The sequence below is a fragment of the Chamaea fasciata genome, unplaced genomic scaffold, assembly GCF_029207755.1.
Source record: "Chamaea fasciata isolate MVZ Bird 193981 ecotype frontalis unplaced genomic scaffold, bChaFas1.0.hap1 SCAF_7, whole genome shotgun sequence".
Taxonomy (NCBI): domain Eukaryota; kingdom Metazoa; phylum Chordata; class Aves; order Passeriformes; family Sylviidae; genus Chamaea; species Chamaea fasciata.
Window position 1 is genome coordinate 43,872,832 of NW_027094092.1, and position 72,089 is coordinate 43,944,920.

General features: G+C 34.6%; 2 long non-coding RNA genes across 2 annotated transcripts; one reads left to right on the forward strand and one right to left on the reverse strand.

The window, feature by feature from the left end:
- Positions 1-33,513: 33,513 nt before the first annotated feature.
- On the reverse strand, positions 33,514-37,641 carry LOC136291792 (uncharacterized). The gene is made up of 4 exons (XR_010721728.1): positions 37,558-37,641; positions 35,911-36,223; positions 34,930-35,074; positions 33,514-34,622 (listed from the first exon to the last, which is right to left on the reverse strand). It is a non-coding gene; the product is annotated as an uncharacterized lncRNA (long non-coding RNA).
- Positions 37,642-54,224: 16,583 nt separating this feature from the next.
- LOC136291793 (uncharacterized) lies at positions 54,225-60,130 on the forward strand. Its single transcript, XR_010721729.1, has 3 exons — positions 54,225-54,315; positions 59,552-59,602; positions 59,896-60,130. It is a non-coding gene; the product is annotated as an uncharacterized lncRNA (long non-coding RNA).
- The last annotated feature ends 11,959 nt before the right edge of the window (positions 60,131-72,089 follow it).

Consider the following 72,089-nt stretch of genomic DNA (forward strand, 5'->3'; position numbering starts at 1 on the left):
AAACGGTATAAAGAGAGAAGTGCTTGCTGACAGGTTGACAAAAGTACATGTAGCCTTTCCTTCTGGAGGGGAGAGGTTAGGCACTACAGCACAACAGCAGAACCTTGGGGTATTACATAGCTATCCATTTGCAGCCTTCACAGTGATGAATGAGGTCTCAGCAGATGCCTTGCAGAGAGCTGGCAAGACTGAGAAGCAGAAAGGATGAGATTACTCATATGTCTGCCCTTTTCCCCTCTCAGATTGGGTGAGGCAGGTGATTAAAAGATAAAGTCCTGGGTGATCTAATCAAAGCCATCTGCTCCCACTCTAGTCAAGTAAGAGAAATTCTCAGAAGCTCAAGGAACATGAAGAGTTGGTTTAATCAGGACTTAAACAGAAATATTATTGTAAAAGCACTCAAGGGCTCTGAGGACAATCCTCCTATTCATTGAGGAGCTCCAGATATATGGATATAACTTTCTTGACTGGTACTCAGACTTCAGTATACCCTCAGTTACATTAAGCAAAATTAAGGATTCAATAAAACCTGATGGATTTGAGCATGAGGGGAAAAAAATCCCTAAACCTGTCACCAGATACTTACCTTAAGGGGAATGAGGCTTCTTGCAATTTCTTCTAAAGCATCAAATACTGGCTGAAACCATATGGAACATATCCATTTCTGTCTGGTGATGACAAGCCTCATTCAGAAGATTATTAACAATGAAATTAATAAATGTATCCTTAATTTGAACTTTTTTCCCTAATCTTTCATAATAAGTAGGAGAAAAAATCCTAACAGAATATTCTGGCATCAGCAGCTTTTGTGATAACCAGGATGAAACATTTACAAAATTGACTATTATTTTTTAAGGGGAAAAAAATAATTAATAAATATCCCATAGCCTGAGGAAACTTTACTCTGTGTACAGACCTGCTTCACAAAAATGTAATGTTGTAATTTCACTAAGTTGTAAACGGGAAATGATGACCAGCTTTTTCAGTTGAAACTCCTGTTTTAGTCTGCTTGGGTTCATGCATGTATAACAGTCAAGAAAGACATGAACATTTCTGATAACCATAGTGAAAGGCTGCCTGGTATTGCAGTAGAGGTTTGGACGTCTTGCCCCTATTTTTATTATATTGCTTTTTCAAACGATTGTTAGTATGTCAGCCACAGTCTTTCAATGAAATTCAGTAGTATTTTGAGATGCACAAAATTTTCATCGTTGCATCTATTTATGGAGACAACATGTATTCATTCTCCCTAATCTACCTCTAATTTTCTATGCAAATACTGCCAGGCTCACTCAAGGCCACTGGATTTAGTTACTCACTTGACTGAAAGGCATGTCAAGAAAATTCAAGCTGATAAACCAGAACACAAATCTCCAGGGCTTCAGCAAGTTATAATTTAACCACAGTATTAACAAAACAAGATAGCAATTATGCAAGGAATCAGCTGAAAGTTTATTTTTAATTTTAAATTTCTGCCTCTGTACAGCTGGGTGTTGGAAGTAAAAAGCAAGACGAGGCACGTGTCCCCATTAGGCAGGCTTTTGGAAATCAAGCAGCATACTGTACTAAGCATTATGCTGTGGATGTTTCACAGTAAATTTATCAGCGCTAGCCCTGAAAGCAAATGGTTTTCTGGTGTGGTGGAATGTTCTTTTTAATATTAGTATATCAAATATTTTTGGCTCTGACAGTGACAGCAAATTAGTGCTGACTTCATATATAGCAGAGCTGTGTGCAGGCTTGGGAACATTACAAGGGTCTTCTGACTGTCATAAGTCCTCACCTCCAGGACTGTCTTGTCCTGAATTCAAGCTTCGCCATGAAGTCAGATTGGCTGAATTTTTAACTTTCTCATTCTTCACTGTTTAATCACTTGTATAATATCCTTGTAGAGGTCCTCTAACAGACCTATTTACATCAAACATTTGATTTTGTGTACTCCCATTTGTTCTCGGTAGACTTATTGTTTCTCGTTATTCATTAGCTGCTCAGCAATCTCCCATCACGTAGAGCTGGTTCAGTTCCTGTGCAGTCACAGCCCCTGTAGGAGGCTGTTCTGGAGCCTCTATAAGTCTGTGAAAATGACAAGGCTGCTTTCAGACCCCTGGCAGTCCTGTGTGCCCCTGTCTGACCTCCCCTGGGGCTTCTACATCCTGTCTACAACCTAGGACTCAATGTCAGCTTTCCAGGGCCATCAGCCCTTGTTCAGCATGGCAGGGCTGCTCTGCAGCTCTCCACGGTCCTGCCCTGCCTGGCTCATCCATAGAACCACACCCCATCCTTTCTCTGGCCCATTTCCACCTCCATGGAGGTGCCCAGTGCCCGGGGCTGGGCTGTGCCCACTGTCCCACCTGTTCTGCACTTGGCTGGGACAATGGTTTGGGCCCTGGCTGTCAGTCCCTGCCCTGTTTCCTCAGAAAGAATCCATATGAAGGCCCATATCCCTGTGAGAGTTGGTGATATTTGCAGTGCCCTGAACACATGGTCAGCATCTCTGTGAGGCAACTGAGAAGAGGCAGCGAGTAAACTCAAACGCTGAAAGTCATCTGATTGTACCCATGAATCGTTAGGATGTTCCATGTGCAAGTTTTAGTCTAGCAAGGCAGCTAGTCCTGTTCCAAACATCCTAGTCTGGATGTTAGCCATTCCCAGCAGACAGGGTGTTTCTACACTTTTATGAGGTAGGAGAGGACTTAGTAAAATCAATACTATCTCAGCATGGTCACTCTATACCTCAGGTCAGAGAAAAGTCCATGTCACACTTAAGTTATTAGAATAAAGGCAGCCAAGATAAACTCTCCATTCATATTACAGGCTTGATTCAGTTCCTCGGACTCCAGTTTCTGGCGGTTATTGGAAATAAATTGAGGAGTATCCAGCTGGAACCTCAGCAGCCACAAGGGAAAGCCTTGGGTAAACAGTAGGTTTCCCTCATATCAGTCAGTTCACATGAATGTCTCACAGATCCTGAGGAATCTGAGATGTCATTTTTGTGATAACAAATGTGCAATTGAATCACGGCCTTTGTGATTACACAAGTACAGCATCCCCGTAATAGACAGGTTTCTGCAATATAGAAGCTTTTGAAAAATATGACAGGTAATTTATTTTGGAAAGGTGGATTACACAGCTATGGTTGTCATTGATTTACTTTTTGAAGTTCTAAAATATTGGGACACAGTTTTGTAAATCATCACTTCTGTGTAACACAAAGGAAGATATGATCACTGAAAATGTTTTATATAAGAAACAGCTTTAAATTAAGAGTCTTGGATGGTGTATACTGTAACTAGTTTTCTGTTCTCCTGTTTTTCTGATTCAGCCCAGACTACTTACGTCATATAAAAGTAGTTTTTGCATTTGTGGAATACAATTCAAAGCCTTTTGAAATCAGTTGAAATCACTTTTCTTGATTTCCCTGGAGGATTAGACATGTAATGTGTCGTTGAGCATTTCAGATATTCAGATGGGAGGTTTCAGTACACAGAAATAGTCAGCTTTTTTAACTGGACAGCTTTGGCTGTCTCCATATTTTGTGTGAACTTCTATGTTCATGACTGCACATTTTAATTACTTTTAAAGTCCCTGAAGCCAGAGGCAGACAATTCAAACTGCATAAAAATAAATGAATGAATGGCACTAGTAATGTTAATTTCTTCTGATGGATACACAGACTGGCCCACTCTTAATAAAATCTGAATGTTTGAACAATGCACATCTAAACCCTTTGGCAGTATGAAAATTAGCTTTCAAATTGCAAGGCCTGGATTCAAAATGTTTTCATGAGTTTGACATGGCAGTTGAGTATGAGCAAGAGGAGCAAAATAAGAAATGAGATATGAAAGATTTTTAGCAGACCTTTACCTGCATTAGGCTGGACATTGTTATACCATTCATAACTGTCTTTCTTTGAGCTTAGATAGTCAAGTTTAGATAGTTTAGATAGTCTAGTAAAAGGTGCTTTTACTATTTCCTTCATCTTCTTACAGATGGGTTGACAGAATTTGAAACTAAACTGGAATTATATCATTCCTGTAATCTTAGCACTGGTCTTTTCTCCAGCTATCTCAGTGGTTTTGTTTTCCATCTGGTTGCCATGAAAGTTTCTGAGTACTCAAAGCCAGAAGAAAAAAAGAAAAGGAAAGAAAAAAAAAAAAAAGGAAGAAAACCCTTTTGGGAAAATACTGCCCAAATGATCACAGATAAAAATATTTTTTAGTAAAGGCATTGCTTATTTCTATTATTCTTTCTTCTTCCTTCACTCCAGAAGTTTTCATGATCTTATTACTGAGAAGTTCATGACATTATATTTGTGACTGCCATATAATTTTATTGAAACATTCATATTCTCTTTTATTCTTTTGAAGGGCAAAATATTAAAGTGATATCCCTCTTGTTTTTTGATTTGTTTCCAAAGAGAAAATTAACATGTCTTTTTCCTGTGTGTCTGGACAGCTTTCTAAAACTTTCATTTCTCTTCCAAAAATTCCACCTGGCAATTTCAAAGAGAAATCCTGCAGTCTAAATACAATTGCCATTGGGTCAGTAGTGCAAACATCATTAGATTTCTTCTCCTTTTTTTTTTTTTCATTCAATCTATTTATTTCTCTTTCCACAAATATTTTTTGGATTTTTTTCATCTTTCAAAAATCAACTATAAAATACAAAACCTAAACCAAAATGATAGACAGAGAAACAAAAGGTTACTCTTTATTTGCCTGATCAGATTATTCAGATATGAGAGTAGCACTGAAAAAGAATAGGGTAAGGAAATGGAGAATGTTTGTACTTAAGTTAAACCACACACCTAAAGGTTGTCACACTTGAAAGTTCCAGAGCCAAGGTTCATAAAATGTAAAAGTATTCTTGCACTGTTAGAACTTGGCAGGGCTATAAGAAAATAGTATAATCTTGCTTTCCTTTTATTCTGGCTAGCTGACATTTTTACCTCAGTCTGGCAAACAGTAGTCATTAAGAGAGCCTGGCATTTCACAAAATTTGGTAAATGAATGATGACTTCGGAGACTTTTCCCCCTTTTTATTCTTTTTTTTTTTTTTTTTCCCTTGGCATATGAAGCTGATATCAAATGTGACTGAGAAATTACATTTGCATGCATACACCTACACAAGATTTTTTTTGCCCTATAATTACTATAGCTATTTTAAATGCACACTGTGCACGTGTATATATGGATTCATTCAGGCACAGTTTTGACACAGCACATGTGTGTACTATAGTTAGAAAAAGATTATGAGCTTTTGCATATAGGCTTGAACACGATGATGGGAGTTAGGACTTGCCTTAACTTCTGTGTAGAAATTACCCGTTTAGTAGGACAGAAAAGCAGAGGCAAAGCCCTTTGGTTAGGTTACCCAGGAGAGTAATGAGTACGTGCATGTGGGACACCTAAATGTTGACCACTGAAAGGAACCTGCCTTCAAGTGTCTTAACATCAGCTTCCTGAAAGGACTGAGAAATTACCATCTAGACAGAATTTGAGAGTTTATGCTTTAACAGCATAAATCCCAGATTTTGCAGGATTCTGGAATCCCTGCCCTATATGCACTATCTAACACTAAAACTATCAAAGTTTAGTTTTTGCCAGAAATTTTCCTTTTGTCTAAAGCACTGAACTTTCTGTTTTTATGAACATGTACCTCTTCTGAAACAGGACTAAGTTACTTCCCCAACTCACACTGCAATATAGGCAAAATAGATGTTTTATTTTTACCATATAATGCAAGGCTAGAGCAAGGCTAACTAATTCACCGAACATCAATTTCTACAGGGTTACTGTATCTACCACTTCTGGGAAAAAGATAATACTTTCTCTTTCCTTCTCTTTTTGTTTTGGTACATCAGCACAGTGGTCAGTGCTACCAAACAAAAATTCACAGAGGCAGAAATTGATTGAGGTTAGAAGAGATCTCTAGAGATTGTCTATTCAACCCACCTTACTCAAAGCAGGGTCAGCTACAGAATGTTTTTCAGAGCCATGCCAGGTTAAATTTATCTTCAAGAACATAACCTCTCAGATTGACTTGTACCAGTGTTTGAGCTTTGCAGCAAAAAACCAAAACGATTCAAATAGCTGAAAAATTTCTCTAAATATGAACAATCCCAACTCTTTCAGCCTTACCTCATATTTGGGGTGCTTCAGGTCCTCAGTCATCTTCATGGCCTTTGACTGGAGTGTCAAATATTCTAGATGTAGAGTTTTACATTGAAAAAAAAAAAATACAGGCTCAAACTATTCCTCTTTTGTCACACATTTGTTTTATTTTAAAGAATTTGAGCCTTGTGAAGGTAAACTGTTGTTTATTTCTGTGTGAGTTGAAGTATATATCAGGATTTGGACCCTCTGATTTTTTTTAGCCAGAGAGCAAATGGAAGTTTTATGTGGTTGTATCTACTCCTTTTCTCATGTCACAATGCAACTCAAGAGTACACAGCTGTGTGATAAGAAGTGCATTCTTCCCAGGTTTGATAGGGAAGAGCTGTTTCTCAACAGAAGTCTAGATTTAATTGTGCTGACAGGGGTTTTTGTATCAAGTGTTATACATATGTGCTTTCAAATGATGGAAAATGCTGCAGTTTCTTCATGGACAAGATATTACCTTCCTTACACATTTCTTGCAAAACTGCCCCTAAGATTACTGTAACCTTAAACAATATTATGGAAGTTATGATCCAGCCACAGGACTTTGAGTTTGTCTATCTCTGGAAGCATCCTAGATTGGCATCCTTAATACATATATGTTTACACAAATAAAAGCTTATTAATTGTTGAGAATTGCACTGCCCTGTTGAGTGTTCTAGGCAAAATCTGTACCTAAAAATGGATATTTACTTTTGAGTGTTGAAGGTGCAAAAGCATTCAGCATTTTACTTCTGTGTACGAATTAATTTTCACACTGACAAAATAAACATCAGCTGAGTGCCTGATACTCAGGTGGACAGACGTATCTGTTTTAAAATTTGACTGACAATATCTCCCATCCCTGGCCATCCCTCTTCTCAAACAATACAGTGAAATCACTTACCAAGAAAAAATAAATTCCCAGAAGTTACTTTTAAACTAAATTACATTCAGTGAAAAATTTGATGTGAAGACCTCTGGAGAGTTCTGGAGAGTACAGTCATTACTAAACAAAATCCTTATCAAGTCACCTCGCTTAAGATTCTTCACGAGTTTACTTCATCTGTAATCTGGAAGACCCATTCTTCCACAACTTCTTTCTCTCTGCTCCACCTAGGAGAGGAGAAACAGAAAAAAACTTAAGTCTGTTGTTGAGATAAGAACAGTTTAACAATTGAAATATAATAAAATACACTATTACTAATACTGCTAGTGATAATAATAATGAAAAGGGAGATAGATAACGGAAAGAGAGAAAGAAGAAGAAAACTCAAGGAAAAAAAGTGATTCACAATAACATTGCTCACCAGCACTTCACATCAACAATTTAAACATCCGTGTTAACAACTTTCTTCTCATACTGAATACAAAACACAGCACTGTGCCAGCTACCAGGATGAAAATTAGCTCTATCCCAGCTAAAACCAGGGCAATGTGTCACATTCTTTTCTTAAATTCTCAGGTAAGACTAGTCAAAGTGGTACTAGATCACATCAAAGTGTACATTCACATATTTGGCAACAGGAAAATGCAGTGAACTTAGCAACTCATTTTATAAAGATCATAAAACAGCTTTTACAAAGTAACAGTCTGAGGTCACTACTACTCTGGACTGAAAGTGAAACAGTGACCCATGATATGTAATAAAATGCTCCATATTCAATTGTTATTAGGGTGAGTTCCTTTTATCCTCATTCCAACACTTTACTTGGCTGTCACCAAACTTCTAAAATTTAAGGCGTGGATCCTGAAAGTCTGAGTTACCAATAGATTAACTCCTACAGTATTAAGAGGAAAGATAAAAGATAGCCTTTATTCTGAAAGAAAAAGAAAATTAGAAAGAAATGGAACTGATGCATTGGATTTGTATTTTCTTTCTGTATTTTAACTCCAGGATCTGGCAGAGGATGTTTTGCTTGATGCAAGTGGTTTTTTACCAGGTTACTTTCAGTGGGGAAGTTATGCATTATCTATTTCAAAATCTAGAGGAAGTATTCAAGGCATGCAGAATAAAACATATGAAGGAAGGACTTCGTAACCATTAGGAAAAAGTTTTAGATTATAGAAATAAATCATGTTTTTTGAGCAAGTACCCTTTATACATATAAAATAAATCTACCTTTAGTTTGCTTATCCAGACATATTTTGCATGTGACATAGAATTGCTCCCCCAGACCTGGATCCAGATTCCTAATCATGAGCTATGGTGTTATACTGCAGCTCTTTTGTTTGGGAAAAATGGCACTTTGATTTCCTGTTTTTACACCTGAGTGACACATAGACACGTTGGACCTAGTCAGCTTGCAACCTGTCGGAAATGGAAACTAAATTATGTGAATGAGGTGAGAAAAATTGTAAGAAAGCTTTAATCTGTCACTAGTTGGCTTTGAATTACCTTATTACTTAATAGTTACTTATATTGCTTGAGGAAAAATACTGACCAGCCTGAATAAGGGTGCGAGAATCTGGGGTCATTATCAGGGGAACACTTAGATCATCTCTGCTATTTGACAAGGAAGTAGACTGTAAACATTGAGAATCTTGAATGGGGGTTACATCAGTAGGTCACTGTACATATCTCATTCATGTTATTTTTGACACGTCTGGAAGACTAGGAGGACGTTCTACCTTCATCAAGGGAAGAACCTGATGGAACAAAGTTGTAAGGCATCTTGTGTTGTCATCTAAAACACAGCCTTAAAACCTAACAGTGAAATCCAAATTTCTTCCCCTCCCCTTAAAGGTGGGTCATGACACCTAAATGTTACTTGTCTTGATTTTGATGCAATTTTTTAAAATAAGTCACTCCATTAAATGGAGTCAAACAAATTTCATTAATCAAAAGCACTTTCTCTCTAGACTTTTCATCTGTGATTCAGGAGAGAATGTTGCAACTCCCATCTCAGTTGGGCTGATGGGTCATACATACTTAAGCCTCTGAGTGCAATTGTCTGCACTGTTTTGCATCCTTCATACTTTGGGGTGGCAAGATCATAGTCTAATGAGCATTATCCTAAGCTAAATCCATATTTAAAATGCAAAAGAAAACCGTGTTAGCTTTTGGTGTTCCCCTAGTTTGTCTGGGACACCATTCATAGTTACCAGCATAGAATTTTATCATATAGCCTGCTACACTTTGTTCAGCATTCTCAAAGCTAGACAGAAAAACGTAATTATTTCTTCTATAGATAGGACTGTATTGGCTCTTAATCTCATATATATTCCAGGGTGATGCATTCTTAAAAGCAACAGGAAAACTTTTCTGAACAGTTTAATCTTCACATAAGTTTTTGAGTTCAGTTTCTTTCATGGTGTGAAACCATTTCCTCAAATCAGAAAAATCCTTTGTAATAGAAATAAAATACCATCACTTTTAGATTAAAAAGTTTAAAAACTTGGTCTCCATCACTATAAATTTCAGACATATGCAATTTGGATAAATGTGATGAATATGCCTGAATGGAACCTGGTGGTTTATTCGAAGTATTCAGAACTCAGTGCTTGTCCTAAAAGTTGCAAATATTCAGCCATAAAAAAATTTGCTTTTTTTTTTTGCAGGTCCATGTTCTAAATGAAACCTTTATTTGAGTATGTTTGGGGGTGTCATTGTTGATTTTTTCAGGATTAAACTGATCATAGACAAAGCTCTGTCTACTATCTAGTTAAAAAGAACATGTTAATTATCTTAAGAAATCTTGCAATATTGAGAAATCATATCACCTATCCACTTCTTTGAAACCTAATACTTCCTCTCTGGCAAGCTGGACAAAGATGACTCAAAAGAATCAAGGAATAAGACATTCAGGGGTTAATATAGACACACAAAATAGTTCTCAAAATATGTGGTTCTGTAAAAGATAAAATTAATAATACAGCAAACTAAATGGGTATTTTTGTCTTGAAAGAGAGGAAACAAATTGCAAATGTGCAGCTCATGGTAAATGGATAAAAGCAAGTGCATTGGCCCAGTTTTGGAGGGAATGATAAACAATTGTAATATTTATATCAACTGTTTCAAGAAAAACTACAACGTATACTTTGATATGGGGACAAGATGATCATGATGGATTTTCTTTCTACTAACAAATTATAATAAAATCACCGCTATCAATAAAAATCCTGGGTCATTCTTCTCCAGTTTCTTTAGACAAGTACTTTTTCAGCTTCCTGCTTCTATGAGAAGAAACATATGATCTTTTTCTAGAGATGTGTCAGAACACAGAAATCAATTCTGTGCACTTGTAGCCTATTACTTTCCTCAGAATTTGGATTGTATTTTACATGTCAAGCAAGTAAAATTACTCAAGTTTAAAAAAAGTTTCTTCCGTTTGTACCTTTGCCCATGCAACATTGAAAAGTTGGCTGTTTTTTTTATTTTTCTGAAGAACAAACAAGAAGTTGTTGCCATTTTAATCTGGTTTTTTTTTCATAATTTTCTACTTAACGTTGCCTTTAAAATTGAGTTTTGAAACAGTGAATGGTTTGAAGTAAACTTGTTTCATAAGACTATATACCCTAATGACTGGAAAAGAAAATGTACTGCTGATTGTAAAAAGTAGGAAGTTAGAAGAATAATTTTTTAATTTTTCCAGAAGAATGTTTCCCATGTTTCATTGTTCGAGAATTGAGGACACTACTAAGAAGAGATTGCAAATATGGACTTCAAAGGAATGATTAAAAAAAGAAAAAAAAAAGAAAGAAAGAAAAGAATTGCCTACTGAAAAGATACATAACCGTTGTTCTCATCCTGGATATTCTTAAAAGTCATGGGTTTATAATAATCTAGTTAGGTTTGCCATGCTGTGTACAATATCACTTTGTCATGAGTATTTCTCTGACTCACTGCAATGAAGGTCACTATGAGAGTTCAGTGCCTCAAGGAACTTCCACTTTTGTTGAGATGACAATCTTTTGCTTTGTCCACTTTAAACCTAAACCACTTTCTTTCCTTTTCCCTGCTTGTATTTTTAGTAGGAGAACTCTTCTTCAACTATGAAATTCTATTTAATTCCACGCATAGGTAGAAGTCTAGATTTTCAATATGTGGACTAGCCAATAGGAAGACTGAATAAACATTAGGGTTTTAGATACACTAGGAACTGTAGAACTTTATGGACAGAGGAACCGGAGTAGAAAGAAGCCAGCTGCAGCATACTCATAATGGTAATGTTATCCCCAAACCAAAATGCTCGAAAGGATTATTTAAACCAGAATTTAGCAGAAAGCCAGTTATTGCAGAAGAAGAAATAGTTTAGGCTGACACAGTCTGCAGAAGAAGTATCAAAATTAATGCTTAGAGTGTCTCTCAAAAGAGAGGAAGAAAATTCACAAGGGAAGCATAGTGTTTTATGCATAGAATATGTAACATTAACCAGTGAAACAGGGAAAACCTTAGTAGCTTTTCCTAAATTATGCTGGGAGCCTGGAAAATAACATAAGGAGTTATTACAATTCTTGGAATTTAAACAATTATCCTGGCATACCAGGTAACTCACAGACTTGATGGAAAGAGGATAAGCCACGGCATGTTTTATTGCCAGGCTTCCAGTTTCATAGGGATTCTAGACTATGACTTAATGGAGGAAGAATGAGACATAATGGAGGAAGAATGAATGTATGAAACTTATGGAACATTAAAATATTATGAACATAATTCAAAAACATTATTCATTTTGGATGGAAATTTTATGTTATTAATAAAAATGTAGAACTAGCATGGAATTATGCCTGCCCTTATCAGAAAAATACAAAATGTTGAGTAAGATGGAAATGTTTCCAAGTTGGAGAGAAGTACTAAGTGTGAGAGATTCTGATTATCTATCTAGAAATCTGATAGGATTGAATGGAATGAGATGTAAACTTCTTTTTTTGCTATGAATAATGTTTTATTTAAAAAAAAAAATAGTCTTAAAACTCTCAGGAAAAGATTCTGTTAAAAATCTGGTCTTGAGCCATGCAGGAGGAACCATTTCAAGAGATATTACTGGGATATTTATTATGTGATAGTGACCATCCCAGAAGAAGGTTTAAAAGCAGAAAACAGGTCAAAAAATCAGAATATGAGTTTTCATTTTTCAGAAAGGAAGAAAGATTTACACAACAAATGGGAGAGCAAACCCTGGGAAAAAAAAAAAAAACCCAAACCAACCCAACCCACCAACCAAACAAAGAAAATGTAATAAGAAAACTCCAAACAAACCCCTAAAACACTCTTTTTTTATCTTGAATTCTACCTAAAAATTATTAGAATGGAAGTCCAAGTACAGAGAATGTGAAATTAAATAAATCAAAATAGATGTCAAAATCTTTTATTAGGTCAGTAGCACAGAATACAAGCTAACAGTGATAGCATAGATAAAAACTCAGTGTTGAAGAAATTAAAAACACACTAAATATGGAGAACACATTAACCATAAAATATGCAGAACATCCATGAACAGGAAATTTAAAAAATCTCAAAAATATTTTGAATAGCATCTGCAAAGTGTTCTTAGACTGATAGTAAAACTGTCCCTAAGCACATCAAAACACTTCTGAGAGGGAATTAGTGAGACCATATTATGACAAAATTCTGAAAGAAAACTCAGGTGTGACAAGGCTATAGTAGAAAACCACAGTGAATTTTTGAATTGGTCTGTACTGTGGAAGACATTTAAAAGGTTTGCATATCTAAAACCTTTATGCAGCATACAGGTCAAAGGAATTCAATCACTTCTAAAAATATACAGGGTATATTAGACAAAATAGATAAATTAGATGTTCATAACTCAGCAGTACCAGGTGATATTTCACCCATGGTGTGTAACCTATCATGATGAGGCCATCATGTGTATAGAACAGGAAGATTGTCAAGATTACCTGTCTGTGATAAGACATCCAGCTAGGATTGTGGGAATTAGAGAAACAATGAGTTTGAGTCCATAATAGAAAATTAAGATCTTTAACACAGAAATAAACAGAGCCTTTTGGGAAAGAGTCAGCCTATCTTTTGTAAAGGACAATCCTTCCTCACTGACCTGCTGCAGTTCTGGAATAATGATTGTAAGCATAAGTATTAACAAGAGATAGTTGAACCAATGTATTTTGAGTTTTCAAAGGTTCACCCAAGGCTGCTAAAACAAATAAGTTGTGAAAAGGTTCCTTTAAGCTCTGAAAGTTGGTTAAATGATAGAAGAGGAAGGGTAGGATGGCATGGCATAACACAGAATAGCATAGGATTGGATTTAACAGTTACTTTCCAGTATGGGGAAGAATATGCAATACAGTCCCATAGGATAGGTTCTGGGACCAGCTCTTTTCATGATTTTAGAGACCTGGAGAAGAAAGAAACAATGAATCTGCAAATCTATGACTGCTACTAATCTTGTTTGTGATGAGGAATGCTGAATTGAGATATTATTAATCCTGAAAATTAAGAAGAAGCTGTTTTTAACCAAACTGCAATATTAAAAATAAAAGTTCTTCAAACTAGAAGGAGGTTCTTTTCAAGCAGATAAAACACTGTCCTTCTTTAAAAGACAAGTAGCAAATTAACGGAGTTTACTGCAGTATGATGTTGTAGGTGGAGACACGCTACTGCGTGCTACCTGAAAAAGAATTAGGTGTTCCTTTACTAAAATGTCTAAATAAAAGAGTACCATTAAACAGCAACCCATGGCCATTGACAGTTTGGACTGCAAAAAACAACTAGATTGGTGTTCCCTCTCTAAACGTCTCCTGTTGCCTGTGTTGATGACTGGGCTCTGGGTTGGATGGACTGTTGGTTTGACATCACATATTCTCATGTTTTTAATGCATATGGCCCTCTTCTGATCACCTAATGTGAATTCCTGCAATACCTGCATAAGTTTCTGCCATGTGGTCTCTGTATAGGACCCACAAGGACAATCATAGCTCTGATATCTTCTCACTGTTCTGCATTTCTCAGAAAATACTATATGGCTATGCTTTGCCTTGTGCCTGAAAGTTAGATTGACTTCCCAGAAAACATGGGTTTAAACTATATTTATTGAGGAAATGATACCTCCTTGTCCAGGCTTTCGGAATTCTAACAATCTACTGAAAAGTAGCTTTAATTAGGATACCAGTAGTCCAGGAATGACAGATAGTTTAAAAATTCTTCAGTTTCACCTGAAATACATTTATGGATGAAAGTAGATTTGATGAGACCTGGGTGTACACTTGCTGCAATCACTAAACACTGAGCTCTCCCATGATTTTGTTAAAAGCCTTCATTTGGCCTGCCAAATCCTTGACATAAACAAGAAATTATCTTGTATTCGTAGACACAAGTAGGCATTTTGGGTTCTTTGTTGTCCTGGTATGTGAACCGTCCTAATATTTAAAACAAGGTAGAGCTTCTTTTTCACCTTGATTTTACCTTAATGTTTTGCGGTTTTTTTTGATTGTTTTGTTTTTGTTTGCTTGTTAGTTCATTTGTTTGCTTTTTTCCACAGATATACATCTGGAAAATGGATCCAACACAAAATTACCTAGTCCCTTCTTGTTGTTCACAATACCAATATTGATATGCTGAGATACTCAGACACTAATGTTGTACAAGGCTGCATATTGCCCTTTAATCAGAAACTGTGATTAATCTAATCACCTCCAGACCAATGTCTAGGGGGAAGACACATAAAAACCAAAGCTAAAGCCTAATGTACCCAAAAACATGTAAGTTAAGGCAAGGAAGTATTCTGTACTTGTTTTTTTATTTTATCATTTTATATTTTGAAAAGGAACCTTCAGTAGCCATTGAAACAGATATGGTTGAGCGTGTCAGTAGAGTACAAATTTTCAGGTTTGTCATTGTAGTGGAACCAGAGTAAGAACATGTACTGTTCAGTTTGCATACAAGATACAGCTTAAATTTACAGGTGTTAGACATTTTTAATAATAAAGGCAGTTGTCAAATTATCAAAGATAAAATCCCTTTAGCCATGCTGAGCCCTGAAAAGGTTTTCTTTTACTAGTATGCCATTGCCTCCTTCACTATCATTCAAGGTAAAACTTGAAAGACAACAATGATTTCCCCATGAATGATGTTGTCTTTGCTCTTTTCAATAATAAAATAATCTTTTTATTTTCTTTTAGATGTACCTTTAAAATAGTGCAAGAAAAAACAGTCTCTACATATTTTTTTAAAATTTAAAGCTCTATTGTAGCAACTAAAGGGTTTGAAATATGGCCACCTTCAACACTCCACTGAAAATCTTATATATGGGCTGTACAGACCTCTGGTATTAGCAGAAATCAACCTCCTATCTCTTTAGCTAATCTACGCACAGTTCTTGATTTTTTTTTGTCCAAAGGAGAGTAGTAAAACAGTGATGACAGTGATTTCCTAGCCCACATGAAGAGGTTAAAATGCTTAAAAGAAAACTCCAGTAAAACTGAAGAGGAAAAGTTTAAAACAGTGTAGTTGGCAAAATACACTTAAACCACTGCTCAAAAACGATCCAGGTAATTTACAATGGTGATTGAAGCCCAACCCTACACTGAAACTTCACTGCAGCCATTCCAAAATATTGACTAAGGTTCCTGTACCAAAAAAAACAAAAAGACAAAAAAAGACATCAGTTTTCTAATTTTCGTCCAGGTGGTTTGAAGACAGCAAGGACATATGTAAAACTTCTACTGTATTTTTAGAGAAAATAGGATTAAGAAGAGACCTTTAATATCATAACCTGTTATACTTCCTGTAATGGTGGACTACGGCCTGGGGTACTTCACTTCTTTTTCTGTTCTAAGTAAAAGAGGCTCCAAGCACTTCTTAGGAGAGCACATTGTTTACAAAGAAAGAATTCTGTCTCAAACAGGTGTGTTTGGGTTTATTTTATTTGTGAAGTTTGGAGTTTTTTGTTTTTTAAAGCGAGTTTTCATTGCAAATTTCATAGAAATTTTTCAAAATTTTAACTCATTATTCCCTGTTGTCTATCATAAGACAAAAATAAAATGACACATACACATACAGAAAATACAAGAAAAATAATTTGTAAAAGAATATGACAACTTCTGGAAACACGAATATTTTTATGTAATGCCAACATATAAATTACAGGGATTAAAATCCAAAAACCACCTCATCCAGTGACATACAATTAAACCTTAGGGAAATAGAATTATATTTTCTGAGCACTCCTCTGTCTAAGAGAAAAAAGTGTTCACTTCCATGGATGCTAACAGAACTTGGAGGAAGAGTTCCTTCCTGCACCTGTCACAGGTTGCATCACCCTCAAATCAAGTCATGTTGCAATTTATACTTTTTTTGAGTACATATGACTGTGAATATAAGAATAACTAAGATACTTTATATATAATTTGCTGGTTATTACTAACAGTAATTTACTGACTTGTATTTGGGAATGTAATATTAGATCTTGAAGGTTAGAAGGACTGTAATAATTGAATAGCTCTATTACTTACCATTGAATTGTCATCTGAATGTATGGTCAACATTATGAGATTACACAAGAAGGAAAGGTCTCCACTTAAGGCTACCAGGCTAATTGTACAGTCCAGCAGAGAGGACACTGCTGTAGTGAGGCATTTTGATTCACCTGACAATATCATCTTTTTTCTATCATGAGTTGAAACACAAAGTGGGATGATAGATGGAAAAACCAAGGCAAAAGGGAGGAAAATACCATTTTGAGGAGTTTTTCTTGTATGCATACTGGAAAGAGAGAGAGTTCATGCACTCACAGTCATACAGAACACTAAATAAAATGACTCCTGCACAAAAGCCCTCCTTGAGATAGCATCACTGCTCTTTGGGCTCTTGACAGTTTTAAAGGCCATTACTAACACCTCCTCTGCAATCTACTCCTCTGCATCACATAAGTGTCAGGGAATCAGATCAAGCAAAACTCCCATTAAAATAAATGAAAGTCATCCCTGCATAAGGGACAAATGTAAACTCAACAAGGATCTTTTGGTTTGGCCTCAGGAGCTCAGGAGCAGCCTCAGAGAGAAAGGATATGCCCATTAATAGTGCTCTAGGTCAGATAATTTTCTGGTCCATTAGGTTAAGTTCTTGAGAAGAGAGAATCTAATAGTACTCTGTTCTCTGAAGTATTCATATAGACAGATAATAGACTTATGGTAATTATACCTTAGAGACTTATAAAGATACATTTAAGCATGCGTCTTTCTGTAGTTATGATGAAGTGCTATTTCAATTCTGATTTCCATTTAAAAATTTGGACAATTACAAATTATCTCCTTATTTAATGGAGAAAAAAGTATTTTTCTGTTTTCAGGGATGTGCAATGCCAAGAAAATTCCTTGAGCCTGATTTAGGTTGAAATTGGAGGGAATGAGAAATGTACAGATTAAATAACATATTAATATATTTCCTCTGTTTCATGTCACAAAATAACCTAGAACTAAACACATCAACTCATGCAAAGCTAAGGCTTCCTGACTAAGGCTGAAGTTTCCCTGAACCACAGGAATTCTCCTGTAGAGTCAGTCAAATAATTTACGATTTTCTGATTAATAATATTGTTGTTTCAATGATTAGGAATTTGTTAATCAGGCCAATTTTTCTGACATACTTTGGTCATCCTTCTTTCATCTTATGAATAACATAGACATTCCTCCTTCTCCATCCCAAAATTAATAAGGAAACACAAATAAATAGGTTGCTACATTTGTTCCTAAATTGTGTGGAAAGGTTTTACAGAGTCTGTTTTCAGAAATATAAGTTGCAACTCGCAGATACATATGCATTTTGTAAACATCACTATGCATGTTCTTTAATATGTTTATGGAATATTTCTTCATACTAAAGTAAGGCAGGCCATACAAAAAAGAAAATGTTCCCTTTTTTCCACCCCCAATTTTTTTTTCCCATGGGTTGTTGCTGTGACTACTGATACTGTGCCTTACTTCATTTGTCAAAAAAAATCTATTGTGCCTATATGATACATTTCTGAACCAGGAATATTTTCAAAGATGGAGGAGGGTCCAGGTGATTGAATAGTTTTTTTGCATAAAATAGCTAGAACTCTGATTTTTTTTTTTTGTGTTGTATTTAAACACGCTTCTGAGACTACACAGGAATAAATACATAGGACATATCTTAAAATAAACTCACAAAAGTGTTCAAAAACAGCAGTGGCCAGTGACACTTTGAATATTTTGGTTAATTGCTCAGAATCAGATGATGCTAACAGTATGTTAACACTTCATGAGATTGGTCTAGAAAAAGGGCTAATTTATACTTAGTTATACATCTCTTGTCCATGTCCAGGTGTTTAAATATAATTCCGCCCACATATTAGGAAACATTTCCCAAATTCTAAGTGTGGCATTGCTGTACATTGAGCTAAGCTGTGTCTTATCTCATGTTGCCTTGCATGGAATTATCTCCTATTGAAGTTATAGTTAATACAAAAGTTAAAACATTCACAAATTTAATCCATGTTGCTCACATGCCTCTACAATTTCCCAAAGACAAAAAATCCCTAACATTTTTGTTCAGGAGAAAGAGGGAAGAAGAAATGTTAATAGACACTAAGGACTTTTTAAAACTTGAGAAAAAAAAAATGCATCTTAAATCCCATGCCAAATTTCAGCCTAGAGCAAATTACTATGCTGCATTCTTAGATATCATGGACAGGTCTTTCACCATATCTATGCTGTAGTTAGGGAAGTAAATAATCAATTGAATTAATGGAGGATGACATTTTCCAGGCCTTTCTGCTGAGAAAATTTCATAGCAGCATATATGTACATCTCAACAAATTTCCACAAAACCCCACATTAAGAAAGAACAGATGGAGACCTTTAGACAGTTTTGAAAATTCAGCATCAGATGAATCTCTACTGCCACAGTGAAAATTTCCAGTGGACCTACTAGTGGCAAAGATATATATATCATGGATATTCACTATCCTCACAAATGGCAGGGGTTGCTTATAACTTTGTTTTCAAAATTGCAAATCTCTGAAAACATATGTGGGGTTATTTTGGGGTTTTTTTTTGGTGGATTTTTTTTTTTTTTTTTTTTTCCCCCCCCAGTTCGGTCTTGGTTTAAAATATGAAGGCATTAAACTCTCATTTGAAACATACTATTTGTTTGAACTGTAAATCAAATGTTGCACAGTGAGCACCTGTAAATTACTTGGCAGTAGTTTTAAACTTTCCTAAAATGTTAGTCTGAAAACAAATTGCATCTTGACAAAAAGTTATTTTTTTATCTTATTTAGAATTTAAAACTTTGGACTGATTTTTATAATAAAACGAATGTTTGTCTTACGTCCTTTTCATGCACTATTAATGTTTTTTTTTCCACTGAGAAGTTTCATTATGTATGTTAGCTTTTGTCTGCATTGGGATGTTAAGGAAATATCTCCATGTTTTGACTTTCTCAGGCACATTGCACATGCAAGGTATGACAACACCTTGAACTTATTATCCAATGATTTTGAGGAATATGTGTTAAGTACATACAATGATTTTTCCCTCTCCATTTCTCAGTATACATTTCACGAAACAAGATGAAGAACAGGAAAGACTTTGGTCTGCAGGAAACTGTAGAATGAAACAATGACAGCAATAAGCACATTAAATACAATAACGTGCGAGAGATATTCTCTTTAATCCAGAGCTATACCAAAATGTTTTAACTAAATTCTGAGGGTCCAAAGACATATGAGTGAAAGTAATGCTGTGTACTTTTCATATTGAGACTAAAACCACTGAAATCAGGGATTGATTTTTTTCACAAGTTTTGTCTTATCACTGAGGAATGAAAGGATGAAGCTGACTGCCTCATTCTCTGCAGTCACCATTGCTTGATATGTGCAGCTTTAAGAATTGTTTTTCTCCTGGGGATGGTGACAAAACATCTATCCACTAGGTAATACTTATGCAGACTCAAAAATGCTTTTTTCTGTGTCATTAAACCACTCAGATGAGTTTAAAGTGTTCAGTACATTCAGCAACAGGGAAGTGGTAGGGCAGGCTTAAAGGAACTTTGATCATGGTCCTTTTTCCCCCACCATTCAGACTAAGACATTTCTCATAAATAAATGACCATGACCTCATGGTAAAATTACCCATATTCTTATGCAATACTAAAGGCTACATTGCATGGCAAAATAAAAGCATTTTCCCTGTGGGCAGTCATTTAATTGTTAATATAATTTCAATAAAGTCTTAATTTCCAGAGAATCATTAACTGATCATGAATCTCTACTTTCTTAGCTTTTTACAAATTCAGTCAGCAACTGGGAAGTTCTATTACAATCCCTTAATTATATCTCCTTCCACCTTTATCCTATTTATTTGCTTAGCCCAGGATCATGTGGGGAATTCATTTGGAAAAACTTTCTGAATTTAAACGTGAATATTATCTTAGCCCTTCTATAGGCATTGGACTAGTGGCTAAGTAGCTATTTTTTCCAGATGTTGTTCCTTTCTATCTACACCCAGGTACTGCTCAGATGTGTTTGAAGTTAAGGAATCTATTTACATGCACAAAAGGCAAAAAGAAAAAAAATCCACATTGAGAAATGTTCCCTACAGCTGAACTGTAGACTCATAAATTCCTCACTCTAATGTTTACATACTTCTGAATGGCTCCAATAGCTACCAGCCAGAGGCCTGGGTGTTCTGCTTGCCACAAAGAAATCTGAAACCTGGAAAAATTTCATAAACAATTGTCCTTAACCAAGAACATATGCTCACCCGGCCACTATGTAAAGGCATGTAATATCCAGGGAATATAAAGAAGGGGGAAAGGGGAAGAAGAAGAAAGAGAAAACACTGAACGCTTTGTTAAGTGAAGTAGGATTGTCAGTTGGTCAGAAGACCATTGTTGTTTTACTTTAGGAGATTTTACACCCTCAGTGTTTTACCTAATATACACTTTCATTTTTTGTCTGTCTGCAGCTATCTGCTATGAAACATTAATGCTAAATAAACATGCACTATTAAATGTCCAAATACGCCTTTGCTGCTGTTTACCTAGTTTATTCACCTTTTGCACATTGAATTTTCAAGCTCATAAGTCAATTTTTGACAGCAGTAGGATATAGAATCTCTCCCCCCTTACTACATATAGAGTCCAGAAACAATGTTTAAACTGATTTTCCAGCCTTTTTACACAGTGAAAGTTTTTTTTTTCCCCCACAGTTTAAACTATCACCAGCCATTAGGATTCCACAATTTCCTTTCAGAAACTATTTCACAATCTAATAGAGTCTACCATGGGGAAATTCTTCCTATATAATTGAGCCCACATTTACTTAATATGTATTCTTTAGCTTGAAAAATTAATAGATTTGATTGCTAGTTATGGCAGGTTAATCCTGTGGTTGTGTCATTCTTTCAAATTGCAAGTTCAGCTCAAAAAATGGAAAACTGATCATAAAACATAACTTCTTTTATGTTTTCCCCCAAATATGATGCAATGTCTTGAATTTTGATGGCTTCTTTTGTTATTATCTAAAAACTCTGTATGTTCCTCTATTTGGTAAGAAGACCCCATAGAATTTGTGCAGCTTTGGCAGCAGGACTAAGAAATGTTGAGATGATTTGACTCATTGTATCTTTCTATCACTGCTGCACAAGTAACATCATGTGCATTGAATGTTTCATGCCTTACTTTATTAACAGAGTGTAACCGTAGTTGAATGTATTTGAATGGGAAATATAAATCCAGAACTCTGAATATGCTTATTTAAGAGCATAGATAGTTCAGCAGTAAGATATCAGACTATCTAATATGGCATTGTAATGAGAGACTCAAGATCGGTACCCAATATATCCCCCATTTTACCCATTTTGTGTTTCAGATGCACTTTTAAAATTGATGATGCAAACACCCCTAAACGACTTCTATTCAGGGTCTGAAGCATAACTATAAAAGTCATTCTTACCTAAGACATACACACATCTACATAGACATTTGCAAAAGTGAATTCTAAGAGCAGACCTGTAGGAAAAGGGAATATAGGTGACCTTGCCCTGAAGGAGGAGGAGAAAGAGGAGGAGGAGCCTTGAGGAAGAGGGAATAAGGGGATCATGAAGAAGAAGGATTCTGGGGAGAGAGAATCACTGCTGTGAGGTCACTCTGCAGTCAGAGCCTGTTGTTGGAACTTGCAGCCACAGTCTAGCCAGGTAAAAACCTGCATTCAGAGTCTACAAACTAATACATGCATAGTTTAGCAGGAAGTAACCTGCAGTCAGAGGCTGCAGCCAGAGTCAGTGAATGGTTGGAGTCAGGATGGTTGAGCTGCAAAGAGGAATAAACCAGGACCCTTTTCATGCTGTGATAAACAAGAAGTCTGTGTCTGGGCTAATTTCTACCCTTTTACAAGAGGGCTGATGCAACACAGACATATTGAAATCAGTTTCAGGTGTTCTGTTCAGCAGGAGTAAAATTCGTAAGGAAAACAAAAGCAGAAAAAATGTTTAGCCATGTTTTCTTTCTGTTGCTTTAGTAGGATATGATTGTCTTGCTTACATCATGGGTTCTTCTATCAGTTTTTTCACTTGGACTGTCCCACAGTCTTCATCAACAAAACCAACTTCATCAACTTTTGTGCTAACCTGAGGCTTATATTATTGTAGTACAAGTTTCAGATATACCTTTTTGGACCTCTAACACTTGCTGGATCTTAATGAATGAGTCTTGGCAAATACTTTGTGAAAGGTATTTCAAGAAGAGTTAAGAAGAAAGAAAGGAGGATGGATTGAAGCAGAGTACGAGACAGAGCACTAAAAGAAATAAGAGAAATTTTAATCTCATCTTCTTCAAAAAAAGTCTGAAAAAATTTGCTAAAAATGCTGCTGACAGACAGCATGCAAAGAAACCTGCTCATTCAGAATGCTGCATGCAGTGCTCTGAACTCCAAGAGCAACAAAAATTTGTCTGTTTTCATTCCACCAGAGTTTCGTAATTTGAATACTACCATATACTGATTCTGCCATATTTCTCTTCTGAAAATGTCACTCTTCAAAACACCACGTTGGGTCTCACCTCTACTAAGTAGTGACAGAACTTACACTGCAAACCCTTGGTGACATTTTGCTCCATCCATACTTCTTTTGATCTGCATTCCATTACTGCTACAATAGAAGAATAGAAGAATATAGTACAAAATTAAAATGAGGAAGCATAGCTTTTACCACTTGAAATAAATGTGGGGAACAGATGAATTAGCTAAAATGAAACATGGATCAACTCAGGAATATAATTCTCTTTAGTACAGCTGAGGTCAACTTGGGTTTTTTTTAATGTGTTTAAATTTCAGCATGATTATAAATATACGTGTGTGTATATATATATATATATATATACACACACACACATAGAGTTTGTAAAGTATGTTCACTCAAGTATATGTGTCAAGGAAATAAAAAACTAGGCCTATGGTGTAATTGCAGATGACTTTATCATGTTTTAATATATCTAGCATGTACTTTTATGCTGTTGAACATAAGCAAAAGGAAACTTCAAAATGCTCAGAAAAGGGCTAAATATGCTCTTTGATCAAGCCTTGAAGGAGCAAGTATAAACTGATTTATGCCACTTTAAAGGCTGACTGCACAGTCAACAGCTAATATTATGCAGTATTTCTTAATAGCATAAAAAGAAAAGAGAAAGTTTCAGATTTTTGTCTGAAAAATATACTACAGACTACAGATTATTTTGTGTGTCTGTTGTTTGCTTGGTTTTTTTTTTTTTATTGTCTCATTTTGTAAAGTGACAAGAAAGAAGTACAGTGGGCTTAGGAGCAGTCTATGATGGGGGGAAGATAAAGGGGCATATTCCTACTCTTCCTGCTATTGTCAGCAATTTTCTTTGTTTATGCAAAGCAGTTTGGTATAATTTACTTGAAATCCTGTTAACAGTTAAAATAACTCAAATATTCCCACTTCAGGCTGCCAAATATCAAATATGGTCTCTGATGTCTTGCAGTTGTCACATATGAACTTGCCAGGCTTTTATCTTTCTTGCTACAGGGCCAGGAGTTGGTGTCCCAAGGGAAGGAGCACTCATTTCTATGCCCTAAATGCACAGCTTTGCTGAGCTTTGCAGTTTTGCAGTCTAGATAACCCTGAGAATTTGTGTAAAAGATAGCCTGAATGTCTGCTGTTAGCTATCATGCATTTAGTCATATAGACTGTGTGACTTCCTAAAAAAAATATCCTGACTAATTAAACTTTGAAATTTCATTTTTGTTTACATTGATCTGTTTTTTCCTTCTCTAATTTGCTATCCCATTTTTCTTACTAGTTTCAAATTAGGCTTTTATTTGTCTAAATAAGTAGCATTGTGGTATTTAGATCTAATCAATCTAGTTCCCTAGTAACTAGTAGAACAAAAAAATCAGAATAAATTGCCCCGTAGCTTATCATTATATGCATATGTTCATTATAAGATTATTATTAGAAATTGCAGTGCCAGACATGACCATTTTTTGTCATTTTGTGGATGAGTGTCAAATCTAAGTTTCAATGCATGCTTTAGTGAATAACTGTAATTGAAAATCTTGCGTGTTTTACTGTGTAATGTAACTCTGATCTATCTGCAGAACTCTTACTATGGTTTTACATACTTTTGGTTTGCCAAAGACCTGACTCCAAAAATCACCTTCTTGGTGGAAACATATGCAACACGTTCTTGTACTTCATGCAATCAAAAGCCTTGCCACCAGTTATAAAAATGTGTATTCTTGAATTGGTTAGTTTGAAATAAAATCCCAGTGCAGACTAAAGAGTTTAGAGTTTTCACTACAAACATGCAATCAGGTCAAGAAAAATTGAAAACTTCCCTGTAGTGTTTAACTGAGCATATGAATCTTGTAAGAATTGCATTTTTCTTGGTCTTTGGTAAAATTTGACATTGTGTATAACTCATGTTGAAAATATACTTTTTCCTCTCTCACAGACAGCACAGCTGGAGAGATTTAGGTAAGATAACTTCTCAAATTAAGTGGCAACCCATATATATCCTTTTTCACAGTTTGAGTCATCGTACAAATTATAAACTGTAGTAATTTGATGACACTGTTCATATTTTTTTTTCTAGTTGTAATCATGTAAACCAAAGCTAGAGGGCAATTTGTTGTGATTACTGTTTTCTGATAAAAAGAGTGAGATGAGTGGGAAAATCGAATGTTAGAGGATTAAGGAGTGCCAACAAAGACCCTAGAAGGAAAAGATCTGGAATAGCCGATCTTGCCACAGCATCTGATGGCTGAATCACAATGTCAGGTTTATGTGTAATCCCAAGTAGAAAGAAATATGCCCAGACCTCATGGTAGTTTTACAGTCATACTTCAGGAGTTCTCTTAAGGATTGTCATTGAGCAAGATAAGATTCTTTTTTTGGCTCTTTTCTTCTGCTTTATTGAAAATGGGCTATGACTTTTTTATTTTTTTTTAAATTTTTTAGTCAAGAAGGTCTTTCATGAAAGAACATGATGTCATTAACTCATGTTTTATCAGTGGTTTGAAGTAGGTTGGCTTTATTTTTTATGGTGATTCATGTATTTGACAAAGATCATCTGCCAAATTATTTCAAGTAATTTTTCAGATTCACTGGAATTGTCTCCATCCTAATTATTTTCTTTTTAATTTAGGTAAAGTTTGTATTGTAATAGCAAAATGTAAGACTTTGAGCTTAATAGGGGTTTGTTTTACGTTTAAAACTATTTTTCAAAGGTGAGTTTTTCCAATATAAGGAATGAAATCTGACATCTCAGATCTGAAGTAACACATCGTGCATGAAGATAATTCGATAACTTTTATATTTTCCAAAACATTCCTGGATTTTACTTCCTGTCTATTGTATTATGCTGTGGGGTTTTCTTTATTTTTCCTTAATGTTTGGTAATATTTTTTCTTCTTTCTCCACAGGATTTCTACTTATTTTCTCTGTGGCAAAGTCAGTTTGGCATACACTAGTGTAGTCGGAGGTATTTTTTTATCTAGTCAATTAATATAATTTGATGGCTTTTTATTTAAAGGGAAAATAGAAAAAACAAAAAAGCCAACAACCAGAAAAAAATCGACCATGGTACAGGACAGAAAATTTATTAACAAACACTTGATATTTCAAACTTAATGAAGGTGCATGAGCACACTGGGTTTATGGCTTATTAAATATTTTAGGGTATCAAAATGTAAGTTTTGGAACATTAAAGGATTCTCTATTAAAAAGACAAAACTGTAAAAGAAAAAAAAAATCAATACCATGTTCCAAAGGTTTTCAAGTGACTATGAGAGTGAGAACATGACAGTCTTTATATCAGAGTTTCACAGATATATTTTTGCCTTTTTTAATGACATACGTAAACTGGACCTCTATTTAGCAAGGAGAGAGATAATAAGAATTTTTCAGCTATTTAGTTTGCCTTTATCTTCTTCTGCAATTTCTCTTGCTGGTAAAAGCACTGGCTTTTATCTTTATGATAATAAAACCATTCTAAAAAAGGAGTTATAAAATATATCCCTACTTGTTTGGTTTGTTTTTTGTTTGTTTTTTTTTTTTTTTTGAAGTCAAAGAATGCATTTGATTGCAACAAATAGGATTTAATAGAGAATTGAAAATTAGGGTGGCATTTTTGATAATTATTCTTAATATTTCAACCATCACATTACTAAAAAAAAAGTTTGCAATTACCTTATATGGTCTGTTTGGGAGCTAAATTTCTGAATTTTTCTATCTTATTTATAAAATCCCTAGCAGCTTATATGCAGTTAGATAAAATCCAAATTTACTATTTAAAACTAACTAGCATTTTGTTCCATGTGTGGAGAAAAAGTAGGCCAGCTAGACATCAGCAAGAAGACAGGAAAAAAAAAAAGAAAAAAACACCTTCTTTGTATTGTAATCATAACATACTTAAAGTTCATAGCTGACATGTCTGGTCCTTTTCTCAGGGTCCCAGGGATCATTACAGTGAAAGAGAGATGTCTTAATAAGGAGATGTGGAGGACAGTAGGCTTTAGGAGGAAGTTTAGCTGAGATTTACAGCTGAAATAGAGGTAAAGCAATCAAAGATATTTCAGAAAAAAACCCAAACAACAAAGCAACTAACCAACAAAAAATAAAACCACAAAAAACTGTAACCAAACAAACCTGTGCTACTAAGTAGTATTAAATATACTCAGATTAATTTTTTTTAATTTATTTTACTTTTCAAAGATTACAAAACATTATTTTTAATAAATTAGACTATTGGTGTATCAATAATATTGCTACTGTGAAAGTATAGAGCCTCAAGTGGGTTGTACCCCATATAGCTTATATATGGCTAATCCCTGCTATGATTCAGTGAAACTGAGAAACTTCAACCGGGAGCCCTGATGTCCAGAACACTTCTCTCTTCTTTTCATAGTAATTCTTTTTGACCTGTCCAGAATTAATTACCATCTGTCTAATGCTATCTTCCTAGCTGAAGGTGAACTAACAGTAAAAACATGGAGGCTGCAATAATGCCTACCGGCAGATTTCATTGGGTTTTCGCCAAATTGACAGGGTCCCATCTGCTTTGTGAGGACATGTTGCAACAAACTCAGGTGCTTTCCTAATGACCTGACATAACTATTTAAAGAGAATGTTTATGATTATAATATATTGCTCTATTAATTACAGCAGCAGGGATTAGCTCTCTCTATGCTTTTATGCTGTTTGATTTTCTTACTGTAATCATCTTACTAACTGCTTCACCACATAAATTATATCTCATCAGATTACCTTAAATCAATCCAAATTCAGATATGGTGCTTGAAAGAGTGTAAGTTTTCATTTCTTGCATGACTGCACACCAGAATGGCAGTGGTCCCCTTCTCCACCTAATAAATTCTGTGAAACACTTTACTGTCCTAAACTCAGTTTGGATGCTATTGAATGCATGGAGTATAGGGGAAGTACACTTTTGAATCTATGAACCAAGTTGTTTTCTTCAGCTTCCTCATTCTACCTGAGTTGGTGACCCATTTTTAAATTTGAGTCACTAAAAAAAGAATCTCAGGTTGTTTAGTATTCTCAGGTGTGAAGGAAGAAAATATTAACTAGACCATTGCAGAGAACAGAAATTACAGTGTTTGAGGGAGGGGTCAAAACAATTCTTATAATTCATAGGAGGATTTTGCACTTTTGGAATTATTCATATGGGTGGTATCCCCTAATTTGCTCACTTATCTCCATATTTTCTGTGGTTATAAAGGGATATTAGGGTGACTGGATATCTACAATAGGGATGTCCACATGTGAGCTACAGGTCTATGAGCTTAATAAGACCTTTCTTTCTCTCATGAAATCCATGTGGTTTGAATTTATTGAAAATTCATCATTCCACTGTCAGTTATGATTGGCTAAAATGAGGTACTTGCATGTAATTTAGTAAATGCAAAGTAGAAGGTGGCATATTGGAGGAATGTCACTCACTTTGATAAAGCTTTCTGCTCCTATTTTTTTTTTTTTTTAGCTTCAGCAACAGCATATTCTATGTTCTCAGACAATGACAGCTGAGAGAGACATAGCAAAACACAGTTGAAAACTAATCACCAACTGAGAAAATACATGTCATAGGAACTTGCTGGGCACTTTTTTTCAATTCCTACTTTGTCTTTTCTGTGAATTGGCAGTGCTGGTACCTCTCTGAAACCTCTTCCATACTGACCTGATTCTAAGACAGTTATTCCATTGGAGTCAGAAATTGCCCCAGAATTACTATCTATTAGTCATATTTTTTAATGGTCACCCATTAATGACTTTAAACTCACAGTTCCTTTCACACTGCAGAAATATGAGCATGGCTTCTGATATAACTCTAAAATAGATAAAGGCTATTCTTTAGTCTGTGGAACCCCATACTTGAGATTTCCAACATCTTCATGAATAGCCAGACACGCACAGGCCATCCACAGGGTACTTGTGAGATAGACAAGCTGATTTAATAAGGGAAAGAAAAAGAATGCTCCCAGTTAATGTTTTCCATGGAATTGCTCTTTCAATGTAGTATAAACTTTGTTTCTAAGTCTAAGTAAATGAAAATGAGCCAAATTTGGAGAAGTTGTAGTTCTGAGAAAGAGAACATTTTTGTCTCCGTTCTAATAGCATAATATGTCAATTCAAGGAGCACTGAGTGAAAAAGAGATTTTCAGCCAGTCAGTTTAAAAAAAAAAAAAAAAAAGCTCAATATGTTATAGCATTATGCAACATTTCATTTATATCTCATAATTTTGATCTCTTGAATCTTCATCTGGCTCTATCAGTGTCTCCTATATAATAAACTCAGACCCTTTTCCTTCATGTATTGAATATACATAACCAAAGTGTGTTTCAGATTTATAGTGTCAAAAAGGCCTGTCTCAGTTATACTGATTTTCCTAAACAGAGTCCTGTTGTACCAAAATTCACATTTCTATATAAACGTGTCCATTCATGTGAGATCATGTATCACCAAACACAGCTGTGCAGTAGCTGCAGGTGTAAAACTGCCACCATAATGACAGAATGTGTCTATTATGGGTCATCTTTTTCCTCTCCATATTTAAAAATAATGTTAAATGGATTTTTCTTTCTGCAAGCATTATTATCCGTTGAAATCTACTTAATGTAGATTAGTCTAATAGGAGAAATTGTCTCATTAGACAACCATCATCTGCTTTCAAGGAACCATCCCTAACTACAGTCTCTTTAGGGGATGGAAGGGAGAAGCAAAGAATCAAAAGTGTAAAACTATTTATTAGGCCTCAAAGGGTCAATAGTCTTTCATTTTGTGTGCTTGTGATTAACTTGTCCGTCTGATATTTCAACACAGATGAAGTCTGAAGTCCTCTAACCCTTTTTAATATTGTCTCTTTGATATCTTTTCTTGTGTCAATTAAAAAAGTGTTATCATAGACAGAGGGAAAGAGAAATGAAAGGGATGAAACAAGTGTGAGTGTAACTTTCTTATAATCGTATGATAAGAGAGACAAATTAGCCTCAAGAGGAGACAAACATTTCTAAAACACAGAAATATAAACACACTGTTATTTCATTAGAGTTTATTAGCTGCAAGGAAATGGAGAGTGAGAAAAAAGCACGGCTTTGTTGCAGAGAGGAAACCAGTCAGTCATTTAGTATTCCAATTCTTAGAGTTTCAAAAAAGTTTTCAATCTCAAATTCACCTTTCCCACTCAATTCAACCTTAGAAACATTGTTAAAAGTGTAACTCCACTGTTGCTTTGCATATGAGGGTTTACCCAGCCTAGTAACCTGAAATGGTTTCATTTATTTGACAGTACAAAAAATATTTCCCTACGACAAGATTATTCTCTCTATCCCATTCCCTTTTATCAAAACGAGTTTATGAGGCTTTCCCCTCAACCCCCATAGCAGCAAGATATATTTTTTTTTTCTGATTCCTGATATATCAGTATGTTACTGGTCTTTACTTGATATCAAACTGGTTGTAAGTCAGGTGAACTTGGGGAAGCACCAGCTGAATACAGGGTTCCTGATTACAAAGGTGCCAGCCAAAGGATCAGCTCAAATTCCCTGAAGCCATTTTTATTGTGAATTGTATCTTAGGTATAATAATTAGGCTCCTCAATTTCAACTGGAACACCTTTTAGTACTAAACCAGATGACTCCCCAGATGGCACAAAGTTGATATCACACATTTAGGTTGGGTCCTGGGAGGCGTAATTCAGGTTAAATGGTGGTGTGGTTTTTTGTGTGGTTTTGTTTGTTTGTTTGTTTTTTGTTTGTTTGTTTGTTTGTTTTGCTTTTAGTTTGTTTGTTTGTTTGGGTGGTTTTTTTTAATCTAAGAGGAAGAAAACCCAGATATGAAGTTCCCCTCACAGGTGAGCTTTAGCTATATTTGCCTAAATAGTGAAAGAAAGAAATGGTTAGTAAAAAACCATCTGGATTTTTGCAACTCATAGGCAAAATATTTGGAAAGTGCCTGTATGGCAAATTCATGTTATGTTTCTATGACAAAATTAATGGTACATTTCAGTTACTGGACATTTTATAAACTTCTGTCTAAACATTGATATGTATTGATAGGGATCTTTTGTATGTCACAATGCAATTTTATTAAAGTCTTGTTCACACTACATTTAGGAGTTTTATATATTTTGTAATCTAAGCAGTTCCTAGAGTTACAGTACACTTTGTATAATTACTGTGTCAAAATAACATCCAAATAGCACACCTTGTAGAGCTTTCTCAGTGACTTCAAAATCTGTTTTATGAAGCTAGAATGGGGTGGGGTGGGTGTACACAAATACAGGAGTGGATTTCATAGGAAATCTTCTTAACAAATCTTTCTAAAATCTATGGTCATCCAAAATCATCAATTGCCATTATGCATGATTTCAATAAGCAGCTTGTAACAACTATATGAATTTCCTTGACTTAGATGTTTTCATGAAATATGTGTTAATTAATATATTAAATTGTTATGGAAAGTAATTTTCAAAGTAGGAAATGCTTCATGTTGAAACATAGTAATGAATTACCAAGAGGTAAAGGGTAAGATTCATTGTGATTTATTTATTAATCAATCAACTATAGCAGGTGAGACCTTGTTAAGTTATGGTCCTTATTCTAAGCCATGGCATAGCTACAAGTTGGAGACATTTTGGCAGTTTGAGATCAGCCCGTCCTTTTTTATAAATTAACAGGTACAAGATCTTTATTCTCACTAGAATTGAATGCTGATACCACATGGATAAAGAGAATTGCTTTTAAGCATCTAAAGGCAGCCAAAAATCTTTAGCATTCAGGAAGAAATTGGGGTACATCCTTAAACCTCAACAATCTTAATGTGTGCATCCCATGGGTTTTTTTTTTAATCAGTGGTAAGAAAGATTGACTACACATGAAGAAATTTGATATCCTGAACAAGATTAAGTGCTATGAAAGAATGACTTTTACAGCAACACTTGATTAATCCCTTCCATAGTGGACTTTTCTTTTTTTTTCAGACAAACCCTTCCTTTGATCAACTATGGCAGATTTCTCTCAGCTGCATGATCTGTTTTGCCCTGTAACGAATAATGAAACATGCTTATTCAGTAAGATGTTGCCTTCTGTAGATAATTATGTCACATGTGTCATAAACCTATTCAACCTTTTGATAGTAAAATGAAATTAAATAAGTGACAGATGTGTGAGATTTTTTTAAGAGAAGGGATATGGCTTCTTGTGACTACCTGAAGTAGGGAGAGATCAATTATTACCTTAAATTTCCCAGAAACCTGACATTATTGTTAGATATACTAGTAATTTCAGTTCCAAAGATTTTCTGTTGTCTCCACAGATGCCAGAAGCTTCAGGGGCTAGACAAGGGTCCTTTTCAAATTTCATATCATCTTTAGCCTTTCATGCACCAGCTGTGAAAATCAATTAGCCTTGGTGAAACTAAGCTGCTGCATGCTCTCAATAATGAAAAAATACCAACTGTGCTCTGGTGATATTCTCTGTCTGTAAAAAGAAGGATAGCACTTCTGAATTTCTTTTTCACATTTTTCCTACATAGAGTTGCCTTTTTACTTCTGCTTTTGAAATTTACCAGATATGCCAGACAGGTTAACACAGGATACTGTTTAAAAAGGCAAGAAAGCTAGACTCTTGCCCAGTTCTGACATTTGTTATTTCCTAAGGCTTGTTGAAAGCCAAGTCTCAAAGTAAAAAGCATCTGAGTGCCAAAGTTGACTTACTCTTTGATAATATTATGATGCCAAACAATTCCTTGGGAATTTGCAAGCTGTTCCTCTTACAAATGTCTTCTGCTTCTTTCTTTGCTTAGGAGAACAAGACAGCATCTTTGAACTTGAGAAACTTGAAGACAATATTTGAAGAGAATAAGAAGAATCTGCCTGCACTAATTAGAACTTTATGGACAAAGAGAGGTGCATCCATCTAGCATTTGACATTACTAATTTCAACATAAATAAGAACAGGAATGAAAAAAAAATCCACTTTTAATGCTCCAGTGCTTATTATCACTCGGTTATTTTGGGTTTGAATTTGTGAGTTTATCTTCTCTTCCTTTTCCCCTTCCCTCCCAAGAGTCTCAAGTTTCTTTGGTTCCTACTTCTGCTACTACTTTTAGTAGGCTACACCAATCTAGGAACAAATTAAGAATGGATCTGTTGTAGATACAGAGAGTTGGAATAACTCACTGCGTAAGAGTCACTCATTGGAGAGCTTTCAGTACCCATTAAGCATCACTGACTTGCTGAGAAGCATCTGAGCTCACTGTGTCAGGGGGCAGTGGGCTTTTCTTCAGCAGACAAAGTTTGAACTAAATCCCCAAATGTGCCTGTTAGTTTATAGTATCATATCTTGGTATTTTTCTGAGCTTTTATTCACACTTCAGTGATTACCTGTCACACCAAGGACTGAAATACCACTGGCCCAGTCCACTGTTTCCAACAAAATAACACACAGAAGAGGTCTTTTCTGTATTTTAATTTTTTGAATGATAATACCATTATTTTATTCCTCAATTCAAACATAAACATATCCAAATACAATGGTCCCACCTCTTCCTAAAATCAGAACTACAGAGCAACAGGCCTTATTTGGCCAAGGAAGGAACAGTGGGAAAATATTGAAAGTAAGCGTATAAAACCTGCAATCTTGGCAGAAGAAGTGTAAGTATACTTTGAGTTATTTTGTGGCTGTCTTCTGCTATGAAACAATTGCGTGTTTAGAAGATAGAAGCATCTAAGTTACGCCTGGACATGGAAGGACAGATAAAAAATACAAAGAGGCCTGTCACAAGTTCTGAATTTGGATAAATAATAGATATTGCAATAGGATTTTTGTCCTCATAGTTCCAGTACTACCTATATATCAGTAGAAAATTCAGTGAACTGAACAATACAATCAATTCTGTTGTAATTTTATTTCTTTATTAAAGTAAGAATTTAGAGTTGTGTAAAAAGAGATGATTCAATTACTTTTGTGTAAGTCCTACTTTTTCTTGTACCTTCTAAGTATATTTTGCTTCTATAAAACCTTCATAAAATAAATCAAACCTGAATATATTATCTGTGAAGAATATTCAAAAAATTGTGTTGTTTATAGTGCTGACTGAGAAAAAAAAATTTGTACGGACTTACAGATTGCATTATAGATCACCTACAAATGAGTGAATCAGGCTTCTAATGTTTTGTTTGTTATTTGGTAGTGCATAGAAATATATTGGAAATAGAAAAAGTCAGGGTTAGTTAGACATTTGAAAAATATTTTATTCATATTACTGTAGTGTGTTTAAGGCAGACTATAAAGAAAAACTAGAAGAGATGTTTCAAATATGTAAATCTTCTCTTTCATCTCACATTTCTTGAAAGTTGCTCTCAGTGATGATTTCCTTAGTTCCTAGATATGAGAAATAGACAGTCTATATGAACAGTGATTTTATTTTATATGGTCTTCAATTATTTATCTCCATTTGCAGAGGCAAGCTGTAGTGTAGTATCAGAATAGGAATTGACCTCCAGAGTTCTGCATCATTAAAACAAACAAAAATATAAAGATATATGAGGTACTGCATTAGTAATTAGCCTGGAATATTTTTGCTGTTTTTAATGTACTGATAAATTTTCAAACACCTTTCTTAAATTATATAGAAATAAGTTTTGTGCACTGCAATTACTGTAACTATCTGTTCTTCCAACAGACAATGATTTTCTCTTAGTCAGAAATTCTACCTATGAAGACAAAAAAAAAAACCCCAAAGAACAACAAAACAAAACAAAACAAAACAAAAACAAACAAACAAAAAACACCCAAGCAAATTAGAGAAATGTACCTTGAATTTGACCAAGAAGGAATTTTCATTAATTTTGGGCTTAAAGAACTTAATGGTGTCCGATGTTTTTCATCCCAACAAAGTGTAATGTATCAGCTGCTTCTTTATGGCATTTTTCATTTCTGGAATCAGTGTCAAAACAGTTCTGAAAACACCCATAAAACATATAAATTTACACAAAATCATGCATGGGATATTCAAAATGCCATTAAACAAAGAAGACTTGCTGATTTTAGGCAAAGATCAGCCTTTCTGTGATCTTGCGTCAATGACATCAGATCCAGCAGCATGTTACCTGACTACACCCACCACAGTGCAGTTCCATTGGCTGCCAACATCCCAGTCCAGCTCATATATCCATCTAACATAAACCTGTCCTTCCTAGATCAAGTGACAAGGAATTGTGACACAACATTTCACTGCAAAACAAGGGCAATCTAATAGGAACCTAAGAAAGGCATGTATCCAAGTACTATTAGCTTCAAAGTAGCAGCCACTTCCTCTCAGCCTTTAAAAATCCTTGTCATCACCGCAGTTTCAAACTTTAAGCCTGATGAAAAAAGAGTATAGAAAGGCTACCCACTGTGGGAGTCACAAAGATATATTTCGGCAACAGAATAACTCCATATATCAACAAGAGCAAAATCAAATTTGTGGGCCAGGGTCAACTAGCATAACTTTCTCAAAAGACCATGTGGCTAAACTTTGCTATTAGTATTTATTTATCTGGCCCTGCAGTCATCCAGAGCCATTACTGAAGGAGGTTGTTAGAAATTAGGACAGCTGTATATGCTGTTCTTTTGCCTACTTGATTCTCTATAAACTTGCCACTTAAAATTTCCCAAACCACTCTTAGCAATTATTGTTTTGTGCACTTAGTACCAAAGATGAGTCAGAGAAATTAATGGTAAATACTTTTGCTTGTTCAGAGATTGGACATCTCACCACTTTGACACAGTTTCTAACAATCACACAGTTTACCTTGTTAAAGTCCAAAGAACAGTTCCTTTAAAAAAGTTGATTTCTTTCCTCTTCACATCAGCCTTCTTTTTCGAAGGCACAAAGGATTTTTTTTTCTTTGAGCTAAAAGCTTTGATTCATCTTTGCAACTCAGGCTGAAAGACTTTTTTTTCCATAAAAATGCAATTTTATCTTTTCAGTTTCTGTTCCTTCACTCCAGCTGATGATTATATTCCAACCTTCACAGGAAAACCAAAAGCTCTACCAGCTTCACTGAAACCAAGAGATATTCCAGTAACTCAGGTTTTTACATCACACTTCTGGTTCAAACTGCCTAGGGAGAGAAACAAAATGGGAAAGATGGGCACTTGCCAATGTGGAACTGAACAGAAAGCAGTAGTCTTTTTGGAATAAACCCCATAGTTTATACTTTATGCCCCATACTAATATACTCCATACTGCATAAAAATTTTATGGCAATAAAATACAGTAATTTGTTTTATTAAATTGATAATTTAATTCCAAGGTGAATTTGTTAGCCTTTAGGATGAGGAAAGAAAATAACTTTCTAATGTAATGATATCCTCAAATCAATTTGGAATGTGTGGCCCACTTACTGCAAATTTTGCTGCTTACCTAGAAATATCTCCAGAAAGGTCTTGTGTCTTTATTAAAATCACAGATTTCTAATAAAGCACCCTAAAGCTAGCAACTGAAGGAAACTAATTAACAGAAATCAGTAATTCTGAGGCTTAATGTCATGGTCCTAAATAATTATTTTATTTCTTAACCTTTAATTTAAATAACTTTATCTTATTAATTATTACTTTGAAAGAAGATGCAGAGTAGTTTTGAAGCACTTAATTTTTAGAAATATCCTCAAACAGTAAATTTATTTTCTTTTCCCTTTCCTTTTGCTTTAAAAACAAGAACATTTTAGAGGTTTGTGGAGTGTTTTTTGTTTGTTTGTTTTTGGGGTTGTTTGTTTGTTTTTGTTTGTTTTTGTTTTTTCAATTTATATGTCTATTGCACAGTAAATATGAATTTATAAACTCCAAATTGCCCATTAGATGAACTTCTAAAAAAATTTTGAAATTTTCAATAAGCAATAAGAAACACCTATTTAAAGGTACATCTGCAAACCAATAGATGAAATATAGAGCTATTCAGAGAGAAGAAAAAAATATTTTTGAACTATGTAATGTGTGTTTGTCTTCCTACAGGAGAGCATTAAGCACTGTGATTTTTTCTAGCTTCTGTACTCTTTTTCTGAGAATCACTATATATTAGACAATAGAGTCCCAGTATCTGCTACCTTTCACACTTCCAGAGAAGTCTTCTATGCCTTGAGTATTTTAAGTTCTTATTTTTCCTTTTGAACAAAAATTTTATCCTTTTATAGTAATTCCCAACTAGAGGGCACTGACTGAGATCCTCTCTGTATACGCTACATATGTTTTTAATACTGCGTTTTGTGAACTCTGGATTTGGGGGCTTCATTTCCTTTTCTCATCACCTTTCTTGGCTCAAGGGGGAAATTCAAGGCATCAGAGAACATCAAATTTATCACTTGAAATGCAGTGAGATCTCAAGACAGATTTATTGCTTTACAAATGAATTTATATAAAAGTAATTAGTTAGTGTTTTTTACTAAAAAAAATAATTTACCTCTAAAGAGAAATCCTTCTTGAGGGTCAAGACTTACTGGAATTATCCCTGTGGGTGATTGAATAGCACAAGAGTTAATACACCATTAGCCAATTACACATAATGACTCTAAGACATACCAGTTGTGATGTCATTCAGGTGATTTATTAGATTTACTTCAAAGAGTCTAATTTTAATCTGTATTTCTTACAGAAAACATTATATGTATGCAGTACATAATATGTGGTTTTAAACCTTGCAGCATGATACAAAAATTTCAGTAATTTCTTTCTAAAAAGAAGAAACAAAAATGAACCTTGAATACAGTCTGTATTACATAGAAATTATATCACAGATTTCCTGAATTATCCCAGACCTTATGAGTTTAAGGCTTGATGTGCTTATGGAATTACTTTAAATGAATCCTCAATTTGATTTCACTTCTAGTATTACCTAACAGAAGAAACACAAAGGAAGATATATTTTAATGCTAGTTATTAGATAGGAAGAGAAAAGAAAATGGACTTGAAGAAGGGTTGCCTGATCATGTACTGGAGCTAAATAAAAGTGTGTTGTTATTATTGTGAATCAAAAACATTAGAAGAAATTTTTTGTTTCTCTCAAAACTTCGGATGTGAAAGAAGAAATGTTTTTCTGAAAAAGGCAAAATCTATAGTGTCATAAACAAGCACTTTCTCTCTCACTCATCACAATTGCAATATACACAGAAGTCTCCTCAACACAGTTCTATGAAAAAGTAGCCCTGATGCATAAAAAAGTCAGAGAAAAAAAATAAACCATAACTGAAATCACCTACCCAACATAATAAACCAGAGAAGGAATAAATGACAATGTTATTCATTTATACAACATGGTTCTTTCTAAAGCCACAAATTTGCTTGTGATATCACATTTCGTCAGTGACAGTTCTCATTACTATCTTTTACAGGTGTGGATATTGAGACAGAATACTCATAGGCCTGTGTAAGCAGTTCCTGCATGAGGAGCAATTCTAATGTTGGCTGTGTGGTCAGAGACCTCCCTGTTCCTGCAATAATAAAGGCATTTTCTGATCAGGGCTTGGAGGTGCTTTTTAGAAACTCTTCCTTTTCATCTACAACCTTTTTGTTTCCTTTCCATATTTTCTTTTTATCTAGTGTATCTGCTACCCTGCTCTTTACCTTCCCTCCTTTCTCCATGGATTTAAGCTTCCATTAACAAGTACTTCTTGAAAAAAATAATGAGAAAAAATTGTGAGATTCCTTTATTCTTTCTGCCATTTTTTTATCTTGGTGATGTAAAGGACATCCCATATTCTGTGTACTTAATGTTAATTTGTGATTAATACCTTATGAAAGGAAATAATCTTCTCTTGCCTAGCATAAACAAGTTCCCTTGTTTACTGGCCTCTAGGTGCTGTCCTAACAAAAGTTAGAAATAATAAGACCTGAAATAACCCGTGTTCTTTTCTTAGTTGTACAGCTGTGAATTACTACAAATTACTGGTATTTCTGTAATTAAGGATTTCTTTTGTTTGTAGTATAAATCCCAGAAAAAATTTTGATTGATTGTTTATTTGTTTCCTTTTGATTAGTGCAGGTCTCCAATTGTGTAATGGGCTAAACAAGTTCCTCATAATTTAGTGGGGACATCATTTCTTTGGCATAAATTCAATAATTAATTTAAACCTAAAGGACACTACAACGTTGAAGAATTTAATCAGAGTTCCCTGATTAAGTGAATCATTGTTTATAATTATTGCTTTTCTCTCATCCCCAAAAGAATAGGTAAAACAAGGAGAAATTGCTCATTGCTGAGTACTCATCACCAAGATATTAGTGTAATTAAAAACTAAGAGATTACCCTACAGTCTCAAATGTTTCATCTATGAGACAGGGCTAGTACAACTAATGAAAAATCTACCAAAAACATATTATTCCATAGTCAAATATATATTAGAAAGGTATGTGTCTGCAGTTTTTCAGCAAAACTTCATGTAATTTTTAAAAACATGCATGATAATATTTCAGAAGTTTGATCTATTTATGATTTTTCTTCACAAGTTATTTATTGAAGTTGAACTTCAAATGAAAGAAAATTCTATTTTCAATTGTGCACTGCAGCAATGCAGTGTTAACACTGGAAGCAACAAAGTGTTCCCTTTTTATCTGTCATGCTCACGTGCACGACAAATATGTTGTCAAATTTGTACTCAGTGCAGGAACTAAAAGTTAATGTCAGCTCTTCAGTTTATATAAACAACATCACTTGGATGTTTTAATACTAATTTGCACCAGCAGATGGGATGTGTATCTACAATGACATATATAATTTGAAGGAAGCATGCAAGTAACACCAAGAATTTGCGTATTCTGAGCCACAGGGAGCATAGGAGTTTAATGCAATATACTTTCTCTTTTGTAGATCTGGCTCAAAATGTTATCAATATAAAGTCCCGATATCTTATCAATTAAGAATACATTAAAAAATCTATTTTGTTTTGTTTCGTTTTCAACTTTGCCATACATCTGTGCATCACAAACCTGAAGATATATTTGTTGCATGTTTAGTCTTGGTTTGTGCTGTGTGTTTAAGGGTACTAAACCGAATTAACGTAAACAGACAGCGCAATGAAAGGGTATGATTGTCTGACTGATATTATTAGGTTGCCTATTTTTGAAGAAAAGACTTAATTTTTCCTAGAAGATAACAAGCACTAACTTGATATCACATCCTTCAAATGAGATTTCATATTTATATTTGAGCATAACTTGAGTACTTTTGGGGTAGTGGAATTTTTTATTAAAATTAATTCAAAGAAACGTATGAATTTGTGTGACACGAAGATTCTGAGACAAATTATCTGGATGTTAGAGAGAAACTGGACTGTATTTAGGCCAGATAGAAGGTTTGAAAGTCAAGATATAATGAATTACTGCTCTGACTAATGTGATATCATTAATGTTTCCTACTTCAAATTAATGCAGAAGTCTTCAAATTATTTAGACTCAGAAGAGAAAGACTTAAGTCTAGATCATTCCAGAAATGGGATATCAGTATTACTCTGTGCAAATAGGGTAATTTAAACTAGAAATATCTAATTAAGACTCCCAATAGGAGAAAGATCATCTTGCACTTAAAGGTACTGAATTAAAATTTGATGTATTTGTATTCGGTTTTTGCCTTTCATTGTGATTGAGTTTCTATGACACAGAGCAATCACCATGGATAAGAAAAGCTTTTCTAAGATAAAATGGAACAGTGCTATGATTTAATCTTTGGGATTTGCAGCTTCATTCTCCTACACTGAGATTTTGACCCTTCCCCTTTGAAAAAAAAAAAAAAAAAAAAGAAATCTAAGGAAAGGTGAAATCTATAATCTTTTGGAACCCTGAAAATTACATTAAAAACGTAGCCCTATGTAACTACATAGACAGATGTAACTGTCTAATTTGTTGTCTTCTGTGTTGAAACAGTTGTGAAAAATCCCCAACCAAGACCCATATTTAGTAGTACATAGTGTCAGAGTAAGTTTCATTGTATATTTGATTACTAAACTAATAAAGACACATCCACAACATTCCTAACATTCATGAGGAAGTTGTAGATTCAGACAAGGTCCCCATAGGGGAGGAAGCATTTTGATCAGTTTTGGATGCACATCAACTTTTTCAGAACCTTCAAACTTGGAACTTGTTCCAAATAATTATTGTTTTTCATGGATTTCTAATTCTATTTGCAAATGGACTTGCAATCTTAAAAAAAACCCCTGAAATGCAGTCTTTCAAAATAACCGACAGCTCCAAGATAATTTTGGATCATGTTTGGTTCAGTTTACAACAAGAGCTGAGGTTGAGCAAAATGACTGGATGTTTCTCATTGCATGTTTTTTAGATCGCCCATCATCTACTTCATTCATGGAGACTCAGAAACTAAAGCAGATCAAAAGTTCCAAATCTTGAACAACTGCTAATAAAACTCTGCTCATATGATTTGAGATACTGCTGAGAGGAGACAAAGCAGTAACTCCTTCATCAGTATTTTAAAGAGCTCACAGGATAATATTTCTGTTTCCACACAGCAAAAAGCAGGGTTCTGTGTCTTTGTATACAAGGAAGATAACAAAGAGAAGGTATTGTAACATTAGTTTTGTTTGTTTTTTTAAACTGTATTTTTACTGTTCTTTTTCTTAGTAACTTTACAGCAATCAGAACTGAAATCTCACAAAGAGCTGCATATCATAACTGCCTTACTGGTATTGGTATTTCTAAAAGCTCAGAGTTCAAAGAGCCATGGACACCCACCTCGATAAAAGATAAAAGAACATTGCTTTTTATCTGGTTTAAATTTCTTATCCTTATTAAGCAAATGCAGTTTTGTCAATTGTGTAATGGTGTTCTTGAACAAACAGACCTCATTTACAAGAAACCAGTGAGGTTTCACATTTTATTTCCCTGAAAATGAATTAAGGATAGCAAATACAGTCTAAGAATTTGAATTTATCAATAAAAATATCTCAATATCTCTCTCAGTAGAAGTTTTGGCTTTTGCTTTCCACTCCATAATTTCGGAGGGGGGGGGGGGGGAGAGGGCAGTGATTTGATGTGGGTTCTTCTGGTGGTTTGGGAAAAAAAATCAAAGAAAATAAATCTTTGCACATTTCATAATATGTTAATATAACTTGATATATTCAAAATAAATCCAGATAAATATATTGTGACAAACATTTTATTGTTGATCATTAAATTGTGGAATACTAATCAGTCTAATAATAAAATGACTGGATTATACAGGCAACTTCTAGATCAAAGCAGGACACTTAACAATAAAATATATGTTATCCTATCTCTCATGGTGTAGATACTCCAAAAAGGCTACTTCTTCAAATCTTTTCTTTAGTGCTTTGGTCACTGTGATGCTTTTAAAAAAAAAAAAAAATATGATCAGGTTCACGGAGGGCACTGTGTTTCATGCTAACCATCTGCTTTCCAGCATTCCCATGTTTGTTTCTGATCTGCCTTGTTTTGGGTGAAACTGTTCTGCATTTGTGCAGAACATGACAGAATTAAAATCTCTTCTACACCTGAACATGCAGAACTCTGCATGTCAGAGAGTGATTCCAAAAAAAAGGAAATAAATAATGTTGTAGAAGTGAGAGATGTTTTACATATATATACAGTACATATATACACCAGTATTTCTGCATGAGTTTAATGAATCGGTGGTGCTGGAGCACAAATTTTAATCTAAGAGGTCTCCCTGGAGTAACCATTTACCTTTGCCCTGCTCTGGCGCAACCTGTGCTCCTGTGACCGTAACCATCTACTTTCAGCAATTAGGGAAGAAATTTGAGTAAACAATGCAGGCTGATTCATCTTTACTGGGAATTCATCTTTACTGGTAATACCAGACTAATTAGAAGATATTAAATGTCTTGTATAAAATGAAGAGACTGGTATAGCCCCTCAGTACTTGAATTTACCTAAAAATATTTAAGATTGCTTGTCTTTATTACAAGGAATACTTATTTGATTCCACAGCTCAATTTCCACAAATCTAGTAGGCACCTAGAGAAAAACTCAAATATTTCATATATTTAATCTTCAAATGAATAAAGAATTTTAACAATATATTTGGGGTTGCATTTAGGTTTGTGTTTTTTTTTTTTTTTTTGTAGGCTTATATAAGTAGTTTCAAAGACACTGTACCAAGTATTCAAATGAAGCTGAAAGATGAACTAGTATTTCTAATATACCCTATTCTCCGCTTATAAGCAGTTGATATAGCCTAGAAACTTCTGGGATTTATAATATTTCTTGAATGCAAGATGAAGGAAACAGAAACATTCTTTTACAAAATATTCACTCCAAGGACCATGTACCCTGTAAAGAGCATCGAAGACAGATGTAGATCAAGAGATAAACAAGGCCTCATAGTCCAAAGCCCTATAGGGAATATCAGATTATCTATTTTTCAGGTCCAGTACTAAGGACGACCATGCAAATTATTATTTCAAATATGAAATAAATTTTTAGGTTTTTGTTTAACTCAATTTAAACCTGATTATATTAGGAAATAAGGATGCATGCTTAAATCATTTTGAAGTCTCTTAATATCTTAATATCAAACTTTGATAACTTTATTGAAATGAATCTCAGTATAAAATTCACACAATCTGAAGTGACTCAGTATTGAGCATGTTCCGCTTATGAATTTAGACTATAAAATGAGAAATGCAAATAGATATAACTGAAGAATATTAGATCCATAGAAGGTGAATTTTCAGTTCCTCATTTTTTTAAGATACTACAATCAAAGCTGTGCCTTCAATGCTACCTATCCATTAATGGGCAATAAAAAGACCTGTTTTCTGTTAACTTACTAAAGTAGTACTAGGCAGGCATTGTCATAAATTTTATGTGCTACAAAAGTGGTGAATTTAGGTGCAATGAACCTGTGCTGTAATAACAATAAACAGGTAAGAATTATTAATTCTGTAAGTTATGTAGGATGAAAGAATTTAATATTTTTTAATAATAATTCACCTTCATTAGCTATGGTATATGGAGTTGTTTCAGATCCACACTGAATTAATATTAATAAGTAATAAATTAACTCTTCTAGTAATCCAGAAATAAATGGAAGTTTACTTCATTAACACACCTTCCTCATTGCTGCCACCAAATTTCCAGTTCAGCAGGAAAGAGAAAGAAAGATATTAAGGGATCTCTTGCTATCTTTGAAGGAGAATCCTTGGGAAAATAAATATGACAGTTTTTCACTCTGTGTTGGCTTTTAAAAGCTACAAAAGCTATCAAGAACTCCAGAGCAAAAAAGCATTAAGGTTAATAATTCATAATGTAAGTCCCAGATATCTCCAGAAGAAAGATAAATAAGGGAATAACTATGAGAAGAAAGTTAAAAATCTAGGTCTCTGCAGTAAAGGTGTTATAATGAAAGGGAAAAAAGGAGAAGCCATTTAAGGAAAACATAGTTCAATACCCACTGTCATTTGGAGATGCATAGCATCCAAACAAGATATGTTAACCAGGTCTAGGCTTAGTGCTCTAAATGAATTCTACTAGGCACACACCAGACTGCTCCCCTTGATTCCTGTGTTAGCAGATTCCACTGAGCTGACAACAGCAGCCTCCAGGTTGTGTCAGCCCTTGGGGGAAGCAGCCTGCCATGTTGTGGCAGATACAACCATCTCAAATCTCAGAGGGAGACATTTGATTGTTTCAGGAGTGTGTGCTCTTCAAATTGAAATTTCTTGACTTCCCCAGGGATAATGCAGTGGGTTACTAGAGCATTTGTAACTGCCACCACCTTGTCAGCAGCATGTAATTATGTAAAAGAAAAAACATTTACAGGAATTTCCCAGTAGACAAAGAAAACTTATAGTGTCAGATCACTTATAGCTGCAAAATGGTCGTTTCTCTCCTTAAAGTCTCGAATTCTGTAATACATTGGAAAGATGCCAGATTCTGCGACTATGTTATTAAAGATTTTGTGGCATTTTGAATGGCATGATCTTAGAAAATCATGCTTCCTAAAGCTATTCTTTCGATCTCTGTCCGGGAATTCAGAAGGATAACACTCCATACTGGGCTCAGGTTTTTCAGATTAAGTGTCAAAGAGAGATAGAGAGAGGGAAAGGGAAAAGGAAAGGAAAAGGGAAAAATCATCCAAAAAACCCTGGATAGAAGTTTCTCCTGAACAGATAAGTTTTGTAGAAAATTCTATGACAGCTCAAGAATTTGCAGAATCCTAATACAACTGTAGTAGGAATGAAAAAAGAGATTTAGTATTTATATGGTTTTATTCACTGCAAAGTCTGTATGAATTCTTTGTTGTGTGCTGTGTTGTTTGAAACTATAAAATTCACAGTGCATTAAGGCAACACTTTTTCTGTAGATACTGTCTCAACATAAAGAGATACCAAACACTTGAACAATTGCAGCATGTAAATGAGATATTTTAAGTACTAAATTGATAATATATAACATTTATAATACACTTCTCAAGAAGTCCAGTCATTTATAACATTTATAATAATTTTTATGCTCTAGAAGATTCTTCTGAAAATTTTAAAAATTAAACAAAAAAGAAAAGGAAAAGAAAAAAATCCAAAGATTTCCATGGTTAATTGGTTATTGAGGCAAACCCTTTGCTGTCAGGACAGCTCAAGTCCTTCCAAAACGTCAGTCACTAAATGAGCCTGGAAAGCTGCATGGTAGACTGCAGCTTTTCAAGAACTAACTTATTCAGACTCATCAGATTCAGAACATCCTGCACTGCAGCAGCTGCAGGGATTTATTTTTTCACAGCGTTCTTTAAAAGATTTTGTTGTTTGCGCATTCAAACTCTTTTCTCAACTCCAGAAACCTTTGAAAATACTTCAGTTAGGAAAACAGAGAAAGGGCATGCCTGCAGGAAAAAGTGTTTTTCTAACTCAGCTACTCTAACCCAAGTAAATAAAATCAGTCTACTGCAGCAGTCAGACATGTTATCTCAATCATTGGATGGGTTAATCCTTTGAAATTTTCCAACACCTGCAATGACTCTGTACAACAAATGACAGTATATGCAATGTGATGGATGTCTGCAAAGCAGCTTACTTGCACCACCAGTTTTGGTTCAAAGAGAGCACATAGGACAGCTGGAGCAATTAAAATTGCTGTCTTTACTGGTATATTAAATTTAAATGATCTGAGGCAAGCACATTTAAGTTAAGAACACATTTTTTCAGGGTGAAGAAATTTTCTCCACTTCATCTCTAGAGTGAACATGCTTTGGAGTATGATTGGGGGATACAGGAGATCCAGCTGCAGAAATGGAAATCAATGGCACACACCAGTCCTTGGTGTAAAAATGACACACATGGCTATGAGACCCCTCTTAGGATAACAGAAAATCATCATCAGCCTACAGCTGTAAAGGTTAAGGGAGTCTTATCAGCATTAAAGGCATTATGTGCTGTCACCTCAAAGTGTCCTGCAGTGACATCATGTAACTGTACATTCTGTAAATAGAGCTCCTGAATTCTGAGGGGTCTGAACAAGATCAGAAATGAAATTAAATAATGGGTATCAATCTCCTCTGGAGAAAAGATAATCCCAAATTTGTTTTTGCTTAATCAGGTTGCATTGCATCCACCATGATGATATACAATGGGGTTATCCCCTCAGTGGGTTCTGAATGCAGTGACTGTTTATTAGCTGTCATTCAAGCCTTTCTCATGAGTCTGTCAAATGTTTATGTTATATACTTACAGCAATTAAATCAAAAGATAACTCTTTTATGATTTCAATCTGCTTTAAAGTGTTTTAATTAGTAAATATTAAGCACCAATTTTCTTAAAATAAAAAGTTCAAATTTAGCATGAGAATAAGCAAAAAATATTACTCTTTATAAAAGCATAATTTATTGTTTAAAAATAGGTTTGTTTTTGAAATTATCTTAATTCTCTGAAGTAATACCAGCAAAGGAAGAGAAACAAATGTGATACTCAGTAGTCAAATTTTGAGAAGTGTCTGTGTAAACAACCTGATATCTTGAAAGGACTGTGGTCTTTTTAACATAAAATTCCCAGCACAAGGAGTTAAAAAGTAAGTTCCATGGTCCATGAAAACTAGTTTTAGCCAAATCACAATTTGCTGCACAGACAGTATAAGTGGTTCTGTATCACACTCTTATCCAAGAAATGTATTTAAATTTTTTACTTCTTTGATGACATATAGTAGGCTCTAAAGAGAGTAAAGCAATCTCTTTTTTTCTTAAATAATAAAATCTAGAGAAAACTTTAACACCTGTGAGGCACGATGACTTATGATATTGCTCACTAGTAAAAAGTTTCTTTGCCTTCCAATTAAATCCACTGTATACTCTGTCCTCTAAAGGTAAATAAATAGTCATCCTACCTAGGAAAGCCATTATACTGTAAAAAAAACCCCACGGAGTCTTCAACCCTAAGTGGTGTTAAAATAATAAAATAAATGCATTGGTGTGATTTTCTCTTTTCTCAGCACACTTTGACTTACCTAAATAAAGACTGCAAGATATAAACTTGAAGTTGTCATCACTCGAAAATTAGTGTTAATATAACCAAGAGTGTCTATCATTCCCATGGTGTAAAACCAGATTCCTTATGTTACAATACTTGAGGCACAATGATTTTGTTACTACTACTGCTTAGTAATGACAACTTGAACATTTAAAGTCAGTCTGGAAAAAAGCCACAATATGTAAACACTCCACCGTGTTATCAAAATGCAGTTTAAAACTGTGAAACACCAATTTCATTTCCTTTGGAAGTTAGCTGGTTGCTGCTTCTGAAGCTCGAGGATTTAGATTGATGTCTATGCAAATTCCCAAAAGCACATTTCCTAGAGTTCTGAAGATACTTTCTACTTGAGTGATGGTGGATTTTGGTGAAATTGGGATTGTGGGCTGTGACAGTGTGAATTGATCCTTTTATACTGTAAGCCATGCTTTTGACTATACTGCGCTTTTAGCATGTTGAAGCTATTTATCTTCTTGTAATTGAAAACTGCACCAGGCTTTTTTTTTTTTTTTTTTTTTTTTTTTTTTTTTTTTTTTTTTTTTTGAGACGTGCTCAAGATTGTATTTCTCACACAATTCCTCATGAAGTGATTTTTTTCTTGACCATACTGAAAGGGTTTTCCAAAATAGAGATGGGTCATCTGGCCATGATGCAATTTTCCCTGGACATTTTGTTTGCATAAGAACTAAAGCAGTAGTAGACAGAACTAATTACTGAAAAGTCTCTATGCTCTCTGTATTTCCCTTGGAACTTTCATGTCAGTTATGCAGGTCTACTTTAGGTTTGGAGGAATGCTGAAAAAACAGGATAAGAACATTTATAACTTTCAGCTATATTAAGCATCTGAATATGTTTAATGGAATTTTTCAAGGAAATAGGTGAGGAAACAGGTAGACAATGAAAATCAAGTAACTGACTGCTTCTGAAGTGCTGGGGGCCACACATGGTCCTGAGTAAAAAAAGAATTATTTGTTTCCAAAGTACTTCCAAAACATATTTTTACTACTATTATTAGTACTACTATTATTATTATTATTACTATTATTATTATATCCTAATCTGTTATAATTATAATCATTATTATTATTGTAGTCATCATCATCATCATCATCTTCATCATCATTGTTAGTATTTTAGAGTTTCATAACTTTCTGACTCAGGTAATTTCATTTCTCTTTGATGAGCTCAACCCATGAACCTGCCTCTCTTCTGTCACTTGCATCAATATAGTGCTCAGTAAACAGAGCTGTATATTTGAGTCCTGGAGTTGTTTACTTACTGACATCTCACAAATTTCTTTGTTAGATGTAGCTGTTTTGAATACTTTTCTTTTGTAGTCTGCCTTCTAGATACTTAGCAGTCAAATACACTGTCTGGGATTCCAGAGCATACTTCATATTTGCATTTCATGAAATCACATGTAACCTAATGACTTTGAGAGCACATTCTTAGATTACATCAGTCCAAAGTAAAATGAGATATATCCCAATATTTATCTCTGATTTGTCAAAAAAAGAAAAATATAGAGAGTTGTGAGTTGTGTTGCCGTAATCACCTTTGCAAACCTTAGTTTGGAAATGTTTCTTCTAAACTTCTATCCTAGTTTGGAAAATTGATTAAAGTCAAACTAGATGCAGAAAAAACATTAGGTTATCTTAGCCATTTATTGTAAAATTATTAAAACTAACCATTTTAATGATTTGAGAAAATTTTTCTATTTTCATACTAAATATGATACTACAATCAACTTCTACAAAAATACTTATGCATTTCCAGAAAGATATCCAGTTCTGCAACACACAAAAGAATAAAACTTTTGTATAACAAAAAAAATAAGTATATGACTTTTTTTCCTGTGTTAAAAGAAAAAATAAATATTAGAAATTGTAGCATTTCAGAATTTGTTAGATAGAAAAGGACAAGAAATTTGCCATTATGAAATTTGCTGTTAAACTGGAGGCATACTTTAAAAAAAAAATTCAGACAAAAAAAGAGAAAAGAATGTTTCTGTGTATAAATGCACATATGTAAAAGATACAGAAATATTACTAAATTTGTTGAAAGTGATTAAAATTTTAAAAAATTGGGTTTTTTTCTTAATACAGAATTCTTTTTACCCCATTAAATGTCTCTGGTTTCTTGTCTACACACCATATATTGCAAAATTAGTCCCTGTTGGATATGCATTAGTACTTTGTCCAGTCTAAACATCTTGAGCAATGGAATGTCCATTGGGAGACTTATTTTCCACAGTCTAATACATCTCTCTGTCAGAAAATTGTTTCTGATATTCAGCCTAAGTTTTTCCTCCCTTAATTTCCTCCCATTGCTCCTAATTACATCTCCTTATGCCACCCTAAATCATTTGTCCCCCTGCTTAGTGTTTATGGCCTTCAAATGCTTGCAGAATGTTATCATATCCTTATGACTTGTCATTTAGCCAAATTCTGTGTAGAAATTTATGTAAATTAGCACTACTATATTGATTTATGCTGTTGTTACCACCTGAGGATAAAAAGCAAGGCATTTGATTCTCTTGGGAGAATATTTTATACCAGTTTGTGTCATGACTCACACCTGCCTAGAAAAGAGAGAAGAAAATTGTGCTACAAATATTATGGATTTCACCTAGTCCCCATGGCCTGCTACTGCTGCTTTAGTCTGAAAAACTGTGGATTCAAATACATATATCTATATCTATGTGTGTGTGTGTAAAATACTAGATACAAATACTGTAAAAAATATCTGATGCCAACATTTTTAACATATTTGAAAAGACATGACCTTTAAAGGGCAAGGCCTTAGGCTTTTAATACATGCAATGTATATATTTTATGTCTGGACTGGTATAATTTGGAGGAACATTATGAACCCTCTCAGGTTTACATTAAAATGCCTATGTCTCAACCAGAAAACTATTTTAGAAAGCAACTAGTCCTTGAGGGATAGTAGATATCTTCTTCTGAACAGTCTTGATGTTCTAACCATCACCTGTTCTGATCAGACAAAAAATGGAATTTGATGACAATTCTGAAAACACCATTAATTCTGGAATAAATCATATTTCCTGGTAAATTAGTGATTGTTTTTCAGCAAGCTCCAGTTCTGAACATTTTCAGCAAGTTCCAGTTCAGCTACAAAAATCTTCCAGTGGTCTGTGAATTGTATAATTATCTAGATACATGTGTACTTCAGGCAGTGGTACAAGATAGATTGGGTTATCACAAGAGAGATTCATGTGATTTTCATATCATTCAGATTATAAGAAAGCTGATAACCTGAGAAATAACTTCCTGGGCCTATGAAATTTATCACCCTTGTTCATTCTGTAAACTCCTCTTAGAGGACAGAACTGAATTCAGCACAGATGTAATCTTCTTAGCGCAGCTGCAGTTACATCTAAAGAAGCATAGTCTTGAGGCAGAAGAGTAGACAGATAACAGATTCCTTGCTTGCCTCTTCAAAACAGCATGGGTCTGTACCAAATACATGACAAGGCAGGTTGGTTTCAAATTAAGAGCATCTCAAAGGGCGTCTCTCTGACAAGCACACTTCCCACACATCGCTTCCAAGTGTCAAAACTCTCACAGCAGGAGCATTAGGAAACTGTGCAATGTGACCTAGGAATGAAGTATAGGATAAAAAATGTGGATGTTAGGATATAAAGTGCTCTTTTTATCACAATAATCACAAAATTATTCAGCAAAGAGATCATATTTGTGTATGTAATCCTCATACTGTTTTAACACTCTTTGTAATGCCAGTGTTAAGTCTATTCATCACAAAAATGAAATCAATCCTTAACTGTTAGGAATATTATTTCTAGGCATTACCGTCAAGCATAATGAGAAAGTTTTAGTGATGCAGATTAAAAACTCCCCTTAAGAAAATGCCTATAATGCAGCTGACAATGATCTGAAACACACTTTGGAAGGGTGTAACTGCTGCTGTGCAGGTACTTGCTGAAAGGAGCAGGATGGCCTCTGCCCCTTGCTGCAGTCTGCACGGCACCCTTCTGCATTTCTAGAGCTGCACATGAGGAATATGATCCTGACTGAAAGCCAGATGAACACATAACAGTGCCTATTTTTCACATTGGTCTGTTTCTATGTCAGCAGAAACTCAGAAAAACAAAAAGAAAAAGGGGAAGAAATTCTATGTTGCAGTGAAGATATAAACACCCATCATCAGTCAGTACTAATGGACAAAAAATGATGATACTGCAGAAAGATTCCCTGACACACAAAACTTTTCCTCCATTACAGAAGCCTTCAGTAGGCCATAAAAATTAACAACAACAAAGTAATTTTGACCAGAGTAAATACATAAATAGATACATTTTCTGTGCTACTAGAATATCAATGAAGACATTATTTCAGCTTAAAAAAGACCACTCTACATGGAATTCACCAAAGATTTTTCCAAGAGTACAAATTACTCTGAGAGATAAAATACCTCATAAAATCCTGCAGTCAGTTCTTCCAGATTTTCAGTTTTTAAAGCTGTAAACTGTATCAGTGTAGATGTAGTAATAGAGGGGCTGGGATTAATCACACTTCTGTCAAAGGTAAATCACAGAGATCTGGCAAAAGCTGTCACCTTCATTATCTGTCATGTGTTTTCTTAAGTATATTCTTGAATTGCATTACTAAAATTGAAAAACCTTTTCATAATGATGTTTGTATTGTAAACTTTCAACTCAATCTTATTTCTCTATCTCATCAGAACACTACCAAGTTTACACCCTTCTGGAGTTTTTATTAAAACATTTCAAATTGTTCCTGATTAGTTAGTTTGTACCTTATTTCTCTGATACAACTCCAGTCTGTTTGAGTGTGTGTGTGCATGAACATGTTTCTGTACACGTGTGGTGTTATTTTCCCCTTTGGAATGCTTTCTAGGCTAAAGTATGTAATAAAGAAAAATAAATAATTTTGGGGGACAAAAAGGGTCTGTGACATGCTTCCAAATTAATAATTTCTTCTCAGTACTGTTAAATTGGGCCTCACAAGGAAGCTATGCCTTTTCTGTTGGGAATAAATACCACAGCAGCCCAGACTTCATTATTAATGCATTCTATTCATTACCATTATCAGCAAATCTAAATCCAAAAACTTGCATAAAATATTTGATGTGGGAATCAGAATAGATTCTGGTATAAAAAAAGGGTATAGCAATTAGGTTTCACCCCAAGACATGCTCCTGTTGCATTTGTGGTGAGTATCCACACAATCCCGTTTAGGTGTGGCTCTCTGGCAACAAGAGCCAGAGTTATCCAAGACATCTAAGTTTCCCTGTCTCAGGGGGAGTGACACAATTATGCCCAAGTTTTCAATACAAGTGCTTGAACCAAATTTCAAAGGTAATCAACTACTGAGCTCACTGAAAAATAATTTCAGGAATGTGTGTGTAGAATAATAATATTAGAGAATTCTTTCTAGTCCTTTCTAGTGTAAGGACATTCTATTAGAGAATTCTTTCTAGTCCTTTCTAGTGTAAGGACATTCAGCTACTTGATTTGTGATCTTGTTTTGTGATCTTCCTGTTTGGCCTGTCACCAGATGCAGATGAAAGCTGAGCAGTTTAAAGATATTTTCATTCTAAACATAATTTTAAAAAAATATGTAGAACAAATATAGGAGTTTTGATTTTCAGAATGGTTTTTCAAATTAACTTCTGGAGAAAAAAATATGACTTTGGTGAGGGCAATTTGGGCCTTAGCTTCAGATTTCCAATGTAACATCCTAGCAAAACAGCTAAAAGAGTATTTGGGCATTTAAGAAGGTCAGCTGTTGCTGTGGGATGCCTACTACTTTCTTTTTCCATAGAAACAGAGGCTATTTCACAAGATGTTTTACAATATGAACCCAGATATTCTGATTATTCCTCAAAGCACTGGACGTTTTTCCCTACAGTAGCTGTAGCAGACACTTCGTAAGACCAGGTTTTTTAGGCTAAAGTGACTTTCTGGATATCCACTTTATTTCCTCTTTCTGGCCCAATTTGTAAAATTCATTTTCCCAAATTCCAGCAATATTTATTTAAAAAAAAAAAAAAAAAAAAAAAAAAAAAAAGAAAAAAAAAAGGTTGAGATATGAGATTACATAAGAAATTTAAGATAAGGTTCCTCCAACCTTACAAGTACAAAGTGAGAAAGAGATGAAGGTCTATAAGATGCTTAAGTGTCTAATTTATGGAATTTACTGGAAAGTTCATGGGCACTCATGACTGTTCTGATGGAATCTCCCAGCATGAGTAAATCATGTGCTTGTGTTCCATATGTAGTCTTAGGTTGAAAATTAAGCCACATGTAGCATAAATTTTCACTAAACATAGCAATAGAAGAAAAACAACTTTCCCTGTGTTTGATTTATTCAGCTATAGAGACATACAGAAATATTGCACTTATATTGCAATAAATATATCCTTAGCAAGTCAACATAATTAAACCTGGACAGAGTATTTTCAGCAGTGGTAAAACAGAGGCAAATTGATCAAAATCTGTTCTTTTATCCAAATCAACAGAAGTCATTAAAACCTGTAGGAGAACAGGAATGGGGCTGCAGGCAGCCTCAGCCTTGATGAGTTACAGCTGTGTCCTTGAACAAGACAGGTAAACAACTCCGAGGGAGAAGAAGCATGGAATGTGGATGTGTGTCGACATTCACGACAAGGAACGGAGAAATTTATGATCAATTACAAAAGGGTAGAAGGTGCGTGCACACAGTTTGTTAGCCAATTGCAATGCAAAAAGGAGAATGTGTTATGTGTTTGATACAAAGTATAAAGAGTTGTATTCTTTATATGTGCGCTGATGCTTGCCACCATCTTCAGTGTCAGTCTTTTTTCAACTGTCAAAACCAGTTTTCACTTAGATTTTCAACTGGAAAATATATTAAATTTGTATTGTCACACTGAATGCAATAATTTCTAAATGAATGCAATTAAAAAAAAAATCAGAAATTTTAACCACAAAGCAGTTGGCGTTTTACATTATAAAATATTAATTTCCTGACGGTAGTAATTCTGATAATAGGTCTAAAGGTACTAAATTAGAAAAAAATGGTGCTTAAAACATGCCATGAAGTAGAATAGGTAGGTATAATTGAATCAAAATTTACATCAATTTATATTCATTTTTATAAATATAAGAGTTTTAATTTTTTTATTGAATATGCTGAATTTACTGTACCACGTTTAACAATATTTTAAACCTCAAATAGTTTGCCACTGAAGTAAGTGATAATCTTTCTCTTGGCCACAGTAGATTTTAGATCAGGAACTATGTTTGTGACAGGGAAATCTGTGAATACCTCTTTTTCATGTCAGACTGATCTGATAATATCCCTGATGCATTTCACAGCAAAGAACCAAGGAAAGAGAATTACAGCCTTTGGCAATCTCCATTTCATTCTTGCTTGAATTGCAGGTGTTCCCATGCTTTCAAATACTCGTGGTCTGGCCATTTTCTCAGGGTAGATGAAATTAGGGCTTTCCTGCTATTGAAAGGAAAAAAAAATAACATTCCTTCTTTACAGTGTAATGGATAGCAAAGAGAGTATGTTATTTCTAGGATTTCCCCCCTTTTTTAAAGACATCAATTTTTACATCTGTTTTAAAACTACTTGCAGAATCATTTTTCTCTTTCTTGGCAGTGTTAAGCAGTATTTTTATTTTCTTCACATTCTTGAATTTTGCAAACAAGCAAGGTTTGCCTCCCTTTGATGAAGATTTTCTCACTCTCTTGTCTTTTAAGATCTTAACATCATTCTTTTACAAAATCAAAAGCCAGACTGGCTGCATTCCTTTAGGATAAATAGAAAAATTTCCATTTTTTTCTATACATTCTTCACGTGTTTGTGCCTGGTACTGGAAAGCATGTATATGCAATGTTGCCTCTGGAGAATTGGTATCTTTTCTTCACTACACTGTTAAGAATTTATGCCAGTACCTCTGACTTTAATCTGAAAAGGTCAGGCTGTTAGATGTATAGAAATAAAATAGCTCTTCTTTAGCTCTATCTGAGAAGAGATGGTAAATCATCCTTAGAAAAAGAGAGAACTGGGGGTTTTTTGGAGAGGTATTCCTGAAAGTTTCTTCAAGACTGATTTTAAGAAAGTGAAACATAAAGTGGTATTCACAGTCCATGAGAAGGTATTCCCTGTCTTGTTAATAGTCATTAGGGCAGTTACAGTGATCTAAGAGTAGGCTGGAAAAAAAACCAAAAACCAGAAATAAATAACGTATTAATCCATTTCCCATCCTCTTTTCTGCATGCATGTTGTCTCAGAACAAGTTGCTCTCCAAAAGCTGATTGTAAATCATTCCATAAATGTTTTGTTCGAAATTGACATTCATAGTAAGAAGTCTATAAATACATATACATGTCAGAAAACATGTTTATGCAATCTGTTGCATGTTATGCAATCTGTTTATGCAATAGATTGTAAATGAATATTTGAAAATAATTTTCCATATATATATTGTTATCCATAATACTTTGAATTTACTGCTTCTCTATATATATGCATTTTCTTATATTTTAAATTTTCTTTATTTTAGGAGTTCATTCCTAGTCTCTCTGTTTTTTAAATATTTTTTAAAAAAATGATGTCCAGGTCGAGGTATCAAAGGAGGAAGGTTTGTGACTTATCAATGTTACAGAAATTTCTGTTAACATCATTAATATAGTAAAAGTATCTGAACAAGAGTGCTACAAAGTATCAACTTAAAACTGTTCACTATTTATAATTAACTTTTTTTCTTTGTCTAACCCTGTATGCCTACAGAAAGTTCTGAGTGTGGGGTCCCTGAAGTGGTACTCAGTAGAAAGCCACTACAACTGCCTATACATATAAAGCAATTTTTAACTCAAGCAATGTAAATTCTTTGCACACATGTCTTGTTCTAATATCACTGATAAAAAATAATGTTACTTTTCACTTATGTAACAAATTTGCACCAATTAGATAAGTAAATCAAGGTAAAGAAAACAAATGGCAATGCCACACTCAGGTTCTGCTGAGGTGGCAGAGTCATTTTTGAACTTTCCAGTTTGTTGACATACAATGTGCACTAGCTTTGACCCCCATGCACAATATTGCATTTAATAGCAAGACTGAGTGAACACAGTTACTAAATACCAGAGAAATAAAAAATTGGTAGCGGGAAAGTGGCTTAAAACTGTACTCATGTGGAGGGGAGGGGGTGAAAGGCATTATCTATTGTTTGATAAGCAAATGACAAGGATGCACTGCAATGACAGATAGGGAAGGCATCACTGTCTTATTACAACCTTTGTACAGGAGCTGATTTTATTCTGTTTTTCTGAGATTCTGCTCAGTTGTCCATATTCACTATATTTAGCTTCCAGATATGATAAGGAAAATTGATTGTATTGTTTAACACAGTTATGATCAGTCTAAAACACCAAGCCTAAACTGTCAACATTCAGGACAAGGATAAAGAAGGTAGTAACCAGGAAAGAGGAAGAACTGTTTATAATGCAACATATATTATAAAATCTTTGCAGCAAACTGGGTTGTAAGGAATTTTATTCTTTAGTATTTAGCATATAATTTTTCCCCATTTTTCTAACAGTGTAAAGAAAGGATGGTTCTGTAGGTAGGTCAACTAGGTTGTAGGAAGCTGTTAGAAATCCAAGTCCATTTATAATTAATGCAAATGTATCTTTTAGGACAAGAGAATTTGGAAATGACTGCTACTATTTTAGGCATTTCTATGTAGGCAATAAGGCTTTCTAGAGTTGTGTCATAAAAGGCAGTTGATGCTGGGAGACTCAGGTGTGTGAATTTCCTGGCTATGAGAATAATTAACAAATACAGAAAAAAGAATGTCCTAGACTCCTGTAGAAACACTCTAGAAAAAGGTGCTTCCTCTGTTTCTTCTGTCTTTATGCTCCAAGACATACTTCTTAGAAGGAAAGGATTTAGGGCAAACAGGAATGGAAGACATATCTATCCAAAGCCTTCTCTCATACTACCTATTTTCCTGTTTTTATTTGTTGCCTTTTAGCACCCAGACTTCTAATCTTCCAACATTTTGTCTGTCTGTTCAATGTGCAGGGAGCCCAGACAGTAGATTATATTCAGAGATGGATATAAAAGAGACTGTACACTGATATGCCACACCTTGAATACCTAAATCCTTTGTAGTTCACGTACATGCTGCCCCTTTGCCTCTTGCTTTTAAAATGTGTACAGTAGCACTTTCTTACCTAGTTAGGGTAATGGAAGGAAGAAAACATCAAGTACAAGGGATGCAGCTAAACCATTGTAAAAAACTTCTCTCAAGTATCTGACTCAGACATAGTAAACACTACACCAGTCTTCAGGCTGCCAAAGACCATCTTTTTCAGTGATCCCCCATAACTTTTAATGTTGTTCCAAAGAAAAATCATGATACAAAATGAAAGCACACTTTGGTTCTTTAATATCACTAGCATAAATATAGAATTTTCTCTGTGTGTTTCATCTCCCTTTTCCTGCCAGATGTCAATATCAGTGTTGCAGAGTGTTGATGAAAAAGTTAGAATACTAAAATAGTGCAAGAGATGTTTTGGAAAAGGCTCAGATATTCCCTTGTAAATAAGGATGTAATGTTTACAGAAAATAACCAGAATGGTGATGCTATGTGGTTGAACTCTCATTTAGATGGTAACATTAAATACCCCTCTTAGATGTGTTCAACATTTCAAATTGGAGACAGAATTTCAGAACTCCTATGCAAGTTACTGTGAAATACTTTGGTTCATAGGATGGTACTAAAAGTGACAAGTAGTAGTATTAAATAAGTATCGTAATTGACATGATAGCATTGAAGTAATACTAAAGAAGGTGAACCAAATCACCCAAAAAATAGCTACATAGCACTGTATGACAATGTGTGGGAAGCCAAAATGAATAATTGAGACCTTTTGAACTGGCATATCCTGTCCAAATATACATTCATTATCTTCATTGCTCTGCTGTGTATTTTACATGCTGAACAATGATTTAATCTCTAAGGTTCTCCTATAAGATTATCCTTTGTAAGTGGGATAAGAACAAAGCAGAGGGAAGAGAGAGGCTTACGTGGAATTTTGTCATAAACTCAGAAATATTGACACTCTTTGTTAAAACCAATGCCAGCAAGTTCTCCTGAGAACTGAGTAGAACAGCGATAAACACTCAAAAGCTTATTCTTGGACTGCGTTGTAAACTACTATGTTAAAAAGTAACTAACCACCCCCTCAACCAATAAAAAAACAAATCTAAAACACCCCATCACCTTCCCTGCAATTCTTGCAGTATGAATTTTGCTGATTTCAAGTTATTTAAGAATATAATGAGCAGACATAGATTGGGGAATATTTCAGATACAGATGCTGAATGACTTTGAATTGAAAGAAAGAGCTGGATCTGAAAGAAATTACAGTAATGCAGCTTGGAAATTAATGGGAACAGAATAAAGTGGTTGTGTGTCAGCTACTCTGTAGAAAAGAGTGGGAAAAAAGAAATTACATGAAGGATGTACCCAAAGAGGAAGTTCTTCCTAGTCTATGTAGTGAAGGAATCTGAGCCAAAGTATTTCTCTGACAACTAAGGGGTTACACATATATATATGCAAGTGTGTGTGTGTATTTGCACTTTTAAATTTATTTTAAAAAATAAAGAGACCAATTATTTTTTCCGATGTACAATCTCCTTACCATAATCCCATTAGATTCCAAACTATAATGCTGTGATTTGTTTTCCTTTCATGCTAGCCATCACAGTTTTATTGCCACCTTTCTTCTCAGTTATCCCTCATATTTCTCTCTTTCAGTAAATGCAACATCTGTCTGCATAGGTAGAATTCAAGAAGGAGTATGTTGATTATCAGTGTTCTCCGGAGTGCACTTTCACAGCAAATCTGACAGTTCTCTTCACATGTCTTTGGTTCACACAGTGCGATGGTCCAGACTCAAAGAACTTCGTTCCAAGAATATGTGACCTGGGGGTACGTGTATTTCATTCCTACTACAAATGGGCATTAAGGTTTCGGTAACAAACAAGAACAAATGAAATGGAATCGAAATTATAGATACTCTTTTGCTATTGCAGTTACTAGTTCTTCTAAATATATGACCTCTAGAGCCTTCAGATTCTTCTAGGAACAGCATGAAGAACAAAAATGACTGAGAAACCTGTTTCACTTCTCACAGGATGTGCACATTTTATAAGTGTGTGCAAAGATTTCTTGAAATAAGATGCCTTAGTGATGAAAGTTTCTCCATTTTTTTCTGTCCATAGATTATAAATCTGTGAACACCAAGAAGACTTAGCTGCAGAGCAGTTCATAGACAATTTTGAGGAGCCCAGTTTTGCTAATCATCATTATTCCATAAAAATGTCAAACTCTCTTCCAAATCCAGTTCCATATGCTCTTGATCACAATCTTCTGCCTTTCATCAAATGTGGCCCTAAATGACCTCCATTCAGTCCTTTCACCCCAGAGCAGTTCATCCAAGTTCAGTGATAAATTACAAAAGGCAAAAGAAGGAAATCTGCACTGTATCTGTATCTTTCCTTAATGTAAAAATCCTTTCTGCCTAATGAATTAAAAATTGTTCACAAATTTATAATCGTTTTGTGTTAGATGCAGAAAATAAATGTAAGCCCTTGACGCTGTGCATGTTTCCTTCTTTCAAGAAAACAACAGTTCCATTTTCATTTTACTCTGACTGTTTTTACAATTATTATTCCTAGAATAATACTAGGGTACTATTCAAATCAAAAATACTTTTGATTTGATGACATCAAAACCTCAAAACATCAAAGATTTGGTTACTGAATTTTTAAAAGCAACTCAAACCTGGTGTGGGCAAGAAACTAAATTAAATACTATGATTAGTGAGAATAGAAATTATATTTCTACAACTACATCTATTCTGAAACTTCAAAGAAACTCAGGTATGGGTCATACCATCCTCGATCTTCTCAAACTATAGTATCATAGAGTTTGTTTCGAAAGGAACCTTTTAAAGTTCATCTAGCTCAACCCCACTGTTGCTTCATTAGATCAGGTGATGTCAATGGCTACACATGAATTGAGACAATGTGCTCTTATCTCTACCTCCTTAGAAATCTTACTTCACCAGTTTCTCTTGTTTATGGCCCTCATTACCTATGGAAGGCTGTATTTGAGTTTTATAAAATTCTAAATAAGAAAGTGAATTTTTCAGTCATGCTTATATTTTGGTGTTCCTTAGGAAACATAAAAGTAATATTGGTCCATCTCTGATGGTGTAAATCATCACAGCAACTGATTCATACCAGCAGAGGCTATCTCACAATAATTCCGTTCTCTCTCTGTTATATACTGTCTGTATGTCTTCTGCACTGGTGAGTTAGTTTAACCAACATCTATGGGGACTTTCCATTTTTTCAATTAAGAGAGGGGTCATTAAGGGTAGAGTTTTGAGAAAATACAGAAAGCAGTGTAGGAAAAGGTCTTAAGCTCATAAATGTTCTTAATTATATATTGTGTCCTTAGTGTAAAGAATTACCTTCAGGTCATTCTGTCTCTTTTATCAGAATAAATCACCATCATCATCTATTCACTTGTGCATTCAATTCATGACATAATAGTGTCAGAGGTGGCACAGAATATATACATATATACTCAAATTCCAACACAGTGACCCAAATTGTGTCTACAGCTGCCAAGCAGACTGCCATAGACATTTAACAGAAAGGGCTTGTTGTAAAGAAACATTTTTTTCCTACGAAGGGAGGTAAATGGAACAAGTCTTAGTGAAGCAGCCAGAGAAATTAGATTCAAAACACATTTATCTCTAACTGAAAGGCTTTGAATACCCCATGGTAAAGTTCATATTAGAAAAAATACCAGAGTATGTGTCCTAAATGGCAATTTTTACTTCAAATAGAAGAGACACTGGAAAAAAACGGTGTACTAAACTTAAGACCTGAAGCCCATTAGCAGAGTTACATCAGTACAAATTCATGGCAAAAAACAAGTACAAAAACTAAAAGGTTAAGTTTACCCTGTATTTTACCAAATTAGAAGGTAAAAAGTTCTTTTCCGTACAGAAATAATTGATCTCAAATTTTGAGGGTACACACACCATTCCTCAGGAAACTCACATGCTTGGCAATCCAATGAAAACAGACAGTAAAAATAGTCAAAACTTTTAAGTTCAATGACTGAATTTTCTGAAGAATTTTCTGAAGAATTCCTATGTAACTATATATCTGTGTCATATTTGTAAAACAGGAGAATTCTACATTTGCACAGTGCAGCTTTACAAGCCTACTGAGGACTGCAAAGACTCGGGCAGAACATCTCTGCTATATCTGATTTCACAGTGCATGTAGCTTAAGGTCACTCTACAAGAGCAGAATAACTTTCAGGTGTTAGACTTGCTGTGTACCTGCAGATCAGCTTCATAATATATGTACATCCAGCACACTTATTTTATGATCCTGAGCTCACCAGTCACTGCCAGACATAGCATTCTTGAGAAGATTTATCTGCTACCTTATGGATGACAGTCTTACACTGACCTTTGATCTCCACATTATGGGTATGTAATGATACAATACCTCCAGTCAAAGAACATAGGAAACATAGATCAAGAAACACAAACCCATAAGAAAGCACCCTTCAGCAAAAGGTCTTAATATAGCAGGGTTTTTACTCCAATGATATATTTTTTTAAAAATAACTAATTATTTACATTTTTTTTCCCAAATTGATCCCTTATCTGCAAATTGGGAACCAAAAAAAAAAAAAAACAAACACAACAAAAAAACCACCAAAAAAAGAAAAAAAAAGGGGGTTGAACATCACCAAATATTATAACTGTATTTGATGTTTATGCAGCTAGGTCTGTCTTTTGTTTTGCTCCTCAAAACTCATGAGGGAAGTAGTTTTCTTCTTATCCTGTCACGAACTGTAAAGAGCGGGTATTTCACAATCAAGCCAGTTTTCAGAAATTTAGTTGGATGACAGTGTAAATAAGTATTCAGCATTTAAGTTGGGAATGTAGTCTAACATTTTTCAAATTTGGCCCATTTCTTATTAATTACAATAAGAAGAGGAAATGTAATAAACAATTTGAGATGACACCTGACCTCTGTTTCTGAATAAGTGCCCAGGTTGATAATTAATCCTATTTAAGTTCATAGACATAAACAAAACAAAATTCATAGACATAAACAAAAAGCTATTAATTTAAGAAAGAGTAGTTCCTCTTACTTAGATATGACACAAAAATGCCCAATCAATTTTTTTTTCCACTTCATGTTAGATAAGGCTTACTTCAAGACAGGAATTTAGGTTGAGCTTCTGTCCTTAGAGAATTATCCTAACCTTAACAATGTGAGTGGGAGTTTTTTCGTTTGCTTCATTGCATCAGGCTGTGATCTCCCCAGAAGCAATGACCCATGATAACACTTGATTCCAACACTTTAAAGTTACTTTTTGAAGTGGCACTGTACATAAATTTAGGCTGTTCTATCAACATCTTGAGTATGAACTGTAACCTCATTTCAACTGAGTGATCTCATAAAAGATATTTTTGTGATAGATGATTTTTATTTCTAACAATGACTGCTTGATAATAGAACTGTAAAGAATTTTAAGGTGTTCTAGCTCTCTTTTGACATTCTATTGTTTGTTTTGCAGGACTTGCTCTTTGATAAATGAGGAGTCAGTCTTGGGCACTGGAGAAAGGAAAGCTTCTTTTATTACATGTTATGTGTAGAGAAAGCACAGCATCAGGATATATTACATCTCAAAACATCTTACTGATGCACGCTGGCACATGCAGTAGGTTATAATGGTTAAGTCCTTTGAGTTCCCAAAGTAGTAATTTACCATAGTTTTGCTAATACAGCTGAATCTGGATCAAAACCACCCTTCAAATCCTACCCTAGCCAAAACTCTTGTTTGTGTCAGTAGCAGGGTGTTCAGTGATGCCTTGTTCTAAAATTAGGACATGACCCTTCCATTGCCTGTGTTCCCTAAGTATTGACAACATTCCTGTGTTTAGAAAACTATCATCAGACCCCTGCATGCCATATTATTTGTAACTTGATATGAAACATGCTGAAATTGTCTCTGCGTAAATAAAATAATCATTCTCCTAAAGAAAAGACATAATCTGAGCTGAGCTTGGTATATGTGCTAATTACTGTAAAATATTCTTTGTGGCAAGAAGAAAAACCACTTACAGACTGTTAACCAGGCTGCCAACTTACAATATAACAAGATTCAAAGTAACAATAACATGAACTGATGTCCCATCAAATTATGTTTTTAATGGCCAGGAATGCGAGTAGGGTAAGACTATGTTGGATGGATTAGTCATGCAGCAAAGCTATTAAATTCTTTGGTACTTCTAGGAAAGCTACAACTATGTAACTCCTAGAAACATTATCTGATATTAATTTCATTTTTGACAGTGGTGTCGAGAGCTAATACATTATAAAGCAACAGATTAAAATGTTATTATAGAGGTTTGCTATGCTGTGGAGAGTTTATGTTGTCCTAGAGTTCTTTTGAGTGACAATATCATGTATCAATTTTGTATTGATGTCAAATATTCAGTGGACTCAACAATTCCCCTCAAAAAGTCTGATTGACAAGAAGAAAAGGGAACCAAACTTCATTTTTAAGGTTTTCTGATACATGTACTCTCCTTGTAGTAAACTCACTGATTCAAGTTCAATATTCAAAAGTCATTCGGACTTTTCAGAGTCCAATCCATTGCAACAGCCAAGCCCTTTTCCACTAATCACACCAGCCATGCACTGAGAATCTCTGCAGTGAGGCAAGAGATTCCCAACTGCATAACAGGACTCTAAATCAAAACAAAGCATCCATCAGTGTTTTTCTGAAGGAGAGGAAGAAAGAGAGAAGACTACTTTTAACAGTTAAGGGACAATTAAGTAAATGTAATGCATAAGGCAGTGCTGATCTTAGTTTGCCCATCTTTGTTGCCAGAGTGCAGGGAGGAAGAACTCTTTTGTTTCTCTTTTACCTAAGAATATTTTATTACCCTCTTTCCTTCACTAGGAATAATTCTTATGATTGTATATCTGGCCCTTGTACTGGAAATGGACCTACCAGTCCCAGAGAGAAACAAGAGCCCTATCTTTAGGCAAAAAACAGAAATTCAGGCTGCTTTGTTGTCCATCCAAGCAGCCCCAGTGGAAGGTGTGTCTCACTTATAGTGCAGTGTATCAAGGGTAAGTGTAACTGACTACAAGCAGCAGCACATCTTTGATCTCTGAGGAGGCGTTTGGAGTTAAAGTTTCAGGAGACACTGAATAGGAGCCTTCTTTTAATCTAGAGGTTTGCTTAATTTTTGAAAAGACAACTACTTTGAGGTCTAATTAAATACTTTAGATATCCCACCATGTCGTGACTACTCCATTTAGCTGGCAGTTTGAAAGAGAAGGGGACAAGTAAATCCTAAACTCTGAAGTGAAATCTTAATCCCTTTAAAATTCAAATTAAGAAGATTTTTCTTTGTTCTGTTTTGTTTTACCATAATGACAATGGAACAAAGAATGTATCCTTGACTATGCTACCAATGGACTGTGAAGTCTTGGGTGAGTAACAATTCTGTCATGGTATTTGTCCATTATCAAAGTAGTTTGTCCATTATCAAGTAAAATAATAAAATGGAAAATCTTTTCTTGGCTTAACAAAACTAATAGTGTTAAAATTCTGTGAGATTACTGGAGAAAATACTTTTGCAATAATTTGCCTGTACTATCACTCTAACACCCTATATGTGTTTCATTCAGCAGTTCTAACTGGGTAATCTTTATTTTTCAAACAGTCCGCATGTAACATAATGACAGACACTGTTAGAGAAATCTTATGCAGATCAACAGATGCAAGATAGAATTTTAAGATCAGACTCACAGCAGTGCAGTATGATGCTATTGTTGAGAATGGCTCCAAATCTGAGCATTACAACATAAAGGGGGGTAGGGGTGGAGAGAGGTTTTAAAAGTGTCCTATTGATTCACACCACCTTTTGCATTACATTTTTAAGTGCTGAAAAGTTTCTAAAACAAAGACAAAACACGACATAGCTTTATGTTAAAGCTGGTAGTGAGAAAATCTGCCTTCATGTTACAAATCAGAATCATACCTAGTATAAAAACTACTGTCTTCCACAGTTTATACCAGATGTGAGATATATACCAGAGATTGGTCGTGGATGTTAAGAGCCATGGAAATACAAGATGAAAAAGTCTTTCTAAGAGATAACAATTTATTTGCATGCAGAAGGATGGGTAACAGGCATCTGGACTAGCAGAGTGAGAAACTGCAGTGGCCACATGAGCAGCAAATTTTGGTATTATCAGCAATTATAATGTAGGTATCAGATTGGTTTTTTCTTTGACTCATTCATCAGGGTTTGCTTCAAGGCTGAAACTTGCTGTCTGGATGTTCCATAAAATTTCATTCAAGCACTTATTTTCTCCAGAGAATGAAATAGAAGGGAAAAGAACAGATAAGAACACATCAAAAGAGATATTCCAAGAACATTAGGATTTTTTTATTTTTGAAACATAATTGAAACATTGTTTCCATCTAAGAATTCAGTGCAGTCCCAATTCTATAGAAAATTCTGGAATAGGTTTCTCTTGGCTAGTTCTCTGACTTCTATACATATGTGAAACTTTCAGTGATTTGCATGCTTGGAAGAATCACCAGCTTTTCATCCTTGTTATTAACACTCCAGCAACTGTCTTGTTAAAAACCCTTATTCTGTTATTACAATGTGGAGACTTCCTGAAAACGGCTCTTTCTGCTTATGTAATCATCTTTCAATACTGCCTCCTACTAAGGCAGTCAATTACTAGCCATTCTGCCCTGTCAGAGCAATGAAGCATTTATGTACTTGAGATATTCATGTCTGGAGCTTTAGTTTTAAATCTAAGAGCTCCCATCACCTTCTGAAATTCTTTACTTGATCAAGTGATTTTGTTATATAAAGCCATTACTAAAGGAAAGACTGTTTCATTATTCATCACTTGCTATCACCAGAAGTCTTGAAAGTATAATAGAAAACAGTTTCTGTTTCAGCATTCATCAAGATAGATAAACCATTATCTCACTACATTAGGAGAGACACAGACAGAGTACATCACATTTTTAGCATCCCTGAATGCTTGAATAGTGTAGTGAAAATCTAGGGCCAGATATGGATAGGTAACCGGATAAATATTTTCTCTGAAAACATGGTATGGTGGGTAGTCAAAATAACTAGGGACATGGAAAATTCTGGAACCACACTTCCAAAGCATCACTCACAGAAACTTAAAGAGCACAAAAAAAAAAAAAAAAAAAAAAAAAAAAAAAAAAAAAAAAAAAAAAAAAAAAAAAAAAAAAAAAAAAAAAAAAGTCTCATGACAGTCTGAATCAGTTTTGTGACTTTACCTGGCTGGTTACATACTAGAATCACTGCATCACTCAGCTGGAAGGGAAGAGAAAATTTTATTGAAGGGTTTGTGGATTGAGATAGGGACAGGGAAAGAGCACTCACCTATTACCATCAGGGGCAAAACATGCTTGCCTTGGGGAAATGAATTTAAATTTATTACCAATCAAATCAGTGTAGGGTAGTGAGAAATAAAAGTACATCTTGAAGCACCTTCTCTTCTTCCCATCCCTTCTTCCCAGGCTCAGTTTCATTACAGATTTTCTCTACCTGCTCCCGCCAGTTAGTTCAAGGGGATGGGAATGGAGGTTGAATTCAGTTTGTCACACATTGTCTCTGCCTTTCCTTCCTTCTCAAGTATGACATCTCTGGGAAGACAGAGTTTATTACCAGAAATTGAATAAATATAGAAGAAAAGAAAAGAAAAACATTATTGGTGACCATTTTAAGTTTCTGAACTATTTTGATTTTTCTTTATTGTTAAAAATAAGTGCCATGATGTTTGAAGAGGTCTAATGAATCTGTTAATATTTGATTCACATTCATGCTTTAAGATTTTCAGTGTACTGAAGAATGAAGAATTTAATGTGCAGAAGAAGGAAAAAAGAAAGAAGAAAGACTCAGAGCCTGGGAAAAAACAACAACAACAACAACAACAACAACAACAAAAAACCCAAACCAACTGAAAATTTAAAATAATCTACTGTTATTTTTAAATTTTCAGGCAATTTTAAGCATATTTTATGTAGGCTTTGACCTTAACAGAGAAGTGAAAGAATATCTGAGTTATTTACGTATTGACAGTTATTTCTGTTCCTCATCTAAGTAAAAATGTTCTTGAATTAATTCAGCTGCCTGCATCTCAGATAGTTTTTCTTTCTACTCCACCTCCAGATACCAATACTTATTACAAGGCTTTCCACAAGTCAACTCCTCCATGCTAACATAGCATTACAACAAACAAGAAATATTTGCCTTCTAGTCACTGTATATTTACTGTGTGTGGGATTTGCAATACACTTCCACTGTGACATTACCAAATTGCTGATTCTCATTTGCCTTCAGAAAAAGCTTGAATAACTCACATAACATGATCCTCTTGCTTCTGTAATGGATTAATACGTGGTATCCTTGGGAAAATATCCAGGCATATTTTGCACAATGGTGTTTTGGTGTAGATTTCACAAAAAAAAAAAAAAAAAAAAAAAAAAAAAATATATATATATATATATATATATATATATATATATATATGCTTCAAGGAATTATTTATAGTGAATTTGTCATTGGAATTATATTTTTGGTCAAGAAACAAATTAATATGGGTCTAGTATCTTGACCACACTTTACCTCCCTATAGTTACCTCAAGAAATAGCTGCATAAATGTGAATAAAAGTGTCTGCCCCAAAGAGGGTAGGAAAACTGAAATAAAACGGTGGTATTGCAGCTCAGGAATGAGGTAAATTGCCAGCTGGTGAATGGATTTGTATTGCTACATGACCTGGCATATAGCCAAAAATTGAATTTGGTCACTTTTTTCTGTAGTGCATCATGTAGTGCAATAAATTGAGGATGAAGATAAGTAGAAAATCTACCTGGTGTTTGTAGCTCTTCACCTGCTTATTCAGCATATCAACTGCTATTGCCATTTGTTTATTGATGTTCGTTTTTATTTTATTTTTAAATAGAAGGAATCAAAGTGGTCTTTTGATTTATCTTCCTTCCAACAGCAGCTTTAGCTTCATTTCTAAGCTTCTGACACTCATTTTTCTTAAGCTTCAGTTTTCCATTTGTACTCTATATGCTGTGCACAATAAATACCTGCATGGAGTGGGCTCTGGGAATTTTGCCATAACCAAGTAAGCGAGGACAGAACTGCTATCTCATCCTTCCAGTCACCATACTCAATTTCTTCTTTAAAATGTGTTATAAATACCTCATAGTGCATTAAAAAAATCAATTCTAACAAGTGGAGTAGCTTGATTTAAAATGTCCAAACAGGAAAGTTAAAAATAAGGGGGAAAAAAAATTGTACCTTCTCTAAGTGTGAGCTTCAAAAAAGCTTCTTTTTTTTTTTTTTCTTTTTTTTTTTTTTTTTTTTTTTTTTTGCATTCCACAATATTGCTGTTGGACATTTACCAATTAGATTAATCACTATCTCATTTTCCCAGCTCCTTTCAGATGTATGAAACTCACCTCCCAAACTAAATTTTTACAAAAAGCTCAGGTTAAAAACAGAAGGACCAAAATTATTGATTAACTAAACCAATGACTGTGTAATTCTCATCCTAGGATTCAGTATGATAGGGAAAAAAAATTGATGACAATAGGGACTTTTAACAGGAACAAAGAGATGTCAGTGTCGCTACACTGCAATTAGAAAAAACATGAGTGTTAAAATGCCAAAATCCCCAGAGTTTTTGTGGCAAAAACTCAGTCCAGCCTGAAAAAATTGTGTTTGTTAAACTCTTTGCTTCAACAGATTTCCACTCTGTTTTTAATACCAGACAGACCTAGGTTAAAGCTCACTTTGCTACACTGACAGGGTTGCAGCTGTGACTTTGCAGTGTGCAGCTTCAGGATGCCCTGTGAGACAGAAAATCCCAGAGCACATGGTTATGAGACAACAAATCACTCAAGGGACCTCCCTGTTGTACCTGTGCTTACATTACTAGTCCCACGCAAGAAAAAGGGAACACTAGCAAAAAAGTTTTGTCAGGATGAAATTATTTTTGCCATGTGGCTTTTATTTCAGAGAGGGTATCAATACACAATGGAATATTGAATTCATTATACACACACTTCACCTTTGCAATAATGCATCCTATATTTAAAAAAAAAAAAAAAATAAAAAGGTAAAACACCTTACCAATTTATCCCACAAGAATGGCATCAGTCTTTTTTTCGGTAACAATAATGAAGTTTTGCCACTTTTTGTTTCCAAAAAAGCCCCCAAATTTTTCTTTTGAAAATTCTCAAAAAAAAATAATTTTAGAATAAAACATGTTTATTTTGAAGGTTGTCTTCTCAGTGTAGCTCTGCAAAGTTATCCCTAGTTACAATTTTGACTACCATCTCTAAGGTATCAGTGAAAAACAGGAAACAAAAAAAGAAAATTTTTTCCAACTCCTTTAAATTCAGAAGCAGTAACTACTATGAGTTTCTACACTGCAAGAATTATGTTTGCTTGGTAACTAGTAGTACAGCAATCATGGTTATAGTTAGAGACCTTTAATGACAGAGTTTATTTTTAAAAAAAAATAAAGAGGGGGATAAAAAAGAAGAGAAATATAGCTGAGTTGGAATCTGCTAAGATTTTAACAGTTGGGTGAATTCCCCACCCCTTTCAATATCATCCATGGGATGGGAAAAATGCACATTTTCTGTGTCCTTCAGTCTGACAAGCACAAAAAGTGTTGCTTTTAAATGACTGCTTGGCAATTTGCATGATGGAGGTTGGAACTGCCTCTCTGAAATTCAGCGAAGTACTTACAAAATTGCTTTAGGAGTAGGCATAAGAGAAAATGGAAGGTTAAAAGAAGAGAGAGTATAATGTGTTCCAAGCTCTTTTTACATTTATTCTCTGCTCAGAAATTTGTTCTTTCTATATCAAAGACATAACATTTCTGACTCACAACATTGCACAAATATAGCCAAACAAATAAGCATTTTACACAGTCTTGCAAAAACTGCCTTCAACAAACAATAGTAATCTTAAAGGGCAGGAGGAAATCTGTGACACTTTCCTAAGGTAAATACTACTTAATAGAAAATATTTTCACCTTAAAAACTATAAAAACTGTCACTCACATCTCCTGCTATGCCTTTTTGATTACAGTAAGAAGACATTTAGGTCAGATTCAGCTAACATGAATTAACCAGATGGAATGAAGCCGAATTTTACTAAATGGCTAGGCAATAATACCTTTTGCAGACATACTCTTTAGGCAGAAGAGACCCAGCCAATACAGTGTTTACTGCTAGTAATTTCTGAACAATTTCAAAGTGATGCTGATGCTGGGATGCAACAGAGGTGTCAGAAATGGGAACAGCACCGGGTTGAAATTTGGCTTGTGTACTGTTAGGCACTAGGGATGTCCTCAGGCAAAGCAAGAAGTTTCCTGGGGCAACAGCATGATGAGATTTTGATGGCAAAATCTGCAAAAGTGGCAGAGCAGCTTCTGCAGACAGCAGCCTCCCAGGAATAGCAATGTTCTGCATCAGCAGTCCTTGGCTATGGCCCCTGGTTTTGCATATCCAACGTTATCCTTTTATCACCTCTAAAGCACTCTTGTTAAGGTAAACATCCATTTGAATATAAGTCTATCCTTGCAGAGGGATTACAGTATGGCCCTGTACCCCCCATCTACCTCTCTAAAACCAGAGATGCTGTTATTTTTCCGGAAATCACAAAAGCTGGGACACAGACACGTGTTCATTTCAGGGGCTGTTGTGCTTTGTCTATCTCAGAACACTGATTTTTTTGGGGAAAAATTCTTCCTAAAGCACCTTTTGAGATTTGGAAAAGAAAACCAGTGAGAAGAGAGAAAATGGATTGAGCGCAGAGTAAGAATCTTGATTTTGAGAAACTGGGAGCATGAATAAATGGCATATGTCAGTAAATATAATGTCCAGTGCTATTACTATGCTGGCAAATTATTATTGTAATCTCTCCTCATAGGCTAAAAACCAGGCAAAACTTCTTTCTAGTATCTGTTTAAAAAAGAGAAAAGTCTTCTCTATATTAAGGAAGAAGATATGTATAAATTCTGGATAGTTTCTACCTAAATGGATCTGTTTCATTAATATGATGCATTTCTCAGTGTTTGATTTATTTTGAAACAACATTAATCCATTGTTTAAATTGATCAACCATTACTTACTGTGGCTGGTTTCAAAGCTGACATTTCTGCTTTAAAAAACATTTATATTGTATAAAGGGGTTACTTCTCAGAATATCAGGCATAAAAATGAAAATGGAATAACCAAAAGGCAATGTTGGTGATTATTCAAAATTT